Here is a 72,089-nt window from a genome sequence, read left to right as displayed (position 1 = left end):
CCCTCGCCGAATTTTTCGGCGGTGGATAATAGAATTCATGTAAACAAACAGCAGGATCTCAGGAAGATCAGAATTTAATTGTGGCGACTTTGGCCCAAAAAAATTTTCTATGAGTCAATCAGCTCTTTTCTTAGTGTTATTTTCTTGCACTAAATCTTTTAATGTTTTCAGATATTACCTGTTTGGGAAGTCATTTAGAGTAGATTTTCAAGTTTAAATTGATAACTTTGTAAGGTTAGGCAATTTATTAAGCTTCTTGTGCTTAGTTAACATGGATAAAGATTAATTTAAGTATTCTAGCACCATGGATAATTACCATAATTATTGTCCATTTTCACTTACATTTATGTTGAGGTGATAAACACATGTGTAATCATGCAGGGGTAAAGTTTACAGAAGTTAAATTCTGAAAGAAAAGTTGGGCAGTCAGGGGGCCGCTAGGCCCCCAGTGGGTTCGGGCAACGCCCCTAGCTGGGGGTTCACGTTGGGCTGGAGGGCCCTTGGAAGCTTTGCAATTTAGGAATTTAAAAGTTCAAAAAGGCTCAGATACAACTCAAGTGCTTTATATATCTTCAGATGCTAATTTGATCTGATATGTTAAAATTACACCAAATCTGAGCATACTATTAAGCAATTATATCACATTCACTACACATTACTTCTTCTTTATTCAATATCTTAAAGTAATCCTTTTCCATTTTCTGTCACACTTGTTCTGATACCAGTTCAACTGATTGAACAATTTTCTTCGATGTGGAAACATCTTTGAATTTTCATCCTAAATGATCCTTTATACATTGACTAGGTTTTCTCCAAGTATCCTGAAATCATTGCACTTGTTATTGTTGTTAGTTGGCCTCATCCATCATTCAAAGATAATTAGAATCTTATCTTTCACTTTTGACTTCAACATCCATCTCCTTAACAGATTTGGCTACACCATGTGTTGTTATGTACATATGCACTGGTTGGTGAGAAAGAGTAGTTTTTTCATAGAGCAGGCTTGTCTTCAGCTTAAACGTTTGGCAAGATGTTAGAGTCGCCCTGCTATGGACAAATGGCAAGTCAATGGTTCACTAGAAAGTCAGTTGGTGATTGCTCTTTGTTTGGCATGCGGTCTTGTATAACATACTTTCGATTTGTTCACAGCTTTGATGAGTCATCCTTGGCAGTACATTGAAAAGACAATTTCACTAACAGTTGTTTGAAACATAATCAAATAATATTCACATCATCTTGTCAATTTAGTTTTGGAAACAAGGAAATAATCGTCAACTAAAAAAAAACATTAAAAAAGATATAATCTGTATCTAATTAGGATCCGTGTTTACAATTTTATGTAACTATTAAACACAGAACTGCTCATAGAACCGACCAGATTACTGTTTAAACCAGGTTTTACCGGTAACCTCTATGTACTATACACACCATGTACGTGAGTCGCCAAATGATGTCTTTCTTTCTATTTTTTAATATCATGTACAAATAAATATGTCTGCAAGGAGCTCATTCATACTTGAAGTCAAGCACACATTTTTTGTCATTCTTGTTTACCCCATTTTTTTTTACTCCAAAAAATGTAGTTATGTCCATACGAGCAATTCTTGCACTTATTCTGGGTAATGTCTGTGTGGATGGTTGTAAATCACCCATTTTCCTTGTTTACTTTGTGAATTAAACCCAGAATTTGATAAATCCATTGATACGAGGCACATGATTAAGAAGTTTTGTAACGAATATGGTCTTTCGATTACCGTAAAACCAAAATCCTAAACGTTTATGAATGAAAAGTACGCGAAACGAATCCAGGCGTAATTAAACGTGTATCGGGAGCGCTCTTAGTTCCTATCTTAAATTATATTAAGCTGGATAAAAATTCTCCTGACCTAAAATTAAATTTGGGCATAGTTCCTCTGCACATGGCCATTATATTAAATCAAACCCACCCTTGCCCAGGACCACATGAAAGTATGGGGGAAGACAGAAGTCAAGGTGGTTAATGTGAATTCTTTATTAACTACACAAAGCACAACTAAACCTCTTTTCGTTAACTACTCTAGATAGTGGTCATAAACTACTCTGAAGAGAATTTATGATTCTTTATTGTCTAAGATTCTTTTAGTGCGCTCACTCATCTTCAGCTCATCGTGATTAAGAAGCACCTTTTTCTGTTCGATTATCTAGTTGACTTCGTTTTGGAACCAGACTTCACAAAAGGCCTCATGCATTTGGTTATCTTCAACCAAGCATCCCATTTTTGCACATTATAGAGTCCCTTTTCTGCTAACACACTCCCACCGTCCATTTTTTTTGCATCCCTTTTTCACGACCAAACTTCACCGTTGTTGTCATTGTATTTGTACATGATAATTTTGACATCAAATGACATATGCAAGCAAACGATTTCATTGGCTGTGTGTAAAAAACGACGATACCAATCAAATCTGATCTTGGTATTAATTCTAGCCTACAATTTTTTCATCGGCAAGATCTCCGTATTGTTTGTTTTGTTCGTAATACCAAACGGGTCTCTGAGATGTACAAATTATTTTAAAATATATAATTCAAGTCATTATCAAGCAATTTACGCACCGTCTAATTCGAGATGCATGCCCACAACACCCTTCCCGATTCTCATCTGATTTGCGTCGATTTCAGAAACAATTGACCTCGAGAGATCGCCAAAAACATTGCCTATCAAATTTAAGACAATCTATTCACGGGAGGTCGATATTTACATAAATACTAATTGTCATCCCTTAATTACTTCACAAATAGTTAACGCAAAATACCTGTCTTCAACGAGTATCAGCACACGACTGTAATGTATTCATCTTCACTTCTATTGTTGAATACGAGTTTAGTTACAAAATTTCCTCAATTTCTCCTTGTTCAAGTCGCTTTTGTTCCTAATTCGTAATCCGATTAGTTAGTATTATAGGTCAGATTGATACAGATGTTTTCTAAGACTCAGGACCTGATATGATAACCTATTATTTAATGATTTGAAATTGTATGTTTATAATCAGAATAAAATATTTATGTCATAAAGTCGTTCAGCAGATTTCAGTAAGATCCGGTGTACACAAAAACTATAATGATTTGTGTTCCGCAAACCGGAAAGGAAGACATTTAAGTCAATATCCGCACTGTATAATTAAACTGTTTATCTTTAATAAGCCTATTTTTTTCTGAACAAAAATACAACACTTTTTGTTTACTTTCGTTTCTTTGTGCAATATCTTACAAAAAAATGTGGCAAGTCAATGTCAAGAACCAAAATTACCTTGCAATTTATTTTGGAAATGACACAGTCTTCCTTTTCTGATGATATTACGAAATTTATGTGAAAAATTACCATTATAAAAATAGGGGAAATCAACTCACTGTAGCTCTCAAATTCTTTGTGCTAATCTGTGATCTGACTCTTGTTTTGACTATTAACATTCACTTTCAACAAACTTTTCAATTCCTTCTTATGCTTTAAGAAGAAAAAGTCTTCATAACAATGTGATTGAGACAATACTCACATACAGAGATACACTGTCTCAATTAATCCCTAACTATAAGAAAGTCCTGATATATAACCATATTGCATAAAAGAAAAACTCTTTAACTCTCCCAAAATAGAGACCAATTTTCGCCTTTTAGACCCATAGATTTGAAATATAACTTTTGTAGGAATAACAAGCTCTATTAATGCCTTGTGAGAAATATGCTAAGCTGCTAGCCCTTTCCATTTTGAAGTATAACGAACTTTTAAGTTTTTTCATTTTAGTTGCGCATGTCACAGCTTTACACCAATGGAATGGCACTTCTTGTGCACAATCTTGCATAGATAGCTTCATACAACTGAGCTATTTCCTGCCAAGTATTCATTCAATATGGCACCACCGTGGTATGTAGAAGATTGTCGTCCGGAATAAAATCAAATGTGGACGGACGACGGACGCCATTTGGTTGGCCATCCTAAAAGACTCACCTGCACTTTTGTGCAAGGTGATGGCTAAAAATTATGAAGGTAGAGTTATCATTCTTGTGCACTGCCACACCTCCTGGTAGAGATCTATTGCACCTATGAAGTTTCATGTTGATATCTCATTAGGCTTTTTGGAGTTATCCATTCTTGTGCACTCGCACTCTCCTCAATGAGGTCTATCCACCTAGTGAAGTTTCAATGTTGATTAAACTCAAAATACTTTTAGAGATATTGCTCCGGACAAAAATGGCCTCGGCACGGAAGGTTGGCACGCGACCGTCACGGACGGAGACTATTCTATGTATATCCCCTGTCCGCCTTTTGTCGGGCGGGGGATAAAAAAGTGAAATTTTGGGGGACTTGATTCACAAATTCGAAAACCTAGCTCAACGCTGTTTTTTGGGTACTTTCTGTACATAGCTCTGGGTAATTCACCTAATGGAGTGTAATAACGAACTCTAATGTTTTTTGGTCTCAGTTTGAGTCACAATTTTTATAAACAAAAAAAATCGTCAACAGATAATCCAATTACGTGCGTGTAGTTATAAGTTTTTTCACGCGTCAAACCTCAAACTAGAAATGTGTCATCATGCCACGGATGCCCCGAATGCAGCCAAAATTTTCAAATGTTATAATATTTAGCTCCAAATTATTTTTTTCATGTAAGTTCAAAAGCCCTTAAAACTTTTCAATGTTAACACAAAACCATTTTTAAACAATGTTCAAGGCACTGAAATTTTTTCAGTCTTAACCTTTTGAAATAGCATATTGCATATTTGTAGCCAAAAAAATGGCTACATACATTTCCACAAAAGTTATGAGTGCTGAAACAGAAACCAAATTCAAACTTAAACTGCTTATTCCTAAGATGTATCTATATTATTTTCAAAGTGAAAGGGACATAACTCTGCAAAAAAATCATCGAACCATGACCAAATTCCAACTTGACCTGCACATTCCTTTGACATATCCATAATGGCATATGTCAAATTTGAGTTGAATATGTAACACTGTTGGGTTGATAATGAACGGAAACTGAAAATTTCATATTATTTTCAAAGTGAAAGGGGCATAACTCTGCCAAAAATCATCGAACCATGACCAAATTTGAACTTGACCTGCACATTCCTTTGACGTATCCATATGTCAAGTTTGAGTTGAATGTGTTGTACCATTGGGGAGATAATGAACGGAAACTGAAAATTTCATATTATTTTCAAAGTAAAAGGGGCATAACTCTGCCAAAAATCATTGAACCATGACCAAATTCAAACTTGGCCTATATTTTCTCATGACATATCCATATGTCAAGTTTGAGTTGAATGTGTTGTACCGTTGGGGAGATAATGAACGGAAACTAAAAATTTCATATTATTTTCAAAGTAAAAGGGGCATAACTCTGCCAAAAATCATCGAACCATGACCAAATTCGAACTTGACCTGTATTTTCTCATGACATATCCATATGTCAAATTTGAGTTCAATATGTGCAACGGTTATTAAGATAATGAACGGAAACTGATGATGACGGAAGGACGGAATGACGGAACAGGGTAACACTACAATGTATATGCCCATGCCATTATATGGCGGGGGCATAATAAATATGTCATAACTTTCCGGAGAAAAAAAAAACCTATATATTTGTGAAAAGTGTAAGTTAATTATAAAGAAGTGTGCATAAATTATTACGAACACGCCTTCATCCAATTAAACAAGAGGGCCATGATGGCCCTGAGGTCGCTCACCTGTATATAGCCCCCCCCCCCCCCCGCACACACACACCCATAAGAAGATGTTTCATGCTAAACATCTAAGCTCTAGCTCATTGGGCTTTTAAAAAGAAGATTTTTTAAAGGTTTTACTATACACATATAGTTAAAAACAATGACACCTCTGGGGAGGGGCCAGTTTTGACCCCAGGGCTTTTATTTGAACAAACTTTGTAGACACTTACTAGAAGATGTTTCATGCTTAATATCTAAACTCTAGCTATTTGGGTTTTTTCAAAGAAGATTTTAAGTTTTTGCTATACACATATAAGGAAAATCAATGACCCCCGGGGCGGGGCCAATTTTGACCCCAGGGCTTTTATTTGAACAAACTTTGTAGACACTCACTAGAAGATGTTTCATGCTTAATATCTAAACTCTAGCTATTTGGGTTTTTTCAAAGAAGATTTTTTAAGTTTTTGCTATACACATATAAGGAAAATCAATGACCCCCGGGGCGGGGCCAATTTTGACCCCAGGGCTTTTATTTGAACAAACTTTGTAGACACTCACTAGAAGATGTTTCATGCTTAATATCTTAACTCTAGCTATATGGGTTTTTTCAAAGAAGATTTTTTAAGTTTTTGCTATACACATATAAGGAAAATCAATGACCCCCGGGGCGGGGCCAATTTTGACCCCAGGGCTTTTATTTGAACAAACTTGGTAGACACCTATTAGAACATGTTTGATGATAAATATCTAAGCTCTAGCTCTTTGAGTTCTTTAAAAGAAGATTTTTTAAGTTTTTACTATTTGCATATAGGGAAAATCAATGAACCCCTGGGGCGGGGCCAATTTTGACCCCAGGGCTTTTATTTGAACAAACTTGGTAGACACTCATTAGAACATGTTTCATGCTAAATATCTTAGCTCTAGCTCTTTTGGTTCTTTAAAAGAAGATTTTTTAAGTTTTTACTATATGCATATAGGGAAAATCAATGACCCCCTGGGGCGGGGCAATTTTGACCCCAGGGCTTTTATTTGAACAAACTTGGTAGACACTCACTAGAAGATGTTTCATGCCAAATATCTAAGCTCTAGCTCTTAGGGTTTTTTAAAAGAAGATATTTTAAGTTTTTTCTTTCGGTTGCCATGGCAACCAGAGTTCTGCATGGAATTAAATTCTTTGAACAATTTTTAAAGGTGACCACCAAAGGAACATTCCTGTGAAGTTTGGATGAAATTGGCCTAGTGGTTTATGAGGAGATGTCATTTAAAGTAAAAGTTTACGGACGACGGACGGACGACGGACGGACGCCGGACGAAAAGTGATCACAAAAGCTCACCCTGTCACTTTGTGACAGGTGAGCTAAAAAGTCTTAAAGATGGAGCTTTATATTGGCATATAAAGTTATTTAAATATTGTGTCGCAAAAATTCATATTCATATTGGTAATTTCTCAATTAATGAGGCTACATTGAACAATACCCTATTCATGGCAAAAAGTATGAAAAATTTGTTACTTGAAACAATGCATGAACTGTTTTGTATTTATACTATATAACATTAGTCAATACTAACCACTTTGTAAGGGATGGTTATTCTTAAGCAAGTTGTATGTATCTAGTCATATTGATAGTTAACGCATTTCAAGAGGAGTGGTGGCCTAGTGGTTAAGGTGTCGCCTTTCAATCCAGGGATCATGGGTTCGAGCCCTAATCGGGTCATGAAAATGTTTTCTTCTTATCATATGACATCAGTACTAGTTGGTTCCAGGTAGCGAACTCGAAAGTGATTAACATAAGTTGCAAGAACTTGTTTCACAATTGAGCTTAAATAAACATGTTTAAACCAAAATGCATGTCATTTTTGCCGTAAAGATTTAGAGAGTGAAAACAAAGGTTCATACTCTGAAGATGCCTCGTCTGTAGGCTTGGACTTGATCTGTGCCGCTGGCATTAAATTCTGCAGAGGCAGCTTTGGTCGTTGTTGAACAACCTGTCCTTGTAGGCCAGGTGATGTCACGACACTGATAATTGGCACATTGGGTGTATTAAATTTTGTTTGTCTAACCCCGTTATTAATCATTGGTGAAGATCTGTAAATATATTATGTATCGAACATTAAAACTACAAAACTCTAACTGGAATGAATATTCTTAATAAGTACGAATTTAAGCCACTTTTGTACAAATAATATGCAATACTGATTCTTTTTTCATTTCACCCAGACTCTTGTTTATATTATGTTTTGTTAAATTTGAACAATCTCAAGGAAAGCTTAATAAAAGTATCTGATTGTATCCCTTTTTGATTGTCTGTTATAACATCATGTACAAGAACAACCAATCACATTTTTATAGCTTTAAGTTACTTTGTTGGCATTTATTCAGAATTACTCTCAATATTTCCTCTAAAACATATGCTGGAAAATATCTTCAACATCTTTGCCTAAAAATTAATTTTCGCTCAACAGAAATGTATTTAATAAATTGAAATGTTTCTCTGTGTGTGTTAAGCATATATATTCACAACTAGCATGTTAGCATTAACTCAAGGGTTTACTAATCCTGTAAAATTGAAGTAATTCATGTATGTAACATAAATAGGATTATATGTATTTTGAAAAAAGACAATAATAAAGAAAAATAATAAAGAAAAAAAATAAAGAAAATAGGTTTAAAAATGTACATTCTCTCTTACCCTCTGACATTTGGTGACATGTGAACACCTGTGGCGTTTCCATAACATTGCCCTTGACCTCTACCTCGACCCCTGTCGCGGCCACCTCTAGCACCCCTGCCTCTTTGACTAGAATCTATAACTGAGTGCTGAACTGTTAAAGTAAGTACACAAACTTGTATAACTAATCAATGAATTATGACCGTTATAAAATTGCTAAAAAGGATGGCCTGTATAAAATCAAAGCATATGCCATGGTTTTATTTTTTTTTATCATTCTTATTCAGCAACTGTTTCGCAGAACAGTTAAATGTGATGCAGTTGTTCATTAAATTTGTTTGACCTTTAACATAATATTTAGTACACATAACTTAAACTTCATAATGTTTTAGTGATTCAATATAAAACATACATCTTAAAATTTCTAAGCATAAAAGATAACACTTTAAAACTCTTACTCAAAATTCCCTTGTCCTTATCAAAAGGATGGAATTCTCCATTTTGCCACAGCATTGTTCGTGCATTACCGTAGCGATCACGAATCACATACGCCTGTCCTTCTTCATATTGGCCACCGCCTTCTAGCACAACATTGTTTTTATTTATTTTCTGCATTTGTGAACTTGTTTTCACTACAGACTGATTTTGCTGAGGCCCAGGCTGGCGTACAGATTTGTTAGATACCAATACCTGCTGTTGATGCTGATTCCCTGAATGGACGACCGTGTACAACATTTTCTGTTGAGCAGGTTGCTTCCTGCTCTGCGCCTGTTGTATGCCTCTTTTCTGGTTCTGCAACATGGTTTGTTTCTGTTGCAAATACTGTTGCTGCTGGGTTAAGTGTTGCTGCAGTTGCTGTGACTTTTGTTGTGATTGTTGTTGCTGTTGTTTCACAATCAAACTTTGTTGCTGCTGTTGTTGAAGTGCTAACTGTTGTTGTTGTTGTTGCTGCCCCTGTTCCTCCCCTTGAACATTGTTTTCTAGAATCACCTCTCTATAATGTATCAAACTAATGTGAAAGCAATAGTTTCATTTAGACAAACACAAATTAGACACAAATAAATGATAATCAATCAAACAGGAGATTTAAAACAAACACTTTCAGCACAAATTTAGAACAAACATACATGTAATTTATGAACTAGAAAATAATTGAAAATTAATTTTTCACCTCAATTTACTGAATACAGTTGAATGAAATAAACCATGTTAACGGAACTGAAAAAAGTTAAATTTATTCAGAAAATGAATAGACAATACAAATATGGAATGTCCAATAAAGAAATAATCCTGTTTATTGTCTGTTTTTGATTTTAATAAGGTAACTGAATTAAAGTTGATCTTATAAAAAACTAGAAATGTGTCCATAGGACACGGATGCCCCCACACGCCACTGTTCTGTCAATCTTATGACTCTAGGTCAAATATTTTTTAGACTACATGTGCCACAAGTTGAAAACTAAAAATCAACAAAGGGCCATAATTCTCTTAAATTTGGTCGCAGCAAAAATTCCTTCCTTTACTACCATCTACAAATTAAGGTTGTAAATCCCTGGATGTTTAAGCAAAATCTGCCATCCGGTTTAAGAGAAGTTGCGTTCACAAAATTTCTACATAGTATATAGTGAAAAAATCAACAAAGGGCCATAATTCTGTAAAATTTGGTCGCAGCGAAAATTCCTTCCTTTACTACCATCTACACCTTAAGGTTGTTCATTCCTGTAAGTTTAAGCAAAATCTGCCATCCGGTTTAAGAGTAGTTGCGTTCACAAAATTTCTACTTAGTATATAATGAAAAAATCAACAAAGGGCCATAATTCTGTTAAATTTGGTCGCAGCAAAAATTCCTTCCTTAACTACCATCTACACATTAAGGTTGTTCATCCCTGTAAGTTTAAGCAAAATCTGCCATCCGGTTTAAGAGTAGTTGCGTTCACAAAATTTCTACTTAGTATATAATGAAAAAATCAACAAAGGGCCATAATTCTGTTAAATTTGGTCGCAGCAAAAATTCCTTCCTTTACTACCATCTACACATTAAGGTTGTTCATCCCTGTAAGTTTAAGCAAAATCTGCCAACCGGTTTAAGAGGAGTTGCGTTCACAAGATTTCGGGACGTACGGACGGACAGACTGCCGGACGGACGGACGGACAAGTGCAACGCTATATGCTCCCATATTGTGGGGGCATAAAAAAATTTGTAACTTACTCCTCTACAAGAGCATCTGGCACATCTCCTGTGTTATTTTCACTAATTAAGTGATGGTAATCAAACTGTTTCCCTCCACCTGATGGTGTATCCATGCCAAATCTATTTGAAGTATTCCAGCCAAGCCCTGCACTCTTCTCAGTTTCTTCAAGGGCTGTAAAAAAATTAAAGTGCCCCTTTTAAGTTTTTAATCATATTTTTACAGTAATGCTTTACAAGAATAATTGCTTCCAGTTTGCTTTTTAACTATTTTTACATGCCTGTATGGCTTACATAATTAACTCAGTTATTTTATTTTACAACATCTTTTTAAATAATGAATTTTCTTCACATGACACTCATACATGTAAATCCCTAAATAGGAGAAGCCAACTCTTTCATTTATATCAAACACGATTGGCTAGGGAGTGTCTGACAATTGAGTAAATAAACTTTTGATTGGTCTTTGGCTGGTCGGCGCTTAAACATTGTGCATATCATTAATCAATACAGACATCTTAAGCGTGACGTAAGAACTGCTGCCCTGACAAAAGATCAAAGGTACCTGTATGTCAATATACATTGTCTTAGCACCTGTTGACACTTTGTTTTTCGCTTGGATATATTGAGAAGGGTAAATGTTTTTAGCGACTATTGTAAGTTGATATTCTTCATCAACAAAGCTAATTGCAAAATATGATTTTCTTTTATTTATCGGGCGCTGATTAAACAAGAGCTGTCACAGGAGACAGCGAAGCTCGACTAATAAAATCCTGGACGCAGTAAAGAGGACAAAACTATGAAAGAAAAATCAATTATGTATAATTATGTATTAAGTCATAGTAAAAAAATAACATTTGTTAACATAAATTCAAAGATCAAGGGGAATAATTCTAGAAATAGTCATGCTAGAGTTATGGACCTTGTCACACAACATTTGTGTAATGATAAGAAATATATATTTGAAGTTTGAAGTACATACCTTAAAAAGTAAAGAAGTAATTATATTTCTTAAAGAAAATCCTAAGTTCAAAGAGAGATAAATCTGTAAATATTGCTTAAAGAGTTATGAACATTGTCACATAAAATGTAACTGATGATAAGGAATAAGTATTTGAAGTTTGAGGTAGATACCTTTATAAATAAAAAAGTTATAATAAAAAATAACATTTTTCTAGTAAAAAAATCTAAGTTTATGGGGAGATAATTCTTGCAATATTGGTGCTAGAGTTATGAACCTTGTCACATAAGATGTGGATGATGATAACGTAAATATATTTGAAGTATGAATTTGATCCCTTTAGAAATAAATAAGTTACAGTAAAAAATAATATTTTTTATGGAATATTCTAAGTTCAAAGGGAGATAAATCTGAAAATATTGGTGCTAGAGTTATGAACCTTGTCACATAAGATGGGGATGATGATAACATAAATATATTTGAAGTATGAGGTTAATCCCTTAAGAAATAAAGAAGAAACAGTAAGAAATAGTATTTTTTGGAGAAAAGTTCTAAGTTCAAAGGGAGATAAATCTGAAAATATTGGTGCTAGAGTTATGAACCTTGTCACATAAGATGGGGATGATGATAAGGTACATATATTTGAAGTATGAGGTTGATCCCTTAAGAAATAAAGAAGTAACAGTAAAATATAGTATTTTTTAAGGAAAATTCTAAGTTCAAGGGGAGATAAATCTGAAAATATTGGTGCTAGAGTTATGAACCTTGTCACATAAGATGTGGTTGTTGATAAGGAACATATATTTGAAGTTTGAAGTTGATACCTAAAGAAATGACAAAGTTATAGTGAAAAATATTTTACTGCACCAAAACTTTAATCTAAAATCTGGACGCGGACGCCGGGGCGAGTAGGACAGCTCTCCATATACTTCGTATAGTCGAGCTAAAAACTGAACATTACAATCAAATATCCCTGGTAACATTAAAATAAGATTCATATGTTTCTTTGAACATTATGTCACCGTTTCTTTACCAATCAGTTCTAAAAATTGAGCCTGTATCAACGCTAACAGAACTCTCAAAAAAGGTCGAAATAATGTCATTTTTAGTGAGTTGATTGTTTGGAATTTTGAAACGGTTTTTGGTCTATATATGGTACGTGAACAAGTAACTTAAATTTAAAAGATACAATACCTTATTTGAATTTGATGTTCTTTTAAGTGTGGGCCCCCTTTTTTCTCAAATGACCCCCTTTTGAAAAGTTTATGGGCCCGAATAGCCCCCTGGGAATTTGTTCTAGATTGAACACTGAAAAATACTAAATATATATCCACACAAAAATACCCAGGTGCACAACTACACATGCTGATCAACATTCCAGTAAGGTTTCATGACTCTAGGTCAAATATTTTTTGAGTTACGTGAGACATAAGTTGAAAATTGCAAATTTTTACTTAGTCAAGGGCAATAACTCTGAAAATACTAAATATATCCATGTGAAAATACCCAGGTGCACAACTTCACATGCTGATCAACATTCTTGAAAGGTTTCATGACTCTAGGTCAATTACTTTTTGAGCTACGTGGGACACAAAAAGGGAACGGAAGGACGGATGGACGGACAGACAAGGGTAAATCTAAATGCCCCCCAATAGTGGGGGCACAAAAATAGAAATATCATGTATTAGTGTTATATTCTTCATTTGGTGTAATTCCCCAGAGCTAAATCCGTAACGTATCGGAAAACAGTGTTTAGCTAGGTTTTCGAAAAGAATAGTAGGGTATAAATAAAATTACACAATGTTAACACAGGTTAAACAACATCGGGGAAAAATTAAACATTCGCAATCAAGTAATGTTAGAATTTTAGCATTATTTTGCTGGCTACGAAATTCACTTGTCCAACCAACCTCTCTGTGAAAACCTACTTGTCTGCCGACAAAAAGACCAAAGTCTGGCATAATTAAATAATTCCGCATTTCTGAATACTTAAAATTTTAGTTCTGCCAATCTGGCTTCCAAAACTTTATAAGCCGCTTTTTAATTTTTCTATTTTTCATCTGATGCAGCATTAAAGTTTTGGATTAATAGACCCGTTACGAAACCTAACCAGAATAACATAAGCTAATTTAACCCTATTTTTCACTAGCAAATACTCTTGTCCCAATCAATTCTTGTGCATTTTGCGATAAAACAATTATTTTAATATCGTTCTATACCATTTAAAGTATCAAAACATTAAAACAGTCATTAAAATTGCCTATTTAATTGTAAAACATCAATTACGCAGACTACAGTCAGCCATGACATTTAGGAGCTACGCGAGACCTCGTATGACGTCATTCGCGGGAACCGATTAGAGTAGCGTTATGTACTATATTTAGAACATTTTTGCTGACATGATTTAAATATTTATAATTCAAGCTGTTTTTATTTATTTTCTTTAATTTTTTAGTACTTAAATATGATTATATTGAATACAAAAGTCAGTAAATCACCTTTTTCAATATCTTTAAAAAAGTAATTTATAAAAAAGTTGGAAACACATGGGTTCGTAAAGGTCAATCCCGTAATCTCGTGGTCAAACATTTTGGCAATATGGCGACCAAGTGTTGAATTTTTTACCTGTCGGAAACTATTAGGTAGTTTATGTTCGTAATAAGATTTTTATTTGTCCATCCTTGGCTCATCAACAGATTATATATTGTTTTATCAAGGTATGCTTCACTTTACTTCATGGCATGTCCGATGAATGAATACGAGCGTGTCAGATTCCTGGCACGATTATTGGTGGACTTTCCCTACAGGTCTGTCTTCAGCGTTCACATATGTCATACTATATAAACGGGTACGCTGAACACCTTAAAGCTATTAAAATTTATTTGGATTTAACGTTTAAGGCGTTTGGAGGTCCATACCCAAAGTGCCCTTTCAGTGTCTAGGGATAGGGTTTAAGTGATGTGAGTAAGGGTAAAGGTCATAGGTTAAGATTTTCAAACATTTATCATTTTGCTTCGTGTCATGGTGTACAGGTGAGCACAGGGAAATTATTTTATTAAATCAATATATATATAATATAAACAAGGGATACAAGTCATGGCCTCGCACTACCAGCACGGGTTCGTAAAATGCATTCACATGTGTAAACTGTATAAAATATCCTCTATTCCATCAAAGTTATTGTAGAAGTTAATATATGAATGAGTCATTACCCAAGTTCTACTACAAACACTTCATTAAAACCTGTAACATTGCAGGAAATAGCTAACATTTCAATATTTACATTGGCTGTCAAGTTGTCGTCCATTTTGCAGGTGTGTTTATGTTCCGAGTATTTTCATTGGCTGATGAAAAACCCGCTATTCATCGCAGGTATACGCTGTTATTATCCCGATTATTATTATTCATTAGCCAATGAAATTGACAGTCACTAACAGAAGTTGGATTTACGCATGGACCATACGGGCAACATCAAAATGGAAGCAGAGGATAGAAATTATCAAAACTAGAAATGTGTCATCATGCCACGGATGCCCCCGCATGCAGCCAAAATTTCAGATGGTGCATTAATTATTTTTTTCATTTTAAGTTCAAAGCCCTTAAAACTTTTCAATGTTAACACAAACCATTTCCATACAATGTTCAAGGCACTGAAATTATTCAGTCTTAACCTTTTAGAAATAGCATATTGCATATTTGTAGCCAAAATAATGACTAAAAGAATGAGTGCTGAACCTGAAAGTTCAAAACTTTTCCAACATTCAGGAAAGATAAGTTTGTCTAAAATCATTGAACCATGACCAAATTCAAACTTAAACTGCTTATTTCTAAGATGTATCTATATTATTTTCAAAGTGAAAGGGACATATTAACTCTGCCAAAAAATCATCAAACCATGACCAAATTCCAACTTGACCATTATTATTTTCAAAGTGAAAGGGGCATTACATTGAACCATGACCAAATTCGAACTTGGCCTGCGTATTCCAAAAACATATCCATATGTCAAATTTGAGTTGAATGTGTTGTACCATTGGGGAGATAATAAACGGAAACTGAAAATTTCATATTACTTTCAAAGTGAAAGGGGCATAACTCTGCCAAAAATCATTGAACCATGACCAAATTTGAACTTGACCTGCGCATTCCTTTGACGCATCCATATGTCACGTTTGAGTTGAATGTGTTGTACCTTGAGGGAGATAATGAACGGAAACTGAAAATTTCATATTATTTTCAAAGTAAAAGGGGCATAACTCTGCCAAAAATCATCGAACCATGACCAAATTCGAACTTGACCTGTATTTTCTCATGACATATCCATATGTCAAATTTGAGTTGAATGTGTCCAACCGATCTTAAGATAATGAACGGAAACTGATGATGACGGAATGACAGAATGACGGAATGACGGAACAGGGTAACACTATATGCCCCGGCCATTACATGGCGGGGGCATAACAAACAAAAATTGTTGGAATAATTTGTACCAGATGTTAATGATTGCATCATTGATGGTGGTGGATGATTGATATTTAACCGATTACATGATTTAACTTTCTTTGATGAGCATACGTTTGCATTAGATGTTGTTTTACACATAACCAAAATTTTACGAACGTGTGTAAAAATGAAACATAATATCTTGTCCATGTAACTTTTTGAAATTATCGATTCTTTCATCAATGTCCAACAATCAAAAGAAAGAAAAACTGTTGTACTGACTACACGTATACTTCGTTCTATTTACTTTTTCATGAATTGAGCAATTTTGAGTTGTATCCCTTGTTATATTATATATATAGTGGGAAAGGAAAAAAATGACAGAATCCCCAGTGCAGTAGCTCAACAAATTGTGCGTTTTAGGGCTTTTTTATACAGACGATGGTCGCCCTTCGCTCACAACCCACTTATGATTCAAAAACAATGCGGAAAGTTTTCCTTCTTTGTGTATGTGCCAGCGACCAGAATCTCGTCGCTAACTTTTGACGGCTTCAAATATTTATTTAAACTCAACATTTCTTGAAAAAAATTACATACCTGCAAAGCTTATTCAAAATAGAATCAATTTAAAGAAAATTGATCAGAAAGTTATATGTTTTTAATGCACAACGGTTACAAATTCCTACTCATGTCAACGTTTTTTTAGTTTTACACCGCTAAAACTCTACCTAACGGTAGTGTATCAATAAATCTCACTAGTATGCAGTATGTACTGTGGGAATTCCGCTGTATGGAAACGGGTTTTGTGGTTGTTTTGTCTGCAAATGTTTTATTTAGTCCTTTATATAGTGAATAAATTAGCTAGGTTATCCAGGCAATAACTCAAACGTTTAGTATAGAATAATACTTTTGCAATAATGCTATCTATATGTATATTATATTAAAACTGGCGAGAATGTATACATATTTCTTAGAAAGTTTGTTAGTTATTTGTTAAATCTGCGTCACTTTGTAAAAAGTACCAACATAATGAATGGGGCTACGAGAAAAAAAAGACAAATGAAGAAGAACAACAACAAAACAACCCTAAAAATAAAAGATCTCCGGCAAAGATACACGTTTTCCTTTTATCATTATTATTATTATTTTAATTAAAATTATTATTATTATTATTATTGTTGTTGTTATACGAAGATTTCAAACCACTGTGGAAACTTGATAAATAACTATATATTTCACGAAGTGTATCAACCTCCAATGTTTCGTTTATCAAGGAGTTTGCTGTTAAATATCTATTTCTTTTCTTACACAATATACAAATCATTACAGGGAAATGAAGATAATAATATACATTTTAAAATTAGAAGATTGTTTCCTTATATCAAGAAAACGCAATTTAGAAATACATTTTTTTTCAGTAACGCGATAGGTAATTTCATCCACTCTTTCACGCGATAACGAAATCATTTACATCTGATCATTTTCCGCATATATGTAAGAAAACCAAAGTATAAGTTCTATGAATTGTGTTATAAATAGCGGAGTTTTTTTCAGTTTTTGTTGTAAACGAAGATTATGTGGAGAAATTTTACATTTTCTTTGCTTATCTTTCAAGAGCTCTAAAATACGATTTTTCGGCGATTTTTTTTATTTATAATTTTTCAATTTCATTTATTTCAATAAATTAGAGTGGAAGAAAGATATTATAAACATCAATCACTTCACAGGCAAATATCACTTTAAAATTATAAAGATTTTCATAAATTCTGTTGATAATTTAAAGCACGACTGAAGCCATGCCCTTAACAAGTTATGTGCTGATCGAATAACTACAACCATCTGTCTTTTTTCCCCCGTTACGATACGATCCTCGACTGTAAGTCATGTTGTATACATGTGTTTTTAATATTTACAAAAAACTAGTAAATTATTCTTTAAATTTCTCCTTCATTTAATGTATCATAGATTTGAATTTCATTACTTTTATCACAGATGGACTTAGTCTCAATATTACGACTGCAAGACAGACCGATTTTATAATCTGATATTTCATAGATACTATCAACTTACGATACGTTGCGCTAGAACAAAGCAAGGCATCATTCAGTTCTTTCTCCGCGTGAAATAATTATTTCCCTGCTCTGGACAAAATTTGACTGCTGTGGACAAAAGGATCTGCATGACTTTCTGTCATTAAACTATTGGCTACTTCAATTCTAGTTGCACCGGAAGGAATGGGGGAAAAAGCGCACTTTGATGGCGCTTGTTTTTAATTTGTTTTTTCTATTCAATATGATTACAAAATCTCTTGAATTAGATCACAACCGGATAAACGAATACTAGGTACTTTGGACCATACTTTAATTTTCTTTTACAAAATTTTTAATATTTAAATGTTTCTATCGGGATAAAAAAGAGAGCGCGTAGTTAACTTATTTTGTAAACAAGTCGTCCTATTATAGTTAGGCACATTCATAGAATCTGCCTGTTATTTAATTAATTTGTTTATTTAAAGATATTTTTATTTTGATAATACTGATCATTTATGTGGAATGAAAATGTAAGGACTGTTACAAATTTTTGATGTCAATTAATTCTTGTGCTGAAATTTTGTAGGAGGGATCTTCCGGGTTTTCGCTGTTAAACATGTTAAAACTATGTGATTTTTTTGGCGACAAGGGTACGAGAATATAATTTTGAAGTATATATTCATCACCAGCAGTTTCTAAATTTAAAAGAATTCAAAATATTTACTAACACCTTGAAAAATGTTTACGATATAGCGCTTTTGTATGTGTTTACCGCGTGCAGCCTCCTCGGGTGTACTAATACGCGGAAAGTCCGAGCGGGGCCAAAGTGGTAGCACCTAATTTCATATTATGTTTAAATGAAAACAAACATTTTCATTGGTTATCACGTTCGCTGTTTACATTTCAGCGACAGGTACCATTTTAAAGTTTTTTAGATAATTTAAGTTATTTTTTGTCATTTGAGGATTCTTTTAAGGACAATGTGTGGTTTATAACAACAAATGTACATGTGAAAATTTTCATGTTGCAGTGAAAAATTTGAAATTTTGCTCAGCTCGATTTCCGCCACAGTTTTGATCGTAACTGGTTGAGACGTAAAGACAGACATCTATGAAATATCAGATTATAAAATCGGTCTGTCTTGCCGTCGAAAATATTATATTGAGACTACCTGTGCAGGTGAGGGCCTAGGCTTTCATAATTTGAACACAATTTTCACAATAATACAGTCGTGTCAAGTGCATTTAAATATCCAATCAGTATTTATTAAATTTTCATTTTCTTATTAAACAAAATTAATAAAGAGAATGACAATTATAACAAACCAACCCTATTTTTTACGAATCCAATTTTTGGCTTGCAGCCACGGATGCAAGCCATTTCATTTGGAAAACTTGTTCCGGTTAGGTGGTTTCCTGCTTACATCTGTTGGTGCATGATTGAACTGGAAACCAGCTGCAATCGTGCCAATCGCAACTTTTCGGCCTTTTCCGTCACTCTTCAAATTAATGATAATAGCCGATGTAGTTCCGATTGCAATCGTGACAATTCGGGCGATTCCGTCATACTGCGGAATCATACGAAGTAATATTACGGAAATCTAAGCTATTTTAGTTACTTCGGTAATCCCAGTTTGTTTATATAAATAGGATTTCTATTTTTACTTGATTTATCGGTTTAAACGTAATAAATTATAAACGAAATTGTTCCGTTTCAATTGTTTTTCAAGACGCAAAAGTTAGTTTCTTTTATAATTGTTTTTTTGTCTGTATTAGTTTTATACAATAGAGAATGGTGACTGTAGTAGTATTCCGTCTTCAAAGGGTGGTCCTGCTTACCAAATCACGCATGATCGAGTTATATTTAGATCTACTGAACGCAATTCAACTTCTTGGTGAGGTAATCTAAAAATAGCCCATGCATATCATTAACCTTGCCACGTGCTGATCTACAGATAGCGCATCGTCTATTTGTGATCGTGTAACATAGTTGATACATGCTTATTAATTGGTACCACGTAACGAAGTATTTTAGTGCATTTACTTGTCTATAAAGCAAAGGAATGATTTCGCTGCGAAAAAGGGGAAATGAAATGTGCACACTTGTTTTCCTTCAGTATCACGTTAGTATTTTTACGATTGATCATTTTCTTTATTAGTTTTATACAATAGAGAATAGATTTCAAATCGTTTTGACAAAAAATATTCAGTTTTCCAAAAAAAAAACAAAAAACAACTAGATCTAAATAAACCCTTTATGATATAGATCTACAAATACCGTAATTCAAAAAAAAATGTGATAATAAATTGAAACCAAAAAAAAAACAATTTTAAAGGGTTGGGATGAAGGCACAACTGTGCAAGCCTTTCCTTTTAAAAGGAAACTTTATTACCTCGTTAATTTGAAGGTAACCTAATTTGAAAACCGCTGCATGGACGGTGACTGTGTGAACTGTAACTTGTAAAAATTACGATGACACGTTTTTTCAGTGGTTACTTCCCTTGATCAAAGATTTATTTAAGAAATTCTCGGGCGTGCTGAAGGCTGGTGGAGGTCTACGTTATATAGCGCTGCCTATGTTTAAATTCAGATTAAAATGTGACAAAAGTAGATAAAAAATATACACCAGTAGGCCTAAATCAAGAAAATTATGTTAAAATTTCAACTTTAATTTTGATAATTATATTATATAGAGGATATTGAATGAGTGTAAGTTCAACACTGAATTTATCGAGTTGAATAAAATTATATTATGCGAGCCTCTGGCGTGATAAATATAGTTTAGTTATATTGAATCCCTATAGTTGACGATGCATTTCAAACAATTAAGAGTGGCACAATTGACTTGAAGGGATACGCAGATATAAAATGATCACATATAGCCCTATATATTGACCAGTGTGCAGCAATCAAAAGAATCACAAGATAATATTTCATTCTGTTTGAAAGACCCTGACGAGACGTAAAAATCCAGTACAATACAACTTCTAAAAGTTTTCGTATTTTGTATGGTTATTATTTAATGTCTTAAAGGGTATTTTTTCAGTGTATAGGGCAAAAAATATTATGGATAAAAGTTACGTAAAGTTTATCCACCTCAGTTTATAGTCAAGCCCCACGATAATTACGATAAAACAGGATAATTTTATGCATTAATTAATCTATTTTCTATAGATGAAAGATAATTACATGTACCAGAAAACAGGATAACTTAATGCATATTTTTAATGCAAGACTATAACATATTGTTAAGAGTTCACGAGTTATCTTTCTTCCCTTTGTAAGTCAAAGCGACGTTCATGCACAGAACAAAACTTAGCCACATATTTAGGACCCAGCGGGGCATCGTACAAAAAGGTTGCTTTCCAATTACTGTTTGTTAATAAATTACTACTATGTAAATTAGAAAAAATATAGGAATTTACATGGGTACATTAAAGAATGTAGTTATAAAAATATAAGTAGATTAATTAAAGATACAATGGCGGAGATGTTTGGGCCAGGCATTTTTTTAGTCATTTTAAAATCCGTTCCTGGAACCAAGTAGTACTAAGCAATGAATGTAAAGTTTCAAACTGCGCGTTGTCGTGTGGTGTTATCGCGATGTCACATTGTCGCTCGGTTGAAATCGAAGGATTGGCTTATAAGCCAAGTGACAGGGAGACATCGCGCCGCACGACAACGCACCGTTTGGCGTGCTTCGCTAGAGACAGGACGACAGCGCGACAACGCGCCGTTTGGCGCTTTGTCGTGTTGCCGCTAGCGACAAGACGAAAAGGCGATAACGATATAGGTTGCGTTTTCGACAACGCAACGCGCAATATACCAAATCAACCACCATATATTCACCTTCAGTGCAGTTCCTCTTTAGGCTGGTAGATCACCAGTTAAAGCGGCCTTCAGCTTTCCTGAACGCTATTTTGAAGAAGGCTTAATAGTGACACGATGCACTTTTCCAAAATAAAATAACTGAAATACTGACTTTGAAACAACACGGAATTGTTGTTTTTTTTCAACAGAAAATAAAAGCTGAAGGGTCGATACCTTGATGAGGCGGGAAGATACTTTAATTATGACATCATTTAGGTACGGTAGATTGCTAGGCAATAACATCATTACGGAGAGTAGATGCTTTGGTAGTTATAATTAATAAGGACAGTAGCAAGCTTAAGGTAAAATACAGAGCATAAATTTATTTATACATTTGGCATTAGCAATAATTTGACATATATTAGTAGGCAGCTTGTTAAAAAGAAACACCTGAAATGTGTAGAAATCCAAAGTACAAAAGGGAATTGTTTCGCGATTTAAAGTCTTTATCCCCCAGCGACCTTTAAATTTATTCTTTCGATTATCAAAATTTTAATATTCTTCAGTTGCAGTGCTTCGATCTATTCATACAAAAAACACTCAGTGGTTATCAAATGCCTGAGGTTAAGGTTAAATAATTTCTTCTCAGAAATATAAAATAATGAAAAAACAGACTAATTGTAAATTCGTGTTTGGTTACAGGCATCGAATGTAACAAGATCGGGGCTTCATTGTTTGAATAAATGTTTATCCAGATGAGCTTTAATTTCGTTAGCAGTGACAAGCTTTTAGACGTCTTAATTCATACAATTCAGCCACAAAGATTTGAAACTGAAGAATTAAGGCCATTAATTGACCCATTAGTTAATATTCAATGACGAATGAATAGACGAAGTTATTTTCTAACGTTGTCAATTAGCAAAATAAAATACAAATCTCAAGAAAAAATTCTACATTTCCCAGAAGTCAGCCATGTAAGGATATTTTAAAAGCGTTTTTTAAATTCTTCTGACGCACAGCGCCTGCGTGAAAATCGTTGTCATTAAACGTTTGTTTTAAATAAAACGTGTCCTATAATATGACTGTGCCTGAAACCTCACACCGATGTATAGAATTGGAAGTAATAAAGTCAAACGTGTTCATATCAGACTTTTCATTATAAAATTACCATTCGAAATGGTTGAAACATCGGTTTGGTGTCCGTTATCCAAAAGTGGCATTCCAGTGTCTTATTCGAGGAAACACTCAAATTGTCACTGTAAGATATAAACCATATCTACCAGTGTATATATTACTCACTGCCTATATTACCCACTGCACATGCACACTGCACATATTATCACTTAGGCACATGCATTGCCTCTCTCTCAGTCACTATAATTAAGTCACTTGTACTTCTGGTTTCTAACAACACAGTATGATAAGCAAAAATTAATGTAGTTTTTATACTTAATTAATTTTATACTTTTATATGACATAACAGGATAAACTCACTCAAGAAACTCCAGCATTTACATTTTATGTATCTATATTTAAAAAAAATAATTTGTACCGTTCTTGTTCGGTTTTCTTATCCGGAGTTTGGCGGAAATGGCCGAAAGGTTGTCATTGTCAAACCGTACATTGCAGGTTTTGTAGACAACGTGGTGCTTTAAAATTTACTCGGAGGAAAAAAACGTGCGCTCGTTAAAGAGAAGTAAATCAAATTTGAGCAACAGCGGGGATTGTCAGATTTACTAGAATTTATCAGTAAACAGTTTAAGTATGATTATAATTTATTTAATATTGTCAACATTTAAAGCCTTTTACACACATAAGAAGCTGTTTCTGATAACAAAACAGCGCCACATGTTACATAAATAAATATTGTTTTCATAATAAAATATTTTCCCTTCGTAATAAATCCTTTAAGAGTGGCGGGCGAGAGTGAATGCGCACGCGTATATCAGTAATTAGAGAAAAGTATGACCGAGTACTGCTATAAAGAAAGCAACCGGCTGTTTCGGGTTATTTTTCATTATTTATTTCATTTTCCTTGCCATTATGCTTTACAGATTCAGAGATAAGCATTGTTTTCAATTTCTGGTCAATATAAAAATCTGAATCATCCGTGTAGAGTTACGCTGCAACAGATTTTGAAAGCTGACGTTCGACAGTAACCGAATGTGTTTTATATGTTGCTATCATTCGGGTATAAGGGTATTGGTTTCAATTTCCGCATATTTCACATTTCGCTTCCTTTGTATATCTAGATAGTTATACATGTGTGCATGGATATGATATGCATTAAAGGTATAGTTTATCAGGGAACGGACACATCGCATACAACTATTATAAATATCTTACAACTATTGTAAATATTCTAATATATCAGAAAACAGTTGAATAATTCAATTGTTTTGATGTTTTATGTCTCAGTTAATGTATGTTTGTAACATCATTGCATTTTCACACACCTAGCGGCACTCTCTGTGGACAGTCACTTCCTCTCCAATGGGTTTTCAGTCCGCTCGGACTGATGTACTTCCGGTTACAATGCGGGCATTCAAATGGCCGCTCATTAACATGTATTCTTCTGTGTAATTTTAGATGTACAAACTGTGTAAATCTTGCTGGGCATTGTTTACACACGAATGGTTTCTCTCCATTATGTAGGCGCTGGTGTGTTTTCAAGTTAGACGTAGAGCTGAAACGTTTGTGACAAACCGAACACTCATGTGGACGTTCACCCGTATGAACTAAATGATGTTTCTGCAGATGCGCTAACTGGGTGAAACCCTTCCCGCACGTCCGACAAGTAAAAGGACGTTCACCGGTATGTGTTCGCAGATGTACTTTCAGATTGGACAGTTGACCAAACGACTTCATACAAAATTTGCATTCGTAATGCATCTTTCCGTCTTTTTTCGCCAAAGGGTATGGTAGAGATTTATGGCCGCGTTCAGCTCGCGGTTTTTTCTGTACGGAAAGATTTAGCGCTCCGTCCCGTTGCGACAAACCCTTCTCTTTCACAGTCTCAGGATTTAATGACTTTTCAATACACATATTGACGCTATCTAAAGGATTTTGATACATTCTAAATTTACTCGCTTCATACCGAAAGAAGGCATCAGATGTTAAAAGTTTGTCATATGCGGTAAACGGGGGAGTACCGGAATGTAAAACCGGATATTGACTAGTATACCTATACATATTTGGTAAATCCAACATAATATGTGGGTAGAATGTCATTATAGGGTTGGCATTTAGCCGTTCTTTAGAAAAGTCATTGCAGAAATGAAAAGCCGAAGGAACCCCCAAAAGAGGCCATGTTTCCAACGTTTTTCCGAACGATTCTCGTAAGTAATTGCCAACTTGAAATTTTTTTTCTGAATCAGAAGTTGTATATTTAGATACGTTGTCTTTCAAGCCGTTTGCGTTTTCCAGGCTGACATGTCGTCTGTATTTAGACAAATCGTAATTCTTGTGGTACGGTGTAGGTTTTTGAAATCCAAAAGGTGAACAAAGGTCAATGCTACTGGATTGAAGACGAAGGCTCTCCTCGTTGTTCACGCTATAAGCAGACTGCTTAGACATGTTTCTTTCACATATACTGTAATCTATTGCTTTGCTTTCATCACAATCTTCGAGTCCCTTGTTACAATCCCTTCCATTGAAATCGAATCGATGATCACCAGCCATTTTGATTCAAATACTTTTCTCACACCTGCAAAACAATCGAATCATTTATAACTTGATCAGTATGGACTAAATAAAATACTCTTGAATTTATAAATGAAAAAAAAATCATAAAATCTCGACAATGAACAGTTTACCTCTTAAAGTAATTCAAAAAAAAAAAAAATCAAGGCTATTTAGCAATTGCTCGTGCACAAATATTTTTTTTTCAGACATCACTTTCAATTGTAATGAAAAATAAACGCTTATTGTATCATGAAATTCACGAAAAGAAAACAGTTGTATGAAGTCGATGTTTCACTTTTCAAATGTTTAGTGCACCGCCATTGTTGCATAGAGATTGTACTGGGCTTCGCTCAGTAAGAGTGATCTTAAGGACTTGTTAAGAAGGGTGTCGATATATCGAATAAAATACTGCAATTACTTGAGGGTCCTTTTGCATCTTGTCTACTCGCATTCGCGTTAACTGTAGCTTTTACTTTAATTTCTTGAAGGGGTTTATCAATAGAAATTCAGAACAGAAAGATACCATTGATGTGTTAACCGCTCAATAGTGTTGACAGATGTTAAAGTAACGTTGAGAGATATCATATGCACGCTATTGAAAAGGAAACAAAAACTAATACGCGCGTCGGCCTTTTTCGGACTATTTTTTTTTTCAAGCACTTCTTTTTTTATTCTTTACTCCGGATAGAAATAATGGTTCTTCTAAACATGAAACGTTTCAGTTTTAATAATCTGTTTACATAGATAATAGAAAAAGGAAGTGAATGGGATCGTAAAAGCAACTTGCTTTGATTTAGAAAAAAACAACATCTATACAAAAACTAAATAACATTTCTCAACAGCAGTTCTATGTACATCTCCCCCCAAAACCGGAAGTTCCTAATGTCCATAAATAAATGTATCTTTCAAACACGATACCTCTGAGCTCGAATCTGATCTGGTTACTGAAATGGCTACAATAGTCTCATGAAAAGGTACAACGGGATTCAATTAGGGAAACTCAATTTATTATGCGATTTATTACATAAGCTTTCAAATTCTCGACATTTTAAGTCTAAAAGGGCAAATTGATGATAGAAATCGAATTTTGAATAATAAAAGGACGAGTCTGGTGATTCAGTTATCACGTAAACGAGCGAGAAAAAAAATCAACAGCAAAAACAGCAACGAAAATGAACTGTTGCAATCAAGATTTGTAAAGGGACTGAGTAATTGCCTTATATTATAAGTCTCGCTTCGGACGTATGTAACAACACCATTTAGGTTTGTTCAAAATTATTTTTAAGAACGTATAAATACATGTATACATATATTTATGATTGCTTCGTTGTTAATATTGTTTGTGTACTTGCATTAAATGGACATTATGCCTCAGAAAAGAATTAATTTGCCCTTCTTTAGCTAGAAGGAACACGAGTTCTATAATGTGTAAATAATGGTTAGATGCATGTTAGATACTTATCACTTAAGGAAAGTAGCGCTGAATGTGAAATTACCGGCATTAAAGTAGCAAAATGTAAACAAAGTAGTATTTTGACTTCCATACAAAATACTAAATCCCTATATATATAACGCCAAAATCAACAAAAGCAAATGATGGTTCAGGTAAATGGCCAATAAGTAATTATTAGAAACTATAACATTTTACCAAAAATTCCTGAGGCATAATGGGCCTTTAATCGTATCTCTTTTTTTCTCATTTGAAGAATTTTATCATCACCACCAGCTTATCTGAGACTTTACAATGTTACACTCCAACGGTTGTATTGCTGTATTGTATTACAGTTCCTTGTAACTCAAACAAGTTAAACAAATACCGAAAATAGCAGATGAAATGGTTAAATAGCTTTATAACCACTTAATTCGCATAACTGTGTATATATTTATCACCAAAACGAAGGTCAAACAGAAATCAACGTAGAAAGAACACTTTTGTTTGTACGTTTCAAACTATATGTTAACTTTGTTTATTTTTCGACTGATTGAGATATTAATTTCATACAATTTTGATTTAATGGACTACACGATTTTGGACAATTTTCTTGTTTTTGTATGTCGCTCAATATGCGTATTATAATTTATTATTCGAAAAAAAAAAACCCCTGCTATTATATCTTTTCGACTTTCAGGACATATTGAATATCTGACGAAATAATATGAATGCTGAGTCTTCGGATGGAAACAAAAACAACAACATCATCATCATCATCAACAACAACAACAACAACAACAACAACAACAACAACATCATCATCATCATCATCATCATCAACAACAACAACAGCAACAACAACACCATCATCATCATCATCAACAACAACAACAACAAGAACAACAACAACTAAGCATTCTTAGCATTAATTGGTATTTTATAATATAAACTTATAATTCAATATTCCTGAGCAGACGTGCATCATCGTTTATAAGTAGTTCACAGTATCACATGACATTAATAATTTAGCTGTTCTTGACATTAAGGAAATATTTGCTACTTATCACTTGAAGACAGAAGCGCTGAATGTAAAATTATTTGTCATTAAAGTAGCAAAATGTAGCATTTTGACTACTAAACCATTGCAACTGTGCTAAATTGCCAAAATGTAACAGACGCAAAAGATTGTTCCCATAATTGGTCAAAGAATAACCTGTGAACAAATATTAAACAAATCTTTGAGAAATAAAATATAGAACATTTCTAATGTGCCTTTATATCTTGATAAAACCAAAAGATACTTGTTATACTGACTGCGGAGACAATCGGAGGGAAAGGTAGATGATATTGGACACAAATAACATGTGAAGAGGCAATTACTAATATTAGACATCGTGGAAATATGATTTTTGTTACATTTTTTTTTTAGTTATAACACGGATTTTAGCTTAACCCCTGAACCTAACTGTTTCCTTTTTCGCACAAATACCTTAGTATGGCATAAAAATCTCGTTAAGTTATCTGTAAATATCTTTAAATTTACTTTCATACACCGTTTATAGTCACCTCGACCTTGCCAAAAATATTATAAAGCGAAAACATTTAATTTTTCAATTTCAAGATTTTATTACCCCCGTATCATGAAAGAAGACAATAGTGTCATAGGCCAATAATAACAATTATCAATTATATACCATTATTTAAATATGACCTCTGCAATTCAAATTTTCGGGTTCACTCGAGTAACAACTAGCAATTACGGTATTTAGTAACGTACGCGGACAGACAAAAAAGAAATCATTAATTCAAATTACCGTTCTTTTATTGATATGCGCGACCTTATGTTTCACATTAGGAGCAATTTGTCAAAATGATCTTGCGTAGATAATAAGCAATTTATTGTGGCCACCAACCTTGGGTAAAAGTCAACTTCAATACTTTCAATTTCATACTTAATAACCCGTTTAATTTATAAGATATATAATCAGATACAAAGTTCATTTGATACTTTTATCTTCTTTCTTTCTTTCTTTCTTTCTTTCTTTCTTTCTTTCTTTCTTTCTTTCTTTCTTTCTTTCTTTCTTTCTTTCTTTCTTTCTTTCTTTCTTTTAGATAAATCATTTTTACAAAGATACAATTTTTCTGCTACACATATGATAACCCCAGTCAAATGAAAAAAAATGATAGCGTTCATCTCTGATTTAGCTCCACAAATACAAGTAAGAAAAAAGGAAAAATCCATATTTTGTCACCGTAAAGTGATAAGTATTATAAATATTGAATATTTCTTAATTTTTTATTAGAAAATAATAAAATATTTAACTTTGCATATTAGTTTGTTTCTTAGATAATTCGAACAGATCCCACTTACTGGCCACATATATGTTGGTGCTGTTAAGGGCGTGCTCTTTATTTAAACATGCTTACTACCATCCAACTTGTCGTAAAGAAAGACATTCGACAAGCACATGTAAAAAATAAATGAGGCGAAAATATGCTTGTTCGAATGCTTTACTATAAAAATTTACATCCTCAGTCAAATACGAATACGAGGTTATTTAAAGGCAATACTTAAAATACGAGATTAAAGGCACAACTTAAAAGATTAAAGGTAAAATACGAGGTTAAAGGCAATATTTTAAATACGAGGTTAAAGCCAATACTTAAAAGACGAGCAAAATTGAAATAATTAAAATACGAGGTTAAATTCAATATTTAAAATACTAGGTTATTAAAGGCAAAATACGAGGTTAAAGGCAATACTTTTAATACTTAAAAGAAGAGCAAAAATGAAATAATTAAAATACGAGGTTAAATTAAATATTTAAAACATTAGGTTATTAAAGGCGAAATACGAGGTTAAAAAAACTCATTTACCTTAAATGGACTTGTCCATCTTTCCATTTGGACAAAACTATTCATCATTTTATGGGGGAAAAGTCAAATATTTACTGACTGAACAGTGCAAACCATGATCAGACAGCACTAGTTGCAAAAGGCAGAATCAGTTGCCAAAAACTTCGAGAGAACAGCAGACGACAATTATAAGAAAAGAAAATCTTTGGATTTTAAATGAATAGCTATACCTATTTAAAATGTTAAAAATCTGTAAACTAATTATTTAATTATATTTATCTGTATGATGGTTAAATCTAGAGAATAAAGGGGACATAAGTCTGTAGAGATGCCGAACGTCCAAGGATCAAGCTCCGACAAGACCGCACAATGTCCTTTTACACTGTAACGTAGATTCCTTATTATTTTAAAGATTATTCAATATACTTAAATTAGTGTCTTATGAAGATAATTACTAAAACAGAACCATAACTCTCTTGTCTTTATAATTATGGACTCGTCCTGCTTAGGATTTTGAACTTTCCATACTAGTTTAAGGGATTTCAGTATCACGTTATATAATTAGTTATTTTTTTTGACGGGTTATATGTCCCTGTATATATAACCCGAGCCGCTTGCAAACAACCGTTAATATAGGTTATATAACATGTCGGGAATATTTATAACGATTTTATAATGCAGCAAACTTCCTTTTCTTGAGAAAAAGTAAGATTTTTTTCAAAAATTGACAGCAGCCTTGTATATTAAACTATAAAGACGGCACGATTGTCCAATGAAAAGCGACGTTACAAACGTCCTGTATTATAAAAAAAAATAGTATCACATGACTACGTGTAATTGATGCTTGTATATTTGAAAAAAATACGCTTCTTCTACGCATATTTATTTTCCTAAATGGGAAAACGTATTAAAATGCACAAATTATGACAAAAAAGATTTTAAGATTTTTAGAAATTCAAATTTTGCACGATTTTTTTTCTTTGTCGATATATCCAACGATAAATCTGACGATAATGTCATTAAAGATGTATGCTTCCAGATGGGCAAAAACTGTTCAAGAAAATCAACTTTGAGAAAGACGTACTTACATTTTAAGGAACATAAAAATATTCGCAATTAAATGCAATTAAAGACTGATTTTTCTTTATTCATCACTTTATTGCTACTGCGTGACTAGCGCAGTAAGTGCATTCTTTTTATCTATTTTTTGTAATTTTCGTAGATTTTAAGTGCCATTTGCAATGTGTAAATTACTTTCTTTGTGCACTTGACAATACTTTTCTCTTTAATACATACGAAAATAAGTATCAATTTTGAGGCATGCTGCTTTAAAGTGTAATATTGTAAACATTTATTGTTTATTTAATACGGTTATTGTAGGAAAACTTTGGTTAAAGTTTTGTATTCTCCTTGAATAAGTTTTACTAGGGACGCCAAGGCACTAAAACAACCCAGCCAAGTAAACCCAATGAAAGCCGGGTACAAATCCCAGACCAACATACCAATGACCGTTTCCTTACACACCTCCTTAGATTATATGGGAATCTGTACAAACTGATATCTATATTAAGTCTGCCATCATTTATTCCCTTTAACATACGCCTGGCAAAAAATGTATTTTATATAGTTCGTATCACATAGGGGAACTAAAGGATAACCCATGAATTATATCATCAATTTTCTTCCAACAATTTTCTTCACGAAATCTATTAATTACTGGTTTTGGAAATTTTATGAAGGAAAGAAAGTAAAGAAAAATAAAACAGGTAGTGAAAGCAAATATAAAACGTTTAACTAAAAATTCTGCTTTTCTTTAATGACAAAAAAGCCAAAAATACATTTTACATTATGGTATTTTCTTTATCAAATTCAAAGAAACACGTACGAGAAATTCGAAAGGAAAAAAAATACAATAAATGTTGATAATGTTTTAACTTTGTCAAAATTCTCAATAAAGTCTATTTTTTCTCTTCTATTTTGTTTAAAATGTAGCTCTCAAAAAGTGCATGTGCGCATCTCAAAGTGCCTAGCTCGTTTGATCTCCGGACAGAGCTATGCATGTTTTATAAAAATTGCATTTACGGGAATTTTCCGACATTCGTCACGGTGTATTCGTTAATCATGTCATATATATCAAAGAAATGAAAATTTAAATTTTGGTAAAGAACCTAGGCCAAGTGTTAATTAAGTGATTAATTTTTCGTACATCTATGGATATACATGACTAAACTATTGTTACAATCCGTCCTTACTAAATAAATTTGAGGCAGAGGTTTTGAAAATAAATTTTTCAAGTTACTTTATTTAGAAAATAATCATGTATGAAGTGATTAATTAATATCTAAAAACAATTAGATCAAATAAAACGAATCAGAAAATGATAATAATAATAATAATAAACGACTTACGTAATAAGTAGATTCTCACAACATCTCGAAGTTCGTGATAAAGTCGAACTTTTCTATGTCATGCGGTAGTTTATAAATATTGGACATGAAAGATATTTATAATCGCAATTATAACTTAAACGAATCGCGTGGCTCTAATTCATTAAGTAGTCCCGCCTACAAATCGATACAGTAATACCGATATCATATTTTATATGTTGGGTAAATAGTAAATTGACAAGAATTATGACAGCTTCAGCTGTTCACGGAGATGTAATAAAGGATTTAAGTTCTATTTTACATACTTTTTTCTCTCGTTTGAATGCTATCTATGATTGATGAATTTACCAAAGCTCTATCCTGTGTCAAACGCCATGAAGGACGTATGGTCGTCCGTCCGTGCTAATGTTTGTCCATACTTATGAGAAATCATTTGATTAAGAGTTATTATTGTAGTTTGTGTACAAATTTACAATTGCTGAAGCTAGCAATAATTATTTGTTCATAAGAATTATGTCTAGATTTTTTTTAACTGTCTGTTTTGTCGCCCGACATTTGTTTTGTTCACAAAATAATAATAATACATGAATATTGTTGACAAGTGTGACATACATGTTCCGATATTTTCTATATTTATATAGCAAAAAATAATAATAAAGTAAGTAAATATTTTATTAAAGTGACATGTGCAAACATAAATAATGATGACAATATACAGTTACATAAAGGCATGCACCCGGCCCATCGGGCCTATAAGTCACATAATACTTGTCAAAACAATAAACATGAAAACAATAAGCGAATCAATGGTCATGAGTATAGTAAATATACTGTAAACAACAGTACAGGTTAGCAATTGTATTCATTTTAGTATAGTAATTATAGGATTCAATAACAATTATTAATGTAACATTATGTTTACAGTGAAACCATACTTCTAACGTACATATTTAGATACTTAGTATTACTTAGTATTACTTGAGATCAGTACAGTATACAAAAATACAAAAATGTACATCATTTAAGAACTCGTTAACGTCATTCTGACATAACTGTCTAGCAAAATGTGACTCAATCAAGAAACATGCATCGCCGATATACGATCTCATGCAATAACCAGCCTTATACCAAAAACAAATCTAGCAAGGCCGGGACATGGAATCGAACAAGTGTGTATTGTATTACTTGTTTTATAAGTGAAGTTCTTAAACGAAACGAAAATTCAAGTTCTACACTAGGAAAATAAACAATGTTCAAATATGTTAAATATGTGATTAACGTAACTTCATTCTAGTAGACTAGTAGTCATTACCAGCATGTAAGTGTGTAATATAAAAGTGGTGTTACACATAATTATACTGCACAATATTACAACATGCTTATATCAATGAAAAAGTAATAATAAGATTCTGAGTAACAGATATACTTTAACAATATCAACTGTATCAAGTACTGGTTGACGAAAACGGCTAATGAAAACATGCAAATTGTAAACTACATCTGTGATACGCATTACACATAAATTGAACATTTATTAAAGTATGCTTTAACGATAAAATAGTTTCATATCTCATCATAGTACGTACGAATAGTGTCAAATATGAGCGGATCAAACATTTATTTAAATAAATGTTTACTTTATCTTTGGAACAAATTGCTTCTACGTTTCAAATATGCGGCTACCAAGTACTTTGCTAATCTTCTTGGGTGATGTTTTACAAGGTTTACAAATTTATCACAGTCTCTCATATCTACATATTGGTCACTTAAAAGGATTTCACTGAGATAATTATGTCGAGTGTCTTGATATAAAGAACAATTCATTACAAAATGCAGTTCATCTTCAACGGAACCAGTATTACACAATTTGCAAAGTCTCTATTCTGGTGTTTCACCAACATACCGCCCGGTTTCTACACGGAGTGGTAGGATACCGCACCGCAATTGTGCGAGAAGAGAGCGCTCGTTTCGTGGTAAGTTAAGATCCAAATAAGATTCTTTACCAAAATCACTTTTAAATTGCATGTAAGTTCGCAGTTTTGCAACTTGGGTTACTTTTGTAGCCTAGTCAGTTTTGTGGTGTTCAATAATAGAATGTTTAGCTGTTGCTAAATTAATTGGTTGGCGGTTTATAAAGTTATCATTCATTCCAATTTTCGACATAATATCTTTCATTTCGCTACACCAGTTATTTTGACAATGGCTATAGTCCACATTGAAGACTTGTTTTGTTATTCTATTGTCATCGAGCGATACGAGCCTATTCCACATTCGTAACATGTTTAACCATCGCCTGTAGTTGGTGGGAACCCATTCAATGTCACCAGTAATTGCAAGTATAGGTGCAAATCTGTGGACACCAAGATAGTACCTGATCGCACGATGCTGCACATTCTCCATAACTTGGTATTTTCTGTAACCCCACACGCTCGAACAGTAATTCATAATTGGCACAACGCATGAATCAAATAGTTTTTCAAATGTATTAAAACCAAAGTGCTTTAGGTCTCGAACCTTTGCAATAGTTTTGCCAAGGGCCCTTCCAGCGCTTTTTGCGAGAATGTCGGCATTTGATGAGAAGTCACCCTTGCAATGGAAAGTTACACCAAGATATTTGTAACTATCTACAAGCTCTAACACGTTTTCACCAATCCTGAATGAAAAGTCTGTGCATGCAGCGCGGCCTCGGCGGAAGTGAACACACTTAGATTTTTCAGTGTTAATGAGTACGCGCCAACGTCTACACCAATCACGTAACGTGTCTAAAATACGTTGTAGATCTTCCTCTGTCTTAGCTATACAAACGATATCATCTGCATACAACAGCATTGAAACCTTTTTACCATTAAGTTCAAAACCAAGGTCAAGGTCATTCACTTCTTTAACGTGATATTGCCGTTAAGCGTTACGTTTGAGGTATACAAAGGATCATTGATATTGTTTTCTAATAGTAATTTATGCACCTTTGCCCGTCTATAATGCTCACTATCGAATTCGCTATTATCTGTTCCGTTGTATAAACTCTCAAAGTCACGCTTCCATTTTTCAAGAACTTCGTTTTCATTTCGCACAACGTTACCATTTTCGTCTATAATTTCACACGGGATAGATTTATCACTACGTGGACCCAGCTTGTTTATCTTATCCCAGAATTCGTTGGGATTATTTGTCGATATAGTTTTTATTTCAATAGATTTTTCTTTCCTGTACGCGCGTTCTGCTTGACGCAACGATTTATCGAAACTGTCCCTTGCATGTATGTATTCACGCCTCAACGCTGTTTTGACTCGATGGTTATTACAACATTTTAGAAACTCATTTTCCCGCTGACATAATAATATGTTTCAGAACAAAATATTATTATTCATCATTAATCTGTTTTCAAACTAATTAACTTTAAGCTTTATCAATATTTCTTTCAGCAAATGCTATAAGAATATCCAAATGATACATTTCTATTGTGTAAAATCATTATTTGAAATACTTATGAGAAATGTGCCCATTTTTAAGATATCCAAGGCCTGCAGTTTAACCTGCTAGTTAATTGGAAATGATATAAAATCACAGCTATATTGTTGATAAATGAACACATTGTTCGATTTGGAGATACCATCCTTGCTATAATAAAATGTGTTACTTTTAAAAATATATTTTATTGAAGCATGTACTCATTTTACTAGGCCATGGTGACACGAGTCGCAAAAAGCGCCAGTGTAATCCGGTCAGATCAAATCTACGAGCGACATATACACGAGTTACATCATCATCATCATCATCATCATCATCATCATCATCATTATCAATCATAATATTGATATTATTATAATAGGACAGAATAGGAATAAGTATAAAATATAGTATACAAATATGGACTTTTAGCTGGTTAATATTATGTGATATGTACATTTCTTCGTTGTTCTAAATATACATCAAAATAATAATAATAATAATAATAATAATATTGCCAAGAAACCAGTAGGTCTATAAAGAAAAAGTTAATCTCTATGCCATTTTCGTGAATAATCAGACTAAACAGTGATTTTTTAGGCCATCAGTATTATAAGCTGCAAATGCGACCTTAATCAAATGTTCAGCTAAAGAAGGGGAATAGCCTAGCCTTGGCTCCAGTCTGTCGATTTTTTTATGTGCTTCTGTACGGCAAATCGACACTGGCGTTGATACTATCAAAACCAGAGATGTTGTGTTATCTATGACGATTTAGTATGAAATAGCGCGTATGTTATGAAGCAAAAAAATATCAACGCCTGAATCCCAGGGTAGGAATAGCCCTTCCAGTTGAATGAATGAAAAAAAGAAAGAAAAAAGTTGAATGAATGAAAAAAGAACCAAAAAAACCCATAATAATCTACAGAATAACTTGACTCAATTATGGATACAGATAATAGATCAAAGACCATGCAAGGGACGAATGTGCTCAATATCGTTCTCCAAACATACTGTGTAGTCTTATGCCGGCTCGCCACGGCGAGCCGGTATTACGTTAGGATTTTACTGAGAAACAACCTAAAACTCCGAATCCATCCAAAAATTTAATCGAAGCTTGGCTTCCAGCTTTCTACAAAATTTATCTATCAGGGCTAGGATCCAAAATTATGTAGCCAATCAAATTTAATCTGACATAGCGTCAAAAAACCTTCAATTTTCACGCCATTTTTAAAAGGCAGCAAGTTTTGTTTTGAGCGCAAAGATATAATGATGATTAAAATGTTTGTTTTCATGAATTATTTTCAATAAATCATATTTACACTGACTTTTGATTTAGCGATTTCACCTGTTTTCTCTGTAGTAAGTCTTCGTTTGGTTAATTAACATAAGTGTACATCAGGTTCTGTGCATTTTTTTCTTTTTCCTTTTTTCCGGTCATTTTATCCTTTCCGGTATTTAGTGTATGTATTTACTGGCCGGGATCCGGGACGCCCGGGATCCGGGATCGTATAAGATATAGAGGAAAAAACTAATAAACTATATTTGTGTTGATTTTTGTCGTAATGAAAGGCCATTAAACGTTAAGTTTAAAAAAAAATTTATTGTATGTAATGAACGTTAAATTTATTTAACTTAGGATATAGATTTATTTAGAGCTATTTATTAACACTTAAAATGCGGAAATCACAATACTTATAATTATTTGCCTAATTGATAGGAAAAATCAAAGACTATATTCTTGAATTGGTCAAATCCCGGGATCCCTATATATGTTTTAATACGATCCCAGCTTTTCTGAAATCTATATTCTTGAACTGGTCAATTCCCGGGATCCCTATATGTTTTAATAGGATCCCGGTTATTCTGGCTGAATTGATTGACAACTTGTGTTTACTTTAGGACTTGTGTGACGTTGTGTCTGTCAATCATTCCAATACTAAATAACATATTACAACTTAACTTCGTATAAAGAGACATCTTTATGAATTCTACCTATCTAACATTTTTTGGTCAAGGTCAACAGGCCATATAGTAAATGTGCATAGACATAGGGACTTCATTCTATCTGTTTACATGCATCTTCATATATACTAATATTCCTCTAAATGTTAAACTGAGAGAACTGGCTTCCATAACTTTATATGTCACTTTTATTTTGATGTTCCCTGAAGTCTCTTCAGCTACCAGAACTGTCATTTTTACATTTAAACACACCCCTGGAAAAAATTACGAAGCGAGTCGCTACTAGCTTTTTTAAAAGCTAACCTTGTAAAAACCATTTATAATAGATGATAGTGTGTATAGACAAGAAAAAATATGTGTTAGCCAGACCAAGACTAAAACCCTGAAAATGGAAATACACTCTGCGACTGGTTTTGAATAGAAGTACTCTGCATTCACTTAATAGTAACGTAAATGGATCTAATTTTGTGTCGACTAAAATTTTACCTTCCTGGTGATAGTAATATGTTTCAATGGAACTTCAAATCGTTAGGTGTCTTTGGCTGAGTGGTTAAGGTTGTTTTGCCCCTCACCGCTGTTCAAACCCCACCCAGGAACTTTGGATTTTTACATGTGAGGAAGTTGTTCTGCTAACTTACGGGACTTACAGAACGTCGGTGGTTCTACTCAGGTGCATATTCGTACTTAAATCAATGCTTCCTCACATTCCTCAACGCTGTCCCTGGTGGACTTCGAACCAACGGCAGTGATGGGTTAGTCGTTTGAAGTATGAGGGTGGGTCAATATGCAATGCAATTAATATGAAATATATTTTCTATACGTGATTTGTGTGTTTGTGTTAACTATACTAATATAATTGTTAATATATATTGTAAACTCTTAAGATTCGGTGCATATAACATGTACGTTAACGATATCAATCATATACATACATTAAGTGCACTCTGATAGGCTTTATCTTATTTATCAGCATATTACGGAAGATTCAAAAATGGTTTATCTGAAAACAAACAATATACTTTATTTTAAGGTCGTTGGAAGATAAAGTTCGTACACAATTTTAAATTCCGAAACGATCATGAAGCAAATCTAAGTGATTTTCAGAAAATACTAACATTGAACTTTAAAGGCGAACATAACAAACAAATTCGTTGCTGTGTCTGTTTTCACTCAAGATGGATTTAGTAGATTTTCTTATGTAAATATTTTTTACTGACTCGTGAAATAATTACAAAATTAAAGTTTGTTTCAAGAGGCAAAAACTTTTTTTATGGTCGCCATGCCAATGTGTTCTGCAAACCTCATTTGAAAGAAAAATGACTGAGGGACATTGTTAAAGAGAATGTGTATAAACAAACAGGTAAACTCAATATTGAATATTCCTCTATTTTCCTTTTTATACTTACTTTTGTAAAGTCGCTTTCCATGGGATAATCGTGTCGTTAATATCGTTTTATGACACGACTGCTGTCATTTAATGAAGAAATCTCACTTTTTTCTCTGAAAAAGGAAGTTTGCTGTATTATAAATTCGTTATAAATATTCTTGACAGGTTATATGATCGTATAAAAACGGTTGTTTACAATAAAAACCTCGCCTAGCGGCTCGGGTTACATTTCAAAACAACCGTATATATAGGGCCATATAACCTGTCAAAAATCTTTATTACTAAAAATAATCGTAATTTCTCAGTAGAAAATAGTCACAAGAAATGTTATACGAAAATTAGAATCTTTCAGATAATTTGGCAGGTGTTTTGACACTGTTACGTAAAATTAAGAGTTCTTAAGTTGACTTTTTTCTACCAGAGAGGAAAGCGTCTTTAAAATGCATTTATTTAGCTGCGAAGCAGCTGGGTCTAACCTTATTTTGAATAGGACGCATTAATATCTGCGGAATGATTCAGTACGGTTTAATATGCGAGTCGTCAATAAAAATACAAGTACATAAAAACACTCACATTTCTTCGCAGCCAATTTACGTGTGCATTAAAAAGAAAGAATGAGCTGTAAAATTAAAATCTAATGATAAAGGTTGTCAAATATTTATGTGGTGTTCGTCGGGAGAAATTATTTAGGAGTAGGTGTGTTGGTGCACTACATAAGGTGACTAAGTATTATTAACTTTGAAATAGACTTGCTTTGAAAAAAGGACGAATACCTTTCTTAGACTTTGGATATGTTGCGCTTTGTACTTGCTGCGCTCTTAGACTAACTGCACTATTTGGAATTGCAGCACTTTTGTACTTGTTCCACTGTTTGGACTTCCAGCTCTTGTGGACTTGCTGGGTTTTCGGACTTTAAAAGATATTCTCTTTAAGTAGTTGTGCTCATGTTTGAAGACAATTCGTTCACAAATGACAAAATTATAGCCAATTATAGCAAATTCATTCACAATTCATTAATTTGACCTTCAATGGCAAGGTCATTGATGAGTGAAAGTCAGAATCAATTGAACACACTTAAAGGTCTTAAGACAATTCATTTATAAATAACAAAGTAATAGCCAATTCAAGCCAAAATCATGAAAACCCTGTCAAACATTTGACAATGAAGGTCCAGGTCATTTATGAGTCAATGTAAATGTCAGTATGGTTTACATGAAGGTATTGACCAAAGGGTTGTTTTGTCCAAGTATGAAGACAATCCTTTGAGAAATTAAAAAAATATAATGGCAAATGTAAAATATTCTGGACAGCAATGGCAACCTGACTGATCAAGCAATAGCTCGAACTAATTCTTCGAACATATGTTTTATGATATAGTTTTCATTGCGTTCAGCTGTGTTGTTTTGTCGTGGTGTATTTTTTGCCACTGTAAATGTACTTTTGAGGACATATAATCAGTAAGAAAGTTGTTTAACAACTAGTGCGTTTTAACACTAAGGACGAAAACTGAAACGTTATACCTGCATATAAATATGCATGTACAATGTATATAGGTTAAAGATCCTGTAACACAATTTTTTCATGGTTTAATTTCATACATATGATCCTCAAATTAAGATTTGTCAATATTGTAAGTTCCAACAAGCTTTATTAATAAAGATATTACCCAATTTAACATTTCATGTAAATAAAGGGAGGTAATTAGAAATTTATTTTCTCAAATTTTCCATTAAGAAATGAATGCATGTAATTTATTGATAAAATATGTTGTGCACACATATTTTGCGAACACATTTAACATATTCTTCGATGTTTGAAAATTGGTTTATTTGCATAATTATATACATATATCGTATATGTTTTGGCAAGTGTGGAATACACACATTAACAATATCAATCACAAAACATACATGATCTATAAGTAGCAGTTTTGATCTTCTATCTCAAAATAAGTGCTTCATCTCAAACCGTGCAAACCGTACACGCTTCCCCTTATTTCATAAACCTGTTTAAATCTCTTTAAATCATGTTCTTAATTTTTTTTAAAATAGAAATACATTATTTAAAAAAAATGATTTATTACATTTATGTTGAAATTTCTTATTATTTCAGATTGAATTAAAGTGAAGGACTTATCTTTCAGCTAGCCAACGATATGGAGGAAATAAAAAAGACACTAAGTCAGTACCCTTCTAGCTTCAGTGTCACAGAAACAATAGCTACCATGTCACGTGAAGAAATAAAAAAGAAAAAACACAAATTGGAGATTGAACTGGAATCTTCTGAAAAAGAATTTAGCACGGACATGGAAAAGTTAACAGTCGAGAATTTCCTTTCGTTTCTTCATTTTTATCTTGGAGATCAAGTGAAGGCAAGAGAGTTTAACGACAAAGTTTTAGACAGAGAACCGGAGAATATGATAGCTTTATCGAATAAAGCATGGTTTTCTTTGCGAGACCTTAAAAACATAATGCAGTGCAAAGAACTTTGTGAACATCTCAAAGCAATAAAGAGACAAAATCAATTGGCTTTTATAATCGCAAAAGCTGAGGTAGCATTTACTTATTCAAGACTAGGAATACGGAATTATAAGAAGGCTTCGTCAGAGTTTGAAAACGTTCTTCGAGATTGCGAGAAGATTAAAGAACTGGATAATGTATCGGACTCTGCTGCTAACTCCACTACAGTTCAAGTTCCGACCGACTATGTATGTGTGTGGATGTATCGGAAAGCCCTGTGTCAACGGAGACAGTCAAATTTGAATAACAATGTCGAACTAGCAGATATCGAGGAAAAGAAACACTATTACAGTGTTACGCTAGACCTGTATATGAACATAATTGGGTTAGAAAATTGTGAAAGCGATTGCATCAAGAGATACAAAGCGAGATCATATGTCGAAATGGGTTTTATTTCTTATGATGTCACTAGGAATCGATCCGTATTTCCAAATGGCATGGAAGAGTTGATACCTACCCATTCATCATTTTTTATGGATACGACAGATTATTTTTATAAAGCTCTTGAGTATTATCCGGATGATGTATCTGTTCTTGAACAAAGCGGGAAGTATTTCCGATACATAAATGAACATAAAATATCAATAGATCTACTAACTCGAGCTATTCAAATCAAACCAACCTCTTTTGGTTATCATCACATTGCCCTGACGTTTAAAAGGCTACTTGAATTAAACAGAGGGGGGTTAGCTCGGCAATTACTACAACGTTTCATGGACTGTAAAGATGGAATAGAGAACTTTCCACAAATTAGCACGAAACCCGAACGTTGTCGCAACCGAGGTACTAATATAGCCTTCGATCGGTCGAGGCTGAAAAGCAGGTCTGGAATAAAATGTCCAAAAGAACCAATCATTATAGACTACAATGAACACAAGCTTGTTGTTGATAAAGTCATTGCGTATCTTGATACATCATATGAAATGTCGTCAAACACGAATGCAATATACGATAAGGCCTTACTTTACAGGCAAATAAGTCAACCTGAAACTGCATTAACGGTTTTAACAGATTTATTACAGAATAATGATAAATTCAATACACGCATTATGCTTGCGAATATTTACGAGCAGTCCGCATTTTGTATAAGTGATATGTTACTCAACTCTTATGATGGCAAAATGAATGAAAAAAGAGATCTAGAGGCAACAAGGGACTTTTATTTAAAATCATCAATTGAGATTTCATGTGCCCTTATTGATAAGATTCCATCCCTCGAAAATGGCTGGAAATCTGCTGCGACACTCGGGAATCTCCTAAATGATAAATTAGAGACAGAAAGAACGAAAGATACACTTAAGGAGCTATGGTATCTTTACGGAAAGCTAAATGAGCATCTCGATGCAGTTAAAATACTTCAAGAACTACAAACATTAGCAAATGACACAGAAGAAGAAAGGGAGTTCATTGAGGGAATTGTAAAACATCATTTTTTAATGAGAAACTTCGAAGAGGCAGTCATCGCTCTATGTATGTCTAAGCAACTTAAAGATGGGCAACCAATTATTGAAAAGCATCTGTACATCGAAGTTTTCATCGAGGCTGGTTTAGATGCTTTCAGGCGACAACATTATCAAAAGGGGAACATGCGTATTAAAGAGGCGTTTAGATTTGTGAGAGAATCTCAACAAACTCACAAAAATACTGAAGCGTCTGATGAAACAAACATAGATGCAGAGGAAAATGAATCATTAGACCTTTTTATTCTTTCAAACCTTGATGACGACGAAAATGGTCGAAAACTAATGATGCTTTTAGATAATCTTGGACTGAAAACAACATTCAATACAGATAGTCCAGCGATTACTCCAGGGACACCCGAAGTAACTGGAATAACAGACATAATGAATAAATCGAATGCTTTCGTGGTTTTAAAAGATTTTGATACAGACAATAAGAAAATGCAACATATAATTGATAGAATGCAAAGCATTGTTGAAAACAGGAACACCAAAACATTGATTTTAGTAGTGACACTACCAGAATCGACAGAAATACTCCCTGGATCTTTTTATGCAACGCATAAAACAATTGCAATTGATCTTAAATCTGTATCAGAGGACTCTTTCTTTACAGTTGTACCCGAGGGTCTCAAAAGTTTGTTGATGGCTCTTGCATCGGTGTAAAAAAGCTAGCACGTTGTTGAATTGAAGCTCTTTGATCCTTGTACGGTTATGTACATTTTCTATATACTGTTCGCTGAAATATGTGTTAGATGACATAATAATTGTAATTGTTTCTTGTTAAGTAAAATGCAAATGAGTGATTTTCCTTAGTTCGAACTTTTTTCCATTTTTTGTCATCGTTCAAAAGTACATCGATGTTGAATTAAATATCGTAGATACGACGAATGTTGTTTCACCTTCGCAGGATGTTGGTTGCAGAGTAAAGTTTATACATTGTTATTGTTAAAATAAAGGATGACAACTTTGTCGAAAAATGGAACCGATAGATGGTAGGATCGAGAAGATGACGAAGCGAAAAACATTCACCTTCTCCAATTTAAACAAAATAAGGCTAGATATAGAACAACATTCAATTAAATTCAGACTTGTTATTGTCAATCGATTAAAAAAAAGTATTAGAGAAATTTAAGAAAATAGTTTTTGTTGTCAGATTGATGACGTATTCTTTCGTAAGATTTGACGGTCGTACTTAGGACTGATAAAGTAACAACATAATTTAGGATCGTGTTTGATGTTTCAGCAAAATGTAAAGGGATACCTTTCTCTAGAGACCAACATTGCAAAAAGAATTGTTTAATGTTAATCATTGTGTCAAGCGGCATGAATTAGAATTTGTATAGCAAAGCCATTTGCAGGGATAATAATGCATTCAAAAATATTTGTCAGCTTGTCCAACAGATGATGTTCATTTGTATTTCTAACCATTTTCCATGGACAACTCCCTGTGTCAATTGTCCTTAATATTTCTCAAAAGTTGGCGTCGTATGCAAGAGCTTGTGCGATATTTTTGATGGCAAAAATGGCCTTGCAAATGGTACCTGCTATATTGTTTAAATATCAGAAGTTAATGGTTTCTTCAGTCAAAAAGATATAGTGTACAAATTGCAAGGGCATAATAAACCCTTTACTTTTTATCTGCCAACAATGAGAAAAGGTATTCATTTTTATAAAAAAGTAAGAAATACATTACTTGCAAACAGTAAAATAGCATAAAAATATCATTCAAACGTGATTTCTGTATGATAATTACTGTTTTATTTTTGATACATGTGTGTGACATTATACAACAGTTGAAAAAGATGTGGATGTTAGAAAATTTATGAAAAAAAAAATACATGTCATAAGCATAATTTGAATGTAATTGTTTTTTGTTTATGTAAAAGCGATTTCAAAAATTAATGGTTGTAAAGTATATTTTATTTGCTTTTTTGGGGTGGATGAGATGGAAATTTAAGATATTTGAAGTCATACTTAAATGGAATATATTTGATATGAATGAGTATTAAGTTTTGAAATAAAAAGGGCTTTAACATTCCAAAGAGGGGAGTTTGTTGTAGAGAAATGTATGTTAGATGACTACTACATTTGTATTTATTATAGGGACTCTAATAAGGTTTTTCGAAATTAATGTTTCACTTTTTCATTAATCTGAACTGAATATTCCCTTTTCAGTATTGTTACATTCTTTAGTAGTTACCTATGACAAATATTTAGAATAGTCAAACTCTGAAACTGTCAAACGATTTTAAAGACAAATTTTTCACAGATAAGCTGCGGATCAAAGATACCAAGGTTACAGTAATGTTATTTAGGATTTAATCTTTTGATTTATGTAAATTTTACTAAATCTTAGTTTCAGTAAAGGTAAATGCAAATAAACCCTTAAGTTAGAAATTTTCGATTAAGCTTAGCCACATTTGAGCCACACTCCCCCCGACTTTGTCTAGAAATAACTTGTGCAGAGACCTAGAAGGAAATATTAATGCCGGCCGGAGCACAGAGCGGAAAAATATGTTAGATGACTACAATATTTGTATTTATTTGTTTGGTTTCCAACTACAGCAGGTTATATTATAAATTTATTGTTTAAACTTAGGCTTGTTGACAAATATGTTTAATAACATTAAGCTACTTTAGCACAGATCAAAATTTTAACTAGTCCCCTGTTAAAATTGTTGTTTGGACTTTTTTTTTTATGTCATATGTGTTTTGCTTCTATAGTTTGATTTATTACTCATATAATAATTTAGATAAACTCTGAAGGAATTAAAAATTAAATTTAAATTTACTAAATCTTAGTCTTTCTTATAATAGTTTAAGTAAAGGTAAATGCAAATAAACCCTTAAGCTAGAAACTTCAGTTTAAGCTTAGCCACATTTAAGCCACACATCCCTGACTTTGTCTAGAAATAACTTGTGCAGATACCTAGAATAGGAATCAGCAAGGAAATACTACAGCCGACCAGAGCGTAACATGTAAGATGACTACAATATTTGTATTTATTTGTGGTAAAGTTGGTTCCCAACTACAACATGTTATATTATTATTACTAAATAATATGAAGAAGTACACAAGTCATATAATCTTCATAAATGTGTTTGAAGAAATAAAGGTTTAAACTAAGATTTAAAATTTATCATAATATTGAATATGTATGTTCACTTCATACTTATTTGGTTGCGAAGCAGCCGAGTCTTATATGATTGGAGAGGTCATCAGGCCTCTACACAGTGTTGAGGGTTATTGTTGGCGTAATCCTTTTTGTGTCTAAAATTTAAGTTAATGAATCTCGTTAAAAGTCTTATAACATTAGAATCAATTTACAAACATAGCTATGCGAATGCTTAATCCTTAAGGTCTCTAAAGGTTGCGTAGAATCAGCTTTCCCAGGCATGCTTGTTCTAAATAAGTCGCGTAACAAGAGGTCACGCAGACTTAAAATACTATTTTTAGCCCTTCAGCATCACAAAATATCAGATTTTATGAATGAAATTTCTTACTGCTTTATCTGTATACAGATACTTGGTTCAAATGTTGAAGGGGGGTTTTCTCAGTGTATTTTTCTCGTATTCAAAGAATTGTCAATCAAAAGTAAGTGTATCAATCTTGTATTCAGTAAATGGTACCCGTATATTTACTTTATGCTATTGAATAAACATGTATATTTATATAAGTTTTAACTATTATGTATTTTTGTACTTATGTTTGTTTTGCATAACAATCTGTATACCTGAGCCACTTGTGCGCCATTTTGAACATTGTTAAGGCGTGTCAGCACTTGAAATTGGTGGCGCAAAATTCAAATCGCGCAAGGAGTCGTGCATACTGATTTCCGCAAGCCGGTCTCCCGCCAGTCTACTATTGCACACCATGTTAGCTGCATGCTCAAACAAACGGTTTATAAGCTTGGAATTTTCTATTTGTCGGGTTCGTTTAGTTAATTGGAGTTGAAGTGGTGTTGTTGTTGAGTTAAGTTCTTGTAGCCGAAGTGTTTAATTTGCTTTTAGACTGTTGATAGAATTTAACTATGATGCATAATTTTAACCTTGGAACAACTCGCTGATTATTCCTAATTTGAGTTTATTCGCAGACCGATATGTTGCTATTATTCGCAGATGCGCAATTCTCTTACTTTCCCGCCATTTGACAAACCCATCTTCAATAGCTGTAAAAAGACCTCTCGCATGCTTCTTTTTAAAGAATCAAACTTGTTTTAAATGAGACGCATGATTTACTGTGAAATGATACGATTTATTTTGCAAGTCATCAGTAAAAACACAGGTATATATTAACATTCACATGCATCAGCTGTACACTTCATGACCAATTTTAAATTTCTGCCTTTGTTGCAAAATATTTTTATTTAAATTTCCTACAAACGGATAGACAATGTCTTCTTATCTAAGTATGTTAATAATGGACTGTGCAAGTGTCTGAAGTTTACCGCGATTAATATCGTGGTATCAGACTAAAATTAAATCATGCGGAAATACGTTGTCTCAACCTAAAGTGAAAGAGCTGTCAATGATAGAGCTGCTGCATTGCTCTGAATTTTTGAAAATATTTAACTGTTGACTTTTACAAACAAGGAAACAAGTTCGTTTTGAAGAAATGGAATTTTCGTGTCGTAACGCTTGCCCTATAAATTCAATAACTGCGCCGATCTAAACAGACATTCGTCAAGGTAGCATTTTATTCAGCTCTTCTAAAGGTGTGCAGTGCACAGCTGACCATTCCTACGCAGTCATTTTACGCGTGCGTAAACCTCACTTGTTATTAATATCTATAGTTTAATGTTGATTACTCTGTATAGTTACATTTACTTAGCATAGCCTAATATCTCAGTGTTCCACTTTCATTTACACTTGTCTTTAAACATTTTGAGATACAAGTTGTTCCTTTAGATTTTAAATGTGTTTGTAATTATAATCCTAAATTCTAGAATAAGTTCATTCAAGGGGTTTTGACATTCGGTTGAAAACAATATTTTTGAAGACGTAACTTCTCTGAAACCTCTCTATAAGTTTAATGAATTGATCACTGGATCTATCTGAGGCACTTTGGCATATAAATAAACCTTACAGATTATATATATATACTGAAAGATGTTCGTCATTATGTCTTATTTTAGTGTTTTCGCTTGGCACCCCGCGGAGCGAAAAAGCGAAAAGCAGCCACTATAGTGTTGTTATTGACGATTAAACTTTTATTCTACCATAAAATTATTTAAACCACTATAACTGAAAGCTAATTGGGTAACTCTCATTCTATTTTTTGTTGAAATACACCACACATTAATAGTTAAGTTAAGTCGGCATGGGTGATGTCCCTTGTTATATTATTATTTTTGTTATTAAAACAAACGTGCTTCTATGCTGAATATATAAGATCTTTTCCACGATTTATATTATTTTTTTCACTACTAGTTAGAGTCCATCCGAGGGAAAAATACAAGAATCGTTCAGATAATTCTACAAGCAAACCACTTTGTATGTTTAAAGTTTGATATCTTGCCCATCAAATTTCATCGAGACCCCAAGCTCAAAATCAATGTGGTTCCCAAAATTCAAAATGGTCGCCAAGATGGTGGCTAAATTTTATTAATTATCAAAATACTCGTATATTTATGTTGAAACTACCAAATTAAGATATCCTAATCATTTTTTGTTAAATATGAATATTGTAAATTAACTGATTTTTCATGAAAAAGAAGGATAAAATAACTTCAAATGAGCGATCAAGTATATCAAACAAACATTAGTAAACAAGTCTATTGTATATTTTGTCATTTTACAAAAGTTTGCTACAACCTATGGCTTTTCTTTGTCTTACTAAGGCGACGCGAAAAGTGGCTGGGGTAAACAGATCCTAATGTAAATAATGGAAATCACACACGCTGCCTCTGCGCAATCCCAACAGAATCACAATAGTGAAGATAATAATTTAAAATCCTACTGATGTTTGGCTCAATTGCAGATTTATTTATAAAATATAATTACAATTTCTCATTTTTATATATTTGACCTTTTATCGCATGAGCATATTGTGAAAAAAGGCCGTTTTCATTTAAAGGCCTCCTCAACTATGAATCTATGAAAAATGCTTCAATACTGATGAAACTGCACAAATGTTGACTGGACCATAGCCTCTGTAACTCAATCTTAAATTTCCTGTTACCATGGCAACGGGGGGGGGGACGTCTCAAAATTGTGAAAAATCACAATTTTGCATTGTTATTTTCCATCAAAACTGATTTCCAAGTCCTGCAACTTCTCAATGGATTGAGAAAGAGTAAAAGGCTTTTCAGCGTTTGTTACACGTTATCTTAAAATTGACCTGAGGTCATTTCAAGCCTGTCACATGTCCACAATTTTCTTGGTGATGAGGGGGTCTTCCCCCTTCATTCCCCTAAATAAAAGGGGGCACATCCCCCTTCTGGCAACCTCTTGATGTACCTTTTTGAGGGGCGGCGCTGAAAAAGTGATTTTTAAAAAAAAAAACCAAAACATTTCTCATACGAAAAACAGTATTTGGGGCCATTAATAGGGCATTTTTTCACTGTTTGTGTCCTCAAAAAGGGGGAGGAGGCGAAAAGCCGTCAAAACACGTCTATATGAGGTAAAAGGTTAAAAAAACATATATCCCTTAACGTTGGTACATGTGACAACTTTTTCTAAAGTTGATCGAATTCAATTGGAGATTTTATTGATTTCTTACTGTAGTCAGATTTTTAAAAAGAAATCAGACCAATTTTGATTTTAATTCTGATAAAATAGCTGTTACATTTTCTTCAGCATTATAACAGATTGCTCACAAGAGTATTCCAGCCACCAAAATAAGTACGTACAATGTATTGCAAAATAAAGAAACCATTGTTCAATGATAAACGTTAGAAAGCCGTAAGTCAATAGAAAGTTTATCTTTAAAAATTCGAGCATTGTCCAACATCCAAAAGCCTAAAACATCATAAAATATTTAGAGCCAAAGCTAGTAGATCAATTCATCATCTAAGCGCAAGTCATGGAAGTCGTATGTTTCAGATATAAATGCAAATATAAAGAAATTATGGGATGCAGTTAGATAGATAAGCAGTACTATATTAAAAAAAAATCCCAATTCTTAGTCAATTGAAATCTAATTATTGTCAAGATGCAAAAACACAAAAGGTAATTAATAAAACATTTGCAAAAAAAAATGTTCTTCAAATAATTATTTCAAATGAGTTTCCACAGCATTAAGTTTCTAAAGTTATAGGAGAACAAATACATTTTACTACAGCATATGACAAAATTCGAAATTCTCTCTTTTCTTTCAAAGATTTAGTTGATTCGATCAAGAAAGAAAAAGATACAGGTCCAGATGTCATTTACTATGATTTCTGAAACACCTTCTACATCAATCTCTTGAATTACTGCCATTTTGTGCCCTTCTTAACATATTTAACAACATTTCGTTATCTGGTGAATTTCCTAAAAGTTCGAAAGGAGATGTGGTTATCTCAATTCCTAAACCTGAAAAGGATAGCACTGACCCTTCAAATTACCGCCCATTTTCACTTACAAGCTACTTATACAAAACATTTGATAGAATGGTAAATAATCCCCTTGTTTGGCATTAAGAAGTTAAAGTAATAATTTCCAGCTTTCAGTCATGTTTCCCTGAATAACATAGTACAAATAACCATCATATTCATCCTGATTTTTTATCTTTAATAAATAAACAACACTCGGCTTCAATTTGATTTGATCAAGTAAAACCTTATGATACAGCATGGAAACCTGGTATTCTTAAAGATATAAAGGATGCAAGATTTAATAGTTGACTACCAATCTTTATTTCAACCTTTCTTGTCGATAGAAGCTTTAAAGGGAGACACAGGCAAAATTTTCATATTTTAGATTTTAATTTTCTATCCAATATTCTATAAATGTCATCGAAATGAATAGACTAAGCAGTCTAGGGAACAAAATTTTTCTCCATATAAAGAAAAAATTTGGTGTGTTCCTAACCTGACCCACGACGGGTCAAGGTAAAGCAAAAGATTACAGCCATGGTTCAATCGTGAAACACTATAAAATAACTTTGAAGATTACTGCCATTATTGCGCCTTCTTACATATTTAAAATTTCTTACAATTTCCATCAATATGTGTTTTTTCTTCCTAACTTAGGATCTGTCAAATTGTCAATTGCACTTGCTTTTAAAAACTACTAATGGTAATAGTTCCCTTGTTCTGCATTGAAGTTAAAGTCATAAATTTCCAGCTTTATATGTTTCCTTAAAACTACAAATAACCCTTATAATATGTTTTCTTAATACAGAAAAAACATCTGGCATTAATGATTTCAGTAAAAACTTATATAAGCATGCGTATTTTTAAAAAATATAGGTATTAATTTAATATTTTCTTTCTAATTTTGCCGATAATCGCATTTAAAGTAAAACTTCAACTTCTGATGAAAAGCTTTCTGTTCAATATGCAAATTACAGCTACAATATTTTAACAAACTAAATGAAGGTAGCCCCTTTGTTTAAAAGATAGTTTAGAAAAACTTTAAGTAGACCCAAAGTATATTCTTCAAAATGGTGTGATGTTTCTCTGTGAACTTAAATTCTCCAGAAGTTCAAATTAGTCTTTCAAATTTAAAAAAGTCATCCATTTCTCCTGATGTTATTTAAGAACATTTTTCAAACTTCAAAGAACATCTAGATTTTATTCATATTTACACAGACGATTCCAAAGATTGGTGCAACGAAGGTGTAGTTGTCTATAAAAATCAATTTACATCGTGAATGAGACTACCTGGTAATGTATCTATATTTACTGCTGAAACAAAAGCTTTTGATTTAGCCTTGTTAATCATTTTACAGCATAATATTTTGTAATTTTTTCAGATTCACTCTCTGTGCTATTTTATATCAATCAAAAATATAAAACTTGATAATATTATGGTAAAGAAGCTCTTGTTATGATTTCCTGATATATTAAAAATATTAAAAACCAAGGCAGTAAAATTATGTTGGATCCCAGGCCACGAAGGAGTACAAGGAAATGAAAAGTTTGTCTAAAGAAACTTAAAAACTCAACCATTACTGTTAAAACTTGTGATTTTTAACCTTCATTAAATAAACTTATATCATCTGAATGGTAATCAAATTGGAACAAATGATATAAACCCCTGACTGAAAGTGTCACCATCTCTATCTCTTATAAACCATCATGATCAGGTTGGTCTTCTGAGATGTTCAACATGACACAATAGAGTTACACATTCTTATGGAACGCCATAGCTGCCTCATGTTGTTACATTTCGTTTTATATTTCCCTTATATGTGACTTATTATGTATAATAGAAGTGTTGGCTTGCCAACATTTTATGGGAACCTGTCTTAACGAAGTCTTATTAGGTCAAATATTCATTTTATCTTGTCAAAACGTAGTGCTGACTTGTCTAAACACTACACTGTCTTATTATTTCAAAACGTCATGTTATCATGTGCAAATCCGGTGTTAACATGCCGAATGGAAGTCTTAATATGTCTAGCATGCACACCATCTTTACGAATTAAAATTCCATTATGTCTGAACAAAGACTTGTTTAAATGTGGTGTTGAGTTGTCTTGAAATTGTCTTAGCATGTGAAACAGTAGTATTATCTTGTCGGAAGTAGGTGGCATCTTGTCCAAATGTAATCCTGGTATGTTATGACACTGTTGTATTATGTTATATTTTGTCAGACTGCCATGTCATTGTGTTCAAATTCGGTGTTATCTTGCTTAAAGAATGTCTTTTATGTCAAAATAGCATGCTGTCTTGTCCAACTGTGGTGGTAATTTGTCTATAAATCGTCTTATTTCTTATTATGTGAAACAGAAGAGTTATTTTGTCGGAACTTGGTGCCAACTTGTCAAACTCATGTCTTATTATATCGGCTAGTAGTGATATCTTGTTCAACCGTTATATTGACCTGAGTGCTGTCCTGTTTTGTCAAACTGTTTTGTTGCTTTGTATGAGGTGGTGTTATTCTGTCTTATTGTGCGAAAGCATCATGCTGTCTTGTCTAAAACTGTTGTTATCCTGTCTAAAAATATACTTATTTTGTGAAATACTTATGTTGACTTGCCAATAAATTGTGTTTGTTTGTGTAAACGATATTTTATTATGTCCAACAGCCTAAACACCGTCTTATTTGTGAAATATTGTGGTATCTATACACATTACGGTTATGAACTGTTAAAACGCTATTTTAATTTGTCAAACTGTCATGTTATTATGTCCAAATGCAGATTCAACTTGTCTATCTTCGTCTTATTATGTAAAATAGTCATATCATCTTGTCGAAACGTGTTGATGACTTGTCTAAAATTACTATCTTTTTGTCAAAGTGTCATTTTATTTTGTCAAGGTTCGGTGTTAATTTTACTAAACATCGTTCTTTTATGGCGAAGTATCATTTTTCCTTTTCAAATGTGGTGTTTACTTGTTGAAACACAATATCATTATGTAATACAGTGGCGTTGACTTGCCAGTTTATGACGTTAACATGTCTAAATGCCGTCTCATTATGTCAGATAATCGTGTTATCCAGGCCAGATGCGATGTTGTCAAAATTTAGTATCACGTGACCAGAACCCGCGCGGTGCGATAAAAAATAGAGCAAAAAAGATAACGGGACAGTTTAGCAAAATCAAACAGCACTTTCTCAATACAGAACTAAATTTGAAGAAATTTACACAATTATTAGACATAATAAGACTGTTTCTGTGTTTTACAAGAAAACATCAAATTTCGACAATATAACACTTTTGTTTTACATTATAAGAAAGAGTTTATACAAGTCATTACCACATTTCGACAAGATACCGCAATTTATTGACTTTATAAGACTGAGTTTTAACCAGTGAAAACTGCTTTTTGACAAAATAGCGTACAGTTTATCATAACAAGGCATGGTTTAGCCCAGCCAACATTCCATTTCGGCAAGATAATTCGAATATTTGATATAAAAAGACAATTCAGTAGTGAAGTTGGCAAATTAACACAGTTGTTTGACACAATAAGACAATGTTTAGGCATTTAAACACCGTATTTTAAAAAATAACATTTGCAGTTTGATCAAATAAAACTGTGCTTTTACAAGTCAACACCAAATTTCGACAAGAGAACACTACTGTTTCAAATGATCAGACAGTCTTTTGAGAAAACAGCTCCACAATTTGACCAAATAGCGCGACTAGTTGACATAATATGACACATTTCAGACAAGCCAAAACGACATTTTTGACATGATAACACTACTGTTTTAAATAATTAAACAATTTTAACACAAGTCAACATCACATTTTAAAGAGATAAGACTACTGTTAGGTATAATAAGGCAATGTTTAGACAAGTCGACAAATTACAATGGCATTACAACGCTTATATTTGACATAATAAAATAGAGAGAAATAAGAATCCCTAAAGAAAGCCCAACACGGCACAATTAAAAATGTTGCAGGCTCGATTTGATTGAGCCTGTTCATGGACGGTACTGTCAAGTGTAAACTATCGTCCACGCCCCCTAGCACCGGCTTAAGCAGAATTCAACATTTAACATGAACTGGTAAAATTTAGAATTTTGAAACATCCGCAGATGTGTTCATATGGCGGTTATCATGGAACCTTCAATGTGACACGTTAGTGCCATTCCATAAGACACATTTTCGGCAAGATAAAAAGAAATGTAATAATATGAGGCAGCTATGGCGTTCCATACATTCTCATCTTTTAACAGGCCATTATGCTGAATGCTATGATCTTGCACAGGTTCATCATAGATAATACCGATTAAATTCACCTTCACAACTTTTGGACCCATTTCCTTCCTTAACATTGATCGACTACTTAAGAGATATAAACCTGTATTATAAAAGTTATTAACTCCCTTTTTAACCCTTTTTTATGTTTTTTTTTAGGTTTAATAATCTTATATGAACAAATAAATTACTATTCATGTAGTGTTCGGCACGGTATGGCCAGTTGTGTGTCAATGTGCCATTTAACCCAAACACACGATCATAAATTAATAAAGTGTCATTATCCAGCTTAACTTAAGTAAGCTTAGGAGCTGCATGCCTCCAAATTCATGCTAATTTTTAGGAAAATGTATTAAAAAGTAAAATATTGTCAAGTGAACAAAGAAAGAAATTTATACTTTCAAACAATACTTAAAATTTATTAAGTAGGTCAGACTATGTAAATATAGCACTTACAAATACAGTGAAAAATACTGTAAAATCACGGATTAATTGCATATTACATTTAATTTATTTCTTTAATTGTGAATAGTTATTAAAATTGTACTTTTAAAACTTGATTGTATTTAGAGATATAAGGTGAAGTCCGAAATGTTTAAAAAAAGCGTGAAGTATGAGTCATTAAATGCAAAACCATAAAAATCCTATACTGGCGGCCATATTTACCTCAATATCTTATGCCAAATATTATGTGCAACTCTTCAAAGATTTTTTTGTTTGTTTAAAACACAAAAGAATAAGATATAATGCTAGATATTGCATTATTTTGCAAATATTGTAAATTGTCAGAAGGGTATCTCAAAATACTGGATTTTGGCGGCCATCTTGGCGGCCATTTTGAATTTTGGCCGCCATTTTGATTTTTAAGGCTGGGATCTCGATCCAAAACAGGTAGACATACATCAAACTAGGATAATCTAAAGTGGTTTGCTTGTAGAATTAATAGAACGATTATATGTACTCTGACTCTAACTATACTCAGCTTAAATTTATTAAGTCCAATTTAAGGGAAGCTATCCCATCTTATTTTGAGATTTATAGGCACAATAGATATGTTTGTATCAATAGTTCATTTTTATTGTGTTTTTTAAAAGTTCGAATCGCTTAAATATTTCAGTTGCCAAAATATCTCTCAAAACTAGTTTTGGAAATTTTTCAAATCATAACCCACTTAATGCAGTCCGAATTTGAGATACCATCATTGCTATAATAAAATGTGTTATACAGTAAATATACTCTGATATTTACCTGTAATTTTAGAATATACTATGATATTTACCTGTAAGTTTACACAAATTCACTTCTTAGTCGGTCATTGAAACGTATTTCAAAGCTATGTGATTAAGAGATTAATAATTTTTTTTTATGTTTTTTGTTTTGTTTAAATTTTCTCCAACATAATTAAAGAAGACTCATGTATATCATAGACAGAGACAAAAATAGTAGAAGATTACAAGATATATTGCTCTATTTGCTCTTCGGCGAACTTGCTTCCCAAAATTAACTAACACAGTTATTTCATTTATCAATCCGAGCTTTGAATTGTACCATATATGAACGGTCATACTGCGACAGTTCTCAGTGGTTCTAAATATTCAACAAAATAATAATAATAATAATAATAATAATAATAATAATAATAATAATAATAATAATAATAAAATAAAAATAAAAAAGAAACGACAAAAACAGCAACAACAACAAACAAAGAAAAACAGATTTTCATCGATCTTTTGATCTTTTTATTTCTTTTTTGTTTGATATTATCAAAATTTATAATTCGAATATAAAGCTTGTCGCCAAATCACATCAGACATACTTGTTTAACGAAAAGGAAGAAAGAGATTCAAAACAGATTTTATTCTTGTATATATCATCATTATCATCCCCTTTTTACTTTTTCGTCGGACGCTAATAGAAAATTTTTTTATAACCCCTTAACCGACTTGTATATAGTTTATTGCTTATTGGGAGTCCATCGGCCCTTTTGGACACTTGACAAACTCACAGGTAGTGTCTGTAAAGAAAAATGTGGAAACCAAAATCTTCATCTTCAGAGTTAATCTCTCTGCCATTTTCGCTAATAATTAGACTAAAACAGTGTTTTTTTTCAGCTGCGAAAAAACTGTTTGGTTATAATATGATCTATTACTTAGTCTAAAACAATTATAGTCCTCAACTTGTCAAGTAATGATACTGCTAATAGATCAAAGTCCACGCAAGCATGCACACACACAAAGGGTCAAATGTGCTCCATATCGTTACTCTTTACATACAGTATGATTATAAAATCATTTATAATAGTGTGTATAGATCAATTTGATAAAATGGTATTAAATAAATCTATGTAATTTGTAATTAAAGTAGGGGATTAAATTGCGATTATCTGTCATGAAAGAAAAGAATATTTGGACGAGAAAAAAGCATATTGTCTTGGGACTAAAGCGCTGATAATGAAAATACAATTCGCGGCTGCTTTTGGATTGAAGTACTCTGCATACACTTAATATTTAGGTTAATCGCGTTAATTTTGTGTCGAAAATTAATCTTCCGGGTGAGAGCAATAAAGTCCAATCGAACTTCAAATCGTAGGACAGCTTCCTTACACGAAAGAAATCCAAAGTTCCTGGCGGGATTGAAACATACGGTTGTGAGGGGCAAGTGGTTTGAAGTAACTGAAATACTCGCGTAAAAATGAAACAATGATGTATATGCTCTCTTAATATTCATAAGAGTCTTATAAAAATCATTTATAAAAAATATCCTGTTTATTAGCAAATTAATTTGTGTAAGCCAACGTACAAATCCCAGTAAACAAATGACGTTAATATAACGTCGGATTGTCGTTTGATTTTGGTCACGACGTCGTCGACGACCAAAATACGACGTAAATCTGACGTCCAAAAACCGATGTCTATTATACGTTTCTTTTAGACGTCGTACTAAACTCAGGTTCTGGTCTGTTACATGACGGTAAGTAAAAATAACAAAGAAAAATATCCTAATTCGCTGTTGTAAATATTTAAACTTTTTTAGGGGTACATATGCAGGTGCCTTTCGAAGGCCAAGTGCGCGGTGCTGCAATCAATAAAAACATATGTGGCGCTGTAAATATAGATAGCCTCAGACCTGTATACAAGTTCCAATCATTATACGTTTTTTTATCATTTATAGTATTTTATGTATCACAATAACGGTGTTTTAACATTAGTCACAGTGACTTAAAAAGAAGACAACAATTATAATTCGAATACAGAGTTTGTTGAAAAATCATTTATAACATTTATCTTATTTAAAAGCAAACTAATTTGTGTAAGCCAACGTGCATATATATTACATGTACATTAACCATATCAATTAAATTTATCAGTGCACTGTGATATAGGTTTTGTATATAACTACATTGATCCTTTATCAGCATTTTACGCAAGATTTAAGCATTGTTTATTTGTAAACTTCGGTGTCCCGTTAGGGCCATCGCGACACACACATAACTCGAAACAACGAAAACAAGAAAGAGCGATGGGGAGAAACGTCGAGATAACAAAAGCACGATAATGAAAGGTCGATATAATTTCGTGTTTTCACCATGGTGGCTTTGTTTCATTATTAGATTTTTCACCATCTTACTTTAGACTATAAATTATCGTGGTTTCGACTTTCCACTTTTGAGTTTTTACCATTGTTTTTTCACCTCCCTGTTAAGCATGCGCACTGAATGACAATCTACAAAGGTGTCACCGGTAGTACGAAACAGTTAATCTTTAAAAAAGCACATTGTACTTACTTTATGCTAACATCATGGCCCAAAGCAATATACAAAAATTTTGGTTTGTAATTGTATCCTTTGAAAAAAATATTTTCTTAAATCCTCATACTTTGTTATGATCACTGTGCGCTTGCCAGACAGGAAGGCGATACTATGATCGTGAAAGATTCGATGGTGACAATCGAAAGTTCATTGATGAAAATTGGAAAAGAAACCACAAAAAACAAAAACGAAACCATGATTGTGAAAAGTCGAAAATATAATGATGAAAAGTCGAAAGTACGGTGGTGAAAAGTCAAAATAACGAAACAACGAAACCTCGATGGGAACGTACGATGGTATTAGACAAGAAATTATATCGAGTTTTCACCATCATACTTCGACTTTTCATCATCGTACCTTCGACTTTTCACCATCTTTGTTTCGTTATTTTACATTTAATACCATGGTATTTTCGTATTTTCATTGTTTCGAGTTATGTGTGTGTCGCGATAGCCTTAACGGGACACCGTAGTAAACAAACATTGAAGCTGTTGAAAGGTAAAGGTTCGTACAAAATTTCAAATAGCGCAACGATATTTAACAATCATACATGAAACAAGTCTAATTGATTTTCAGAAAATAGTAACAATTTAAGTATTATAAGCGGACAAATCGCACAAGTTTGTGACTATGTCTTGATTATATCTTTGAAAGAAACATGACGGGAAAGGATTTTGTCTAGTAATATATCACTTACTCATGCAATAGTTACAAAAATAAATGTATAATGGATGTTGTTTTACAAAACGCAAAATGTTTTTCATTAATGTTGCTATGACAGTGTTCTGCATACCTGACTAGAATGGAAAACGGTTGGACAAATTGTTAAATAGAATATACATAAAAACAGGTAAACTCAATATTGAATATTCCATTATTTTCCGTTATATATATGTAATTTCTCAGTTGAAAAAAGTCACGGGGTAGGACTTGTTACACGAAAATTGGAATCTTTCCGATAACTTGTCATGTTGATTTTCTACCAGAGAGAAAAAAACTCTTTAAAATGTATTTATTTATATCTTAAATGAAAGGATAAGCTGTAAAATTAAAACCTAATAATAAAGATTGTCAACTACATTTTTGTATTTTGTGATTTACGTCGGGAGATATTGTATAAGGGAGTCAGCGTTGTATCTGAAGACATATTGAGTAAATATCGTATACATTAGCATATTTACAAACGAAAACCTATATATTTATGGTATCTTTCAAAAATTATAAGGTAGTATCATTTTTTTATGGGATTCTAAATGAAAAGCCCTTGTTTAGAATTTCATTTCTTACTTTTTGATTATTTGATGGTATACTCAAAAAATAACTTTGATGATGTTTCTTCGTTCCACTGAAAAGGAAAAGAACAAAACAAAACATATATATAATTTTATTTGCCCACATTGTTATATAAACTTTATAACATGTACATTGTTTTTTTTAAATTCAAAGTATTAAAGTGTCCGAGTTATTAAATAACGTCAATAATCACTTCCTTTTATATTTGTATGACCTTCTATCTCAAATTAAGTGTTTTTATCTCAAAGTACGCATACTTTTCATTATTTCATAAACATGTTTGGATCCCTTTGATTATGTTCTTATCAAAAAGTAAAAAAATTCAAGCAACATTATCCTTCCAAAGATAATTGATTAAATTAACTTACAATTTTTTTATTAATTAAAAGGACTGTATCATCAACCTAGCCGAGGATATGGAGGAAATCAAAAAGACACTTAGTCAGTACCCTTCAAGTTTCAATGTCCAAGAAACGATAGCTGCTTTCTCACGTGAAGAATTGGAAAAGATAAGACACAAATTAGAGATTGAACTGGAATCTTCTGAAAAAGAATTCAGCACGGACATGGAAAAGTTAAGAGTCGAAAATTTAATGTCTTTTCTTCATTACCATCTAGGAGATCGAGAAAAGGCGACACAGTTCAACAAAAAAGTTTTAGACACAGAACCAGAGAATATGATAGCTTTATCAAATAAAGCTTGGTTTTCTTTACGAGACCGTAAAAACATATTGCAGTGCAAAGAACAATGTGACCGTCTCAAAGTAATAAAGAGACAAAACCAATTGGCTTGTTTAATGGCTAGAGCTGAGGTGGCATTTACCTATTCAAGACTAGGAATACGGAATTACCAGAAGGCATCGTCAGAGTTCGAAAAGGTTCTTCAAGATTGCAATACGATTAAAACAGTGGGAAATGGACCTAATTCGGAAGATAATTCAACTCCAGTTCCAATAGACTATTGTTGCGTATGGATGTATGGAAAAGCCCTCTGTCAACAGAGACTGTCCAATTTGCATAACATGTACGACCTAGCAGATATTGAAAAACAGAAAAACAGTTGCAGTCTTACGCTAGATATATTGTCAAATATAGTTGGGATAAAAGATTCTGAAAGCGCTTGTATCAAAAGATACAAAGCAAGATCATTTATTGAAATTGGTTGGATTGCGTATGAAGTCAGCAGAAATAAGTACGTGTTTCCAAAAGGCATGGAAGAGTTTATGCCTCCAAATTCACCACTTCTAATGCCTCCGACAAATTATTTTATGAAAGCTCTTGAGTATTATCAGGATGACGTATTTGTTCTTGAACGAAGCGGGAAGTACTTCCGATATATAAATGAACTTGAAAAATCAATAGATCTTCTACTTAAAGCTATTCAGATTAAACCAACCTCATTTGGTTATCATCACATCGCCTTGTCGTTCAAAAGGCTACTTGAATTTGGTGATGGAGCATTAGCACGAAAATTACAAGAAATTCCCCTGGACTGTCAACAGGGATCAGTGCAATCAGACAAGACGGATGAAGACGCAACTGAAGTATCTGAAACACACTTCGAGCATTCAAAAGGAGATAGTATCGGTCTTTTTACCACTATGTCATCCAGCAAATTTAATAATATTGCAGCGGGCAACCCGACGACAATACAAATGCAATTTCATGAAACAAATACCCGTATGAGTGATAATAATAACCACAAACCAAGATCATCGTATAGAACAAGAATACATAATAATTATAGGAGTACTGTATACAAAAGCCACAATCAAATGTTTAAAGCTTACAGAGGACAAAATGTTGGAATACCATTCTTTGAAACACCAGTTCAGCCAAATAACAAAGAAACGCATGTCACGCGGCAATCAAGTGATGCCGCTGTTGATTATTTGACTGGGACATTTTCACAACTTGATATAAACCCTCAAAGAGGGAACGCAATCACATTTCCAGTTTATGGACACTATAACTCAAGAACTTTTCGAGATAGAAGTCAAAGGTATGACAGACGTCCCTATAATCGGTGCAGTTACAAAAGATTTTGCAACAGAGTTACTAATTCTCCCTGCGGTCCTTCGAGGCAGAAAAGCAAAATAGGAATTAAATGCCCCAAAAAGCCAATCAGTATTGATTACAATGAACATAAACCTGTTGTTGATAAAGTCATTGCGTATCTTGATAAAGCTTTTGAGATGTCGTCAAATACGGTTGCAATATACGATAAGGCCATACTTTATAGGCAGATTAGTCAACCTGAAAATGCATTAAAGGTTTTAGATAATTTGTTACAGGTCAATGATCAATTAATTCCAAAAATTATGCTGGCGAACATTTACGAGCAGTCAGCTTTTTGTATAAATGATATGTTTCTCATCTCTGATGATATCAACATGAATAAAAGAAGAGACATGGAGGAGGACAGGGACTTTTACCTAAAATCATCAATTGAGATTTCATGTGCCCTTATTAATAAGATTCCATCCCTCCATAATTGCTGGAAATCTGCTGCGACACTGAGGAATGTCCTTTACGATAAATTAGAGATAGAAAGAACGAAAGATACTCTTAAAGAACTACGGAATCTTTACAAAAAGCTAAATGATCATTTTGATGCAATTAAAATACTTAAAGAATTGCAAACATTAGCCGATAACGAAGAAGAAGAAAAGGAGTTTCTAGAGGGAATTGTCGAGCATCAACTTTCCATGGGGAACTATGAGGAGGCAGTAATCGCTCTATGCATGTCTAAGCAACTAAGGGATGGGCAACCAATTATTAAAAAGGATTTGTACATCAAAGCTTATATCGAGGCTGGTTTGAACGCTTTCACACGAAAACACTATCAAAAAGGAAACATGCGTATCCGAGAGGCGTTTAGATTTGTGAGAGAATCTCAACAAATTCCCAAAAATAGTGAAGCATCTAATGAAACAAACATAGATGCAGAGGAAAATGAATCATTCGACCTTTTTATTCTTTCAAACCTTGATGACGACGAAAATGGTCGAAAACTCATGATGCTTTTAGATAATTTTGGACTGAAAACAACATTTAATACAGATAGTCCAGCGATTACTCCAGGTACACCAGAAGTAACTGGAATGACAAACATAATGAACAGATCGAATGCTTTCGTGATTTTAAAAGACTTTGAAACAGACAATAAGACAATGCAACATATAATTGATAGAATGCAAAATATTGTGGAAAATAGACAACACAAAACATTGATTTTAGTAGTGACACTACAAGTTTCTACGGAAACACAACCAGGATCTTTTTATGCAACGCAGAAAACAATTACAATTGATCTTAAATCTGTATCAGAGGACACTTTGTTTGCAGTTGTACCCGAGGGTGTCAAAAGTTTGTTAATGGCTCTTGCGTCGGTGTAAAAAAGCTAGTACGCTGTTGAATTGAAACTCTTTGATCCTTGTACGGTTATGTACATTTTCTATATATATACATGTTCGCTGCAATATGTGTTAGATGACATAATAATTGTAATTGTTTCTTGTTAAGAAAAATGTAAATGAGTGATGTCCCTTAGTCCGAACCTTTTGCCATTTTTGTTATCGTTCAAAAGTACATCGATGTTGAAATATCGTAGATACGACGAATGTTGTTTCACCTTGGCACGATTTTGGTTGCAGAGTGAAGTTTAAACATTGTTATTGATGAAATAAAGAATGATATTTTCGTCGAACAGTGGAACCGATAGATGTTCGGATCAAGAAGATGACGAAGCGAAAGGCCTTACCTTCTCCAGTTAAAACAAAGTAAGACTAGATATAGGACAACATTCAATGAAGTTCAGACTTGTTATTGTCAATCGATTAAAAAAAGTATTAGAGAAATTTAAGAAAATAGTTTTTGTTGTCAGATTGATGACGTATTTTTTGTAAGATTTGAGGGTCGTACTTAGCACTGATAAAGTAACAACATAATTTTGGATCGTGTTTGATGTGTAAAATTGTAAAGTGATTATATTCACTAGGGAACAAAAATTGCAAAAGGAGTTGTTTAATGTTATACATCGGGTCAAGTGGCATTGATTAGAATTTGTATAGCAAAGTCAGATATACAATATCATTGATTTCTATGGAGGGAGAATAAAACTATAAAGAATGTGAATATAAATTTCAAAGTCTGTTTTTTATGAAAGTACCATATTTTGGCATAATACTTTTGGCCTTAGTGGCGAATTACACCCGATGCCTACAGGGATAATAATGCATTCAAAATATACAGACAGGTTGTCCAACAGATGATGCTCATTTGATTTATAGACGACCATTTTACATGGACAATTCCCTGTGTCATTTGTCATGAATATTTCTCTCAAGTTGGCGTCGTATGCAAGACCTTGTGCGATATTTTTGATGGCAAAGATGGCTTCGCAAATGGTACCGGCTATATTGTTTAAATATCAGAAGTTAATAGTTTCGTCAGTCAAAAAGATATAGTGTACATATTGCAAGGGCATAATAAACCCTTTACTTATTATCTGCCAACAATGTGAAAAGGTATTCATTTTTATAAAAAAAATAAGAAATACATGACTGGGAAACAGTAAAATAGCATAGAAATATCATTCAAACGTGAAATAGACTGATTTCTATATGATAATTACTGTTTTATTTTTGATACATGTGTGTGACATTGTACAACAGTTGAAATAGATGTGGATGTTAGAAAATTTATGAAAAAAAATCATGTAATAAGCATAATTTGAATGTAATCGGTTTTTTTTGTATAAAAAGCGATTTTAAAATTGAAGGTTGTAAAGTATATTTTATTTGCTTTTTTGGGTGGACGAAATGGAAATTTAAGATATTTGAATATGGAATGAAATATATTTGAATGAATGAGTATTAAATTTTGAAAAGGGCTTTAACATTCCAAAGAGGGGAGTTTGTTGTTGAGAAATGTATGTTAGATGTCTACTACATTTGTATTTATTACAGGGACTCTAATAAGGTTTTTCGAAATTAATGATTCATATGACGTAGGACTAGACAATTTACTTATGTGTAAAAATTATCTTTTGCTCACTCTGTTTTTCCAAAATAATAATTGTAATTGTGAAAAATGATCCAAAATTGAGTGTATTTGTAAGTCATCTTTTGCAAATCTTTCTTAGCTGATCTATGTAAGAAATTTTCTAAGTTTCTAAGACCCTCAATATTATATCCTTCGATATTTTAGTAAAGTGGACAAGAGTGATGTCCCTTGTTTATTACTATTTGATGTAGGAAAATATATTTGATGTAGGAAAATATATGGATACATCCTTTATTTATTCATTGCAAACAGTCTATGCGTAGAACTAGGTCAACACAAGTTTAATCAAGATTTTAGCAAATGCAGGGCGTCATCATATAAGACAAATCATTTTTATACATACTTTTGCTTTAATCTGAACTTAATATTCCCTTTTCAGTATTGTTTCATCCTTAGTAATTACAAATTTTAACTGATTGTAAAACGCATCATTTTGTGGAGGAAGCCAGGTTTTTCAATTGTATTTGGGAAGTTACCCATGACAACTATTTAGAAAAGTCAGACGATTTTAAAGATAAATTATTCGATCAATAATATCAAAGTTACAGTCATGTTATTTATGGTTAAATCTTTTGATGAATGTAAAGTTTTGAGAAACTTTATTCATTTTTTTCTGATTTAGATATAGTTTTTCTTGAATTACCCAAGGTTGTTCTATATACACTTTATTGAGCTGTGTGTACATTTTGTGCACAATTTCTAGGTTGCGCTCAGAGTTTCGTCAGTCTGTATAAGCACAGAAAATTTAAGTTTGCAGCTGAGGAGTATATAAACCCCTGTTAATTCCGCCAGAACAAGTTTCTAAGATTTGCCCTCCGGTTTGGGTTTTGATAGTGAACATATGTTTTTCATTGTAAGCCAATTTAATGTTTTTTTCATTTTTGTATTCATGAATAGATCTTTTATCAGTCATTTAAAAGTAAAAGTTATCATTTGAATTAAGAAATTTATTGTTTAAACTTAGGCTGGTTGACATATATATATTTGCATTTTGAGTTTAATTACATTAAACTACTTTAGCACAGATCAAAATTTTAACTATTACTGTGCTAAAATTGTTGTTTGGACTTTGTCATATGTGTTTTGCTAGTATTTTGGTAGTTTTGATTTATAAGTCATATAGTAATTTAGATAAACCCTTAAGGAATAAAATTTAATTTACTAATATTAGTGCTTCTTTTTATAGTTTATGTAAAGGTAAATGCAACTACATCCCTTAAGCTAGAAATTAAGATTAGCCACATTCGAGCCACATTTCCCCGACTTTGTCCGGAAATAACTTGTGCAGATACCTAGAATAGGAATCAGCAAGGAAATACTACAGCCGACCAGAGCGTAACAATACGTTAGATGACTACACTATTTGTATTTATTTGTGGTAAAGTTGGTTTCCAACTACAACAGGTTATATTATTATTATTACATAATATTGTATAATTTTACTGAAGAAGTACACATTAAATCCTCATAAATGTGTTTGAAGAAATAAAGGTTTAAACTAAGATTTAAAGTTTATTATTGAATATGTATGTACACTTCATTTTTATTCGGCTGCAAAGCAGCCGAGTCTTATATGATTGGAGAGGTCATCAGACCTCTTCACAATGTTGAGAGTGATTGTTGGCGTCATCCTTTTTGCGTCTAAAATTGAAGTTAATGAATCTCGTTTACAGTCTTGAAACATTAGAATCAATCTACAAACATAGCTATGCGAATGCTCCGCTTCAAAATACCATATATCAACGGTCATAACAGGTCTTCGTGGTTCTAAATATACAACAAAATAATAATAATAATAATAATAATAATAATAAAAATAATAACAAACAAAACAGATTTTCATCCGTCTTCTGATCTTTTTATGTCTTTGTTTAATTAAAACTTCGTTTTTTTGTTTATCGGCATTGTTTGATATCAACTTAAGCGATTCCAAAATTAATCGTTTTTGATAGATAGGAAGAAAGAGTGCCTAAAAAAGATTATTCTTGTAGATATCATTATTACCCCCTTTTTTACTCGTATCAAAATATAAATTTGAATATAAGTTGGTGCTTATTAATCTCTATGCCATTTTTGTTGATAATCAGAATAAAGAATAATCTATAAGCTGCGAAAAAGAAAAGAAAAAAGAAAGAAAAAAGGTCCATTATATGAAGTATTACTTAAACAATCATAGTAATAGATCAAAGTCCATGCAAGCACGCACACACATAAAGGGTCAGATGTGCTTCATATCATTACTCTAAACATATTGTATGCTCACAAAATCATTTATAATAGTGTGTGTATAGATATATTTGATAAATGGTATTTAATAAATCTATCTAATTTGTAATTTAAGTAGGGGATTAAACTGCGATTATCTGTCATGAAAGAAAATAATATTTGGACGCAAGGGATGAGAAAAAAGTATGTGTTAGCCAGTCTTGGGACTAAAACCCTTAAAATGAAAAAATGCAAACCGCGGGTGGTTTTGGATTAAAGTATTCTGCATACACTTAATAGATATGTTAATCGATTAATTTTGTGTCGAGAATTAATCTTCCTGGTGAGAGCAAATGGTGGTCCAATGGAACTTTAACTTTCGTAGGGCAACTTCCTTACATGAAAGGAATCCAAAGTTCCTAGCGAGATTCGAACTCACAGTGGTTACGGGCAAGTAGTTTGAAGTAACTAAAATACAATTGTAAGAAATTGTATGAAACGAAGATTCATAAGAGTCTAATAAAAATCATTTATAAAAAATATCCTGTTTATAAGCAAATTAACTTGTATATATGCGGCTGTTATGTTTCCTCCATCGATTATATAGTTTACGAAGCATTGTAACGCAACAATAAGAAAACATTTTTATTGATTTTTTTAGTTCTTATAATGTTTTCTTTTATGCAATTCTGAAATATTATCTCACATACACTAAGGCCATAGATTTGACAATTTATTTTTAATATCAGTTAATAAATATTTTGACCAACGGCGCCAACCCGTAAACAGCGTAATTACGTCATCATAAGCATACAACTCATTCAAAACGCGCTAGAATGACGTCATTTCTAGCCTACGAAAATGATTAATCAAACACTGATGTGAACACAATACAAATTTCCAGTCTGAGACGTAAGTTTTTATTTTGAAAACTTGATAAAATAACCTTTTTCTTATTATTTCTTCTTTTTTTAAAATAATTTCGATATCTTAGCAACAGTAGGGTGCGAAATCGAACAGCGTTATACGAAATCGGCACCGGAAGATATCTTCCTTACATTATCTTGTTAGAATCGAAATGATATCGGTCTATCGGCTATTTATCACCTGTGTTAAATGCCCGATAAATACCTCTAAGACGAATACTATTTCTTAAATCATTTATTTAAAAGCAGACTTACTTGTGTAAGCTAACGTGCAAATATACTACATGTACATTAACCATATCATTCAAATTTATCAGTAAACTGATAGGTTTTGAATGTATCTACATTGCTCATTTATTAGCATTTTACGTAAACTGTAAACATTATCTGTAAACTACGGTGTCCCGTTAAGGCCAGCGCGACAAACACACATAACTATGGCGAAACGTCGAAATAACAAAACCATGATTGTGAAAAGTCGATATCGTAATTTCGTGTTTTCACCATTGTACTTTCGACCTTTCATCTTTGTGGTGTCTTTATTTTTCACCATCTTACTTTCGACTTTTCATTATCGTGGTTTCGACTTTTTACCATAATTGATTGTACTTTCGAGTTTTTACCATTGTCTTTTCGTCTTCCTGTTAAGCATGTGCACTAAATGCTAATCTATATAAATATGGCACCGGCAGTACGAAACAATTAGCCTTTTGAAACGCATAATGCTCTTACGTTATGCTAACATCACGATCTAAAGCCATGAACAATATTATATTTGTTTGTAAATGTATCCTGGAAAAGTATTTTTTTCAATCGTCATACTTTGTTTTAATCACTGCGCGCATGCCAGGCAGGAAGGCATTACTACGTTCGAGAACTGTTTGGTGCTGGATGGTGAAAAGTGCAAATTTAAGAAAGAAAGAAAAGAAAAAAAAAAAACAACAACCCTCCCCCCAAAAAAAACCCCAAACAAAACAACAAAAAAAAAAACAACAAAAAACAAAAAACAAACGAAACCATGATTGTGAAATAGCCAAAATTAAATGTAGCTTCTGAGCCGAAAACTACATAAACGTTACTGTCACTGTTCTTAATATCTAAATAGGCAAGAATCCCATTTGAGACTCTGTCCAATGCCCGTCCAAATGGGTTTAGAAAGCGAAAACGGTCAGATTGGAATAAACACTAGTTTGAACTCTGGAAAGGCATTTATCTTCTATTATATCTCTGGTCGGATGGTTGCCATGTTGATTGGTATTGATGAAGTAAAACGTTAGGCAGTCCAAAGTGCGCGATTAACGACATGTGTAGAACCCCTTAAAACAAATACAAAGGATATAAATGATAATTTTTGTAGTCATCCTATACGAGGAAGAACTATTGAATAATTCATGAAAATAGTTTTTGGAAGTTGAATCTTTGGGAACATTTGACAGACAGTTGTGTTAATCATGTAACTAAACAAACGAAACATCTGTAAAGCCGGACAAAGTTTGGAGTTTACAGACCATAGAAGGAGTCAAATATGAGAGCATTCAACGAACGCATCCCCCATTCCATTTCACAGACTGAATTCTAAATTGCTGTAAAACGCATCGAATATACTAATAATAAAAAGGCCTTCTATAGTTCAAGTAAGATAAGAACCTTAAAATGATATAAAATAAAACTCTATTCAGAAGGAAAATGTTAAGAAAATAGAAAAATAAAACCATGAATATTATATTGATCAAAAGTTGTAGTTGCTGCATTTTTTAAGTATTTTAGACTGATAAAGCAACATCAAAAATAGCATCGTTTTTGATAATCAAGCAAAATGTAAATGATTATTTTTGAATGATACTATTCATGAGGAACCAAAATTGCAAATGGATTTGTTTGATGCTATACAACGTATACGGATGCATTGATGTGTAAATATATCTTAGAACGTGTATAGCAAAGCCAGATAGACAATATTGATTTCTATGAAAAGACAATCAAAACGATACAGAAGACAGAATGTGTAAATATATTTCCGAGTTTGTTTGTGATGAAAATACTTCGCCATATTTTGGCTGATATTTTACGCCACAGTGCCGAATTAAATACTGAAATTCACCCGATGGCTGCAGAGGTAATAATGCATTCAAAATACACAGATATGCTAGCATATCCAACAGATGATGTTCATTTTTCTCCTAACCATTTTAACATGACAAGTCGACAAGTCATTTGCCCTAAATCTTGCTCAATGTTCTGTGCACTCGATCGTCGGCGTCGTATGCAGGAGCTTGTTCGACATTTTTGATGGCAAAGATGGCTTCGCTAATGGTTATATTGTTTACATATCAGAAGTTATTGGTGTTATTTTGATACACATGTGTGACATTGTACAATAGTTTAAATAAATATGGATGTTAAAATGAAATAACTTTGTGTCATGTTATAAGTATACATTAAATGTAGTCCTTTGTTTTTTTATAACAAAATAAACGGTTTTAAAATCTGAAGGTTGTTAGTGAGGTGACGAGATGAAAACGAAGATCTTCGAAGACCTACTTAAGTGAAATATATTTGGGTATCAATGAGTGTTAAGTTTTAATATAACAAAGGCTTTAACATTCCAAGGAGGAGAGTTTGTTGTAGAGAAATATATGTTAGATGACCACGATATTTATATTTGATAAAGGAACTCTAATTCGGTCTAGACAATTAACTTGCGTGTAAAAATTTGAGATTCTTCGCGCACAAAATGTTTCCAAAATAATTATTCGAATTGTAAAAAATGACACAAAATTAAAAAGCCTTGCAACGCTGTTCATTTAATAACGACTGGGTATAGAACTAAAAAATAATTCAATTCATTCCTAAATCATCGTTTGCAATTTCTTTGGTTTTATGTGACCTAGCTGGCCTATTTAAGAAAGTCTTTTTTAATCTATTGGACCTCAGAGGACTTCCTTAAATAGTAAGTAAAGTGGACACGAGTGATGCCCCTTGTGTATTACTATTTGATGTAGAAAAATATATGTTAGATGACTACAATACTTGTATCCACTTGTTGTAAAGTTGGATTCCAACTACAACAGGCTTTACTGTATAATTATTACATAATATTGTATAATTTTATTGATGAAGTCTGTCATATTAGGACACATTTAATCTTCATAAAATTTTTGGAGAAATAAATGTAAATTCTCTTCTTAAGATTTAGATTTCCTATAGTATTGAATATATAAAATTATTCTGTATGGACAGTCCATTCTTATCATTAGCTATAGTTTTTATGTTGATTACTATGTTTAGCTTCATTGTGCTAAGTAAATAACTTATGGATAAATTTTTTCACATTCACTTAGCATAACTTTTCCTCTATCATATTTTTTTAAACCACTAATACTGATAGCTTATTAGGTAACTCTCATTTTTTTTAAAACATACCGCATGTTAGTTGTTCAGTTTAGTCGCCATTAGTGATGTCCCTTGTTATATTATTTTTGTAATTTTTTAAACTTTAAGAATCGTGCATCGATACTGAATATAAGATCCTTTCCTCGACGGATTTATATTATTTCTGAGGTATCTATCTAATATTATTTCTGAGGGATCTATCTAATATTATTTCTGAGGGATATATCTTTTATTTATTTCTGAGGGATCTATTTAATATTATTTTGAGATTTATAGACATAATAGATATTTTTTGTATCAAAAGTTTTTTATTGTATTTTTTAAAAGTTCTGTATCATTTAAGGGTTTCATTTGCCAAATAATCTGTCAAAATTAGTTTGGTAATTTTTTAAATCAGTCATCCACTTAGTGAAGCCCGAACAACACCCAGGCACACAGGAACAGTGGTAGACATCCAGCAGGGCAGTGAAAAAAGGAAGACAAGGGCGGAGCAAGGACGGTCATTTCCATTTTTTACTATAATAAATAAAGTTAGGAAACCCCTGGCATATCACTTGTACTTTGAAGAATATTTAAATGGACTACAGATACTGACAAATGCATTGAAACTGAGGGAAATGAATTCAAAAGCCAGTAAGGTCAACTTA

The 72,089-nt window shown here is 32.8% G+C and overlaps 5 protein-coding genes across 5 annotated transcripts in view; 2 read left to right on the top strand and 3 right to left on the bottom strand.

The window, feature by feature from the left end:
* LOC132722624 (uncharacterized) overlaps positions 1-12,627 on the bottom strand; it is a gene marked incomplete at its 3' end in the record, with an annotated part of 17,322 nt that extends 4,695 nt beyond the window's left edge. The window contains exons 1-5 of the mRNA XM_060707148.1: positions 12,558-12,627; positions 10,585-10,738; positions 8,834-9,369; positions 8,397-8,529; positions 7,604-7,792 (exon numbers count right to left, since the gene is read on the bottom strand). Of these exons, the coding sequence (XP_060563131.1) occupies positions 7,604-7,792; positions 8,397-8,529; positions 8,834-9,369; positions 10,585-10,738; positions 12,558-12,627 (1,082 nt within the window). The remainder of the gene's footprint in view (positions 1-7,603; positions 7,793-8,396; positions 8,530-8,833; positions 9,370-10,584; positions 10,739-12,557) is intronic.
* A 10,943-nt stretch (positions 12,628-23,570) lies between these two features.
* LOC132722621 (tissue-resident T-cell transcription regulator protein ZNF683-like) lies at positions 23,571-32,297 on the bottom strand. The gene is made up of 2 exons (XM_060707146.1): positions 32,188-32,297; positions 23,571-25,513 (listed from the first exon to the last, which is right to left on the bottom strand). Exon 2 carries the CDS (start codon positions 25,486-25,488, stop codon positions 24,256-24,258), a length of 1,233 nt encoding a protein of 410 aa, XP_060563129.1. The 5' UTR covers positions 25,489-25,513; positions 32,188-32,297; the 3' UTR covers positions 23,571-24,255.
* Positions 32,298-34,230: 1,933 nt separating this feature from the next.
* On the bottom strand, positions 34,231-34,995 carry LOC132722622 (uncharacterized). The gene has a single exon (XM_060707147.1). The coding sequence runs from the start codon at positions 34,993-34,995 to the stop codon at positions 34,231-34,233; it is 765 nt and encodes a 254-aa protein (XP_060563130.1).
* Positions 34,996-38,539: 3,544 nt separating this feature from the next.
* Positions 38,540-44,673, top strand: LOC132722620 (uncharacterized). Its single transcript, XM_060707145.1, has 2 exons — positions 38,540-38,935; positions 41,075-44,673. Exon 2 carries the CDS (start codon positions 41,118-41,120, stop codon positions 43,605-43,607), a length of 2,490 nt encoding a protein of 829 aa, XP_060563128.1. The 5' UTR covers positions 38,540-38,935; positions 41,075-41,117; the 3' UTR covers positions 43,608-44,673.
* Positions 44,674-60,249: 15,576 nt separating this feature from the next.
* LOC132722619 (uncharacterized) lies at positions 60,250-66,448 on the top strand. The gene has a single exon (XM_060707144.1). It carries the CDS (start codon positions 60,268-60,270, stop codon positions 63,247-63,249), a length of 2,982 nt encoding a protein of 993 aa, XP_060563127.1. The 5' UTR covers positions 60,250-60,267; the 3' UTR covers positions 63,250-66,448.
* The last annotated feature ends 5,641 nt before the right edge of the window (positions 66,449-72,089 follow it).

The sequence above is a fragment of the Ruditapes philippinarum genome, unplaced genomic scaffold (assembly GCF_026571515.1).
Source record: "Ruditapes philippinarum isolate M1 unplaced genomic scaffold, ASM2657151v2 ctg5172_1_1_1_1, whole genome shotgun sequence".
Taxonomy (NCBI): Eukaryota; Metazoa; Mollusca; class Bivalvia; order Venerida; family Veneridae; genus Ruditapes; species Ruditapes philippinarum.
This window is presented reverse-complemented; position numbering and strand designations above follow the sequence as displayed.

Coding starts and splice junctions, on each gene's coding strand:
- LOC132722621 (XM_060707146.1), bottom strand. CDS start 25,488: ATGGCTGGTGATCATCGATTCGATTTCAATGGAAGGGATTGTAACAAG.
- LOC132722622 (XM_060707147.1), bottom strand. CDS start 34,995: ATGCTGTTGTATGCAGATGATATCGTTTGTATAGCTAAGACAGAGGAA.
- LOC132722620 (XM_060707145.1), top strand. CDS start 41,118: ATGGAGGAAATAAAAAAGACACTAAGTCAGTACCCTTCTAGCTTCAGT.
- LOC132722619 (XM_060707144.1), top strand. CDS start 60,268: ATGGAGGAAATCAAAAAGACACTTAGTCAGTACCCTTCAAGTTTCAAT.